The following is a 72,089-nucleotide window of genomic DNA, read 5'->3' on the forward strand; positions in this document are numbered from 1 at the left end:
AGCAGAAAAAACAAAAATAGTGAAAAACAGTAGAAAAGCAAAATCCAAAAGCTGAAAGCAAAAAGCCTAATGTGTGTGAGTCTGGATAGAAAACTATATAAGGAGAGGAGATTGGAGAGTTGAGGGCCTTCCCCGTCGCTTACAATTGTATTATGTGAGAGAGGAGAGTGGAGGATCGCATGCTAGAGTGAGCTCTTGTCATGCTAATTTGAAAGTCGGAGCCTTTGGATGTGAAAGCGATGAGCATTGGATCAAGGTTGTTAAGGTATGAGAATATATTTCTCTTAGTTTGTTTTCGAATTATTAGTATTTTCATTGTATGTTTGTGTGATGCTCTATCCACGGGTTTTAAATTTTTTGTGGGCTATAAGAGGCATTGTTTTTAGTCTTGTTTTGTGGTGTTTTATCAAATATCTGAATTTTTTAAATTCAGTAGTGCATTCGACAAAGTCAATTACCCCAAGCGGCACTCCTTAACATCTCGTTATCCGGTTGTGAGTGAGGCTTGCTCTCGATCACCGCTCACGTAAAACCGCCAAGGATAGATAGAAGGCTTACGCAGATTTGAAATGTCAAGATAGAACTTTTGAGAAGAAGACATGGTCTTCATTCGTGTACACCCAAAGAAGAGTTCCCTATCCTTAGGAGATTGCAAGGAGCTAAGTCCAAGGTATTGTGGACCATACAAGATCCTCAAGTGCCCAGGACCCAATGCTTATAGACTGCAACTCCCTGAGAAGCTTAAGGTTCATAATGTATTCCACATCAACCTACTGAAGAAGTATGTACCTAATCCTAGGCATGTACTTGATGATCAAAAAGTTGTAATGCCTAGCCAAGAATTCCTTGAGCTATGGCCTGACACGATCTTAGATGTTAGGGAGAGACAATTGAGATCCAGAATCTTGAGAGAATGCCTCGTCCAGTGGAAATATTATCCCAAGGAGGATGCCAATTGGATGGATGAAAGTACTCTCAACCAACAATACCCCGAGTTCTTCTCGAGATGAGGACATCTTGATTCCTCCAAGGGGGAGAGAATGTAATATTCCCACTCGAAAATATTGCCAAACTTGACTCCCCACACGCCATGTAAAAACCTGTGCAAGATTTTCTCCCGCATTGTAATTTCTGGCAGTTTAATCCGTAGCCTACACATGCAAAAATGAGGCCTCCGCATTGTGAAATCGAGCCCGGGAGTTCAGGATCGCATAACCATGGGGAAACACCCTTTTGGAAGGGGGAAAAATGGATAATGATGGAAAAAAAGGTAAATTTTTTTACTAATTCCCCCAGCCGATGCATGGCTGGAGGGAAGGGAATGGAAGAAGGTGGTGATGTGGTGAAGTGGTGTCCAGGGGGGGGAGCCATGCATAGCCACATGGTGGTTCCCCTCTTCCCCCCTTAAGCCCTATATAAACCCCCCTTATACTACAACAAAAAGGCCTCATAGACGCACATTTAGATGCGATTTTTGAATATAGAGAAATTCTTACGAGCGCGTCTATCCGCCCGTCTATTTGTGAGTCTACCATTTCATGTCTATAATCACATGTATCAACGAATTTACACGCACAAATAGACGCGCAATAGATGCACATATACACGCGCATATAGACACCCTGATAGGGGCACATTTACAAGCACTGATAGACGCGAACGGAAAACATAAAATGTTCTTTTTTTAAAAAGATATTTAATTTCTTTTTTAAATTTGAATTATGAAGCATGTGTATAAGCACGTGTAGTCTGCATTAAAGACGTGCGTATAAACGCGAATTTTCTGCAATTTAGACGTGCGGATAGACATGCAGAACAGAACTGGAAAAAAAAAACCAGAGAGCATGTGGTTGCTTGCAACCACATGCTCTATGGTTTTTTTTTTTCCCCCTCCCATACATCAGATTGTGTATTTGGGAAAAAGATAATGTATCTTATGGGCACGAGAATTGAAAATAAAAGTCTATGTATTCAGTATATATCAAAAGCATTTACAAGGGAAGTTTAAGTGCTTGCGACCTAAAGCGTGGCCGCAAGCAGTAGGCTCAAAGAGATATCATACATATACAAGAAAAGAAGGCCTCATGAGGAGGTATGGTGCTCCTCTACGAATCTGAAGAGGAAACATCTTCGCTAGTACCACCATGGCTACTAGCGTCGCTACCCCCCTCCTCGCTATGCTCCACATCTGGGTTCGCCTACACACACAAAAGATCAGGGTTGCTTACATAGACAAGGTGGAGAAAAAGTTATAATTAGCTATACTTTTAATAGGAAAGTAAGAAAAATCATTGACACATGCATGGATCTTGACATAATGGAGGCCTCCTAGAGATGTCAAGTAATGTCTTGCTTGCTCTCTCTTAGTTGGCAATTTGTTTCCTTTTGGAAGCATTTGTGATAATAACCTACATATATTTTTAAAAGTGAGTTAAAAAACCACCAACATATATTTCTATCTGATTTCAAAATAGAACAATTAATATTATGATTCATAATCCAAACTGATTTATACCTACTTCAATAACGCATCCAAACTGACATTACTCCATCCATAAATTGTTTGCAAGTTAAGTATCTCAAGGGACGCACGAAGAACAGAGTACGTACAACCTTCATACAATGGAGTAGATGATGCTACATATAGTGGATCATCTGGCTTCGTAGAGTGACCTTCTCCCTGAACCGGTTGCGAATAGATGGTGTACCATGTTGTCCAAAATCTCATCCTCTACGACTTGATGGGGCATTTCATGAGGGCTACTATCATGGTCGTCAGTCTCTACTCTTCTTGAAGACTCTGCCTCCTCGCGTCGACGTTTTGCAGCCTCTCGATGCCTGGGAGGGAGCATCTGAGGATGTAGCACTGCATCCTGCTCAACCACAAAAGGGAGTTTCATGTACGTTGATATATAATTCCCGTAACATAGACTAGCAATCTTAGTGGTAAAAAAAACAATGAATACCGGTGATTTTTCTCGGTCCCATTCTCCATACAAGCTAAGGTGTGACATTGCAATTCGACGTGCTTAAAAAATACACCCTCGACAATGATCACACATGCATTTAATTTTTCGTCGTAGCCATGCATCTTGATTATGAAGATGCAATGTTTTATCCTCACTTGAGGATGTGCTCATTGACTCATTAGCATGCACCACACTAGGTGATGACGACGACATGATTAAACCTAATTCATGACAACATCAAAATATTTGTCATTCATATGTTTATATAAGATCTCAATTTTAAATACACAAAAATCATCATAAATACATTAAAACTTATGATAATAAGACACTACTAAAACTTATCTTAAAAACAAAAAATTATGATAAAGCCTAAATGTGCGTCTATATCTGCGTTTACATACGCGTCTATTTTTGCGTCTATGTTCGCGTCTATACTCGCATCTATCTGAACAATAGATGCACATATACACGCAAAAATAGACGCACACGTGCAAATTCAAACCATACTTAAATCATTTCTTTTCAAACTGCACCTTTCCTTTCTTGCGTTTTTTGCGGTTCTGAAGCTTGAGTTTAGCCAACATGCAGTCTCTTCATGCCTCATCTAGTCTCTTCATGCCTCACCTCCTCATGACTCACCTCTTCTTTCATTTCAAACACACAAGAAGGGAAAAAGGAAAGCCAAGGAGAGGAAGAAAGAGAGAACAAGAGAGAGGAGAACAAGAAGAAGCAGCAAGCAAGCAAGTAAGCATCAAGGGAGGGTAACTTACCAAGGAGAGGAAGAAGGAGAAGGAAGAAGCGCCACCACCCGCCACACCAAACACCCAAGGTGACTCTCTCTCTCTCTCTCTCTCTCTCTCTCTCTCTCTCTTTCTCTCTTTGTTTCTCTCTTTCTCTCTCTGCTCTGTCTATGTATTTAGGATTTTTGATTCCATTTGTATTGCATTTTGTAAATCATCAATGGCGGTCGTCGGGCTAAAATCAGCCAACCGAGCGTGTCTGATAGCACATCTACATTTCAGTGTAGACACAGATATAGACACGAAAAAATGTTTCCTCTCATAGCGTCTGAGGGCGCCTCTTAGAGTGCGTGTGTTGGCACATGTGGAGGTCAATCTACACGCGAGGATACACACGCGTACAGATTGACCTGGAATTTGCGTCTGACAGCGCATCTGTGCTTCATCTTAGATGCGAATATAGACGTGCTGGACAGAAGGTTGACTTTGGGAGCACGTCTGAGGGCGTGTCTAACCTGCAATTTAGACACGGTTATACACGTGCCAGCTCTCCCAGCTCTGATTTTAAAAAAAAATTATTTTGCAATGATGAATGTGACAAATCCCATGTTTGTGTTTATCAGTTTTCTTGTTTATGAGAAGCTTTAGCACTTAAGTTTTATGCTCAATGTCTAAAGAACGATCTTTGAAAATATAGGTAATATATGATTTTTTGTATGCAAATAAATTTGTCTTTTTTCCTGTGTTTTTTTTGCAGATGTCGTATCCTGGTTCATCTAGCAATGACCCAGATTTGGATCTCATGAATGATACATTGGCCTCGTTTGGCAAGGGGGTCAATGCATTTTTTGGAGGTTTTCCTAGTAGGGAAGACTTCACGAGAGAGATGACCAGACACCTTGGCCACTCTCCCACAACGGATGAGGTGTTCAATGTCATGTCTGGAACGCCTTTGACATCTTTGCCTGGCACTACTTCCCAAAATCCACATGCAGGTACTCCACATGCAGGTACTCCATATGCAGGTACTCCATGTACAACACATGTACCTGCATCAGCTCAAGAACAAGCATCTGCAGAACCATGTGCATCTGCAGAAGCATGTGCGTCCAGCGAGGCAGAGGGTAGTCGACAGAGAGGGAGGAGGGAGAGTCGAGAGGGAGGACGAGGCTTGTGTGGGGGTTGCTTAGGAGGTGGCGAGCAATCACCCTCACTAGTAGATCACGTAGAGGAGGTTGTATGCCAGTACTATAGAGTTACAGATGCTGGTGGCATCTTTCATGATGATGAAGGAAGGGATGTAATGGCGTACATGAGGAGCGTCGTGCATGCGACATATGAAGATTGTTTCATTGCCTTCAAAAATCAAAAAAGCGGCTTGTGGCAGGAGGTGTTGAGGGCAGTCCATAGAAGGTACCCAAATCTTGAGGGTCAGCGATTCTCGGATGATTGGGGATGCACAAAAGTGAGGGATATGCTTCACAACAAAAGATCCCACCTCATGACACGAGCCAGGGACTCACTGGGAGGCAGGAGGAGGGACATGGAGCCTATAGCCAACCACCTATGTGCCACCGCATAGAGTGGAAGAAAGCCAAGAAGAAAGCAACAGAGAAAGTGAAGAGTTGCCAGCACGCAGAGGCGCGATGGATCCAAATGGAAACCATGGGATCGTCCCATTACGGATCGGGCGACAGAGAGTCGTGGGAGGTAGAGTTTGTAAGTATATTTTGATTTTTAGTTTTTTAAAATTTATATTTCTTTCAATTCTTTATATAATTTATTCTAATATATTGGGACTCATAATTGTTTGTATATATCATAATTGTTTTGCAGACTACTATCGTTGGTAGGATACCTACTCCTAGAGAGGTAGGTTACCATCGAAGCCATAACCGTGTAGCCACATGGCTTCACTTCTATGAGGAGGGTTTCATCACTGAGGACCAATACAACTGGGCCATGAGGATTCGACAGCTAGAGGAGGTATGTTTTTCTTACTTTTCTATTAAAGGTATAGCTAACTATAACTTTTTCTCCACCATATCTATGTACACAACCTTGATTTTTTGTGTGTGTAGGCGAACCCGGATGTGGAGCATAGCGAGAAGGGGGATAGTGATGCTAGTAGTCATGGTGGTACTAGCGAAGATGTTTCTTCTTCAGATTCGTAGAGGAGCACCATACCTCCTCATGAGGCCTGTTTTTTTGTATATGTATGATCCATCTTTGAGCCTACTGCTTGTGGCCACGCTTTAGGTCGCAAGCACTTAAACTTCTTATGTAAATGCTTTTGATCCATAATGAACATATGGACTTTTATTTTCAATTCTCGTGCCCATAAGATACATTGTCTTTTTCCCAAATGCACAATCTGATGTATGGGAGGGGGAAAAAAAAAACAAAGAGCATGTGTTGCAACCACATACTCTCTGGTTTTTTTTTTCCAATTCTGTTTTGCGCGTCTATTCGCGCATCTAAATTGCAGAAAATCCGCGTTTATACACGCGTCTACAGTGCAGAGTACACGCGCTTATACACGAGCTCCATAATTCAAATTTAAAAAATAAATTAAATATTTTTTTTAAAAAAATGATATTTTTTATTTTCCGTTCGCGTCTACGGGTGCTTGTAAAAGTGCGTCTATAAGCGTGTCTATATGCCCATCTAATTGCCAAATAGACGCGCTTATAGTTGTGAAAAATGAATTAAATAAATAGCAATTTCGGTTTATTATGCACATGTATTTGCGCGTGTATATGTGCGTCTATTGCGCGTCTATTTTTCCGTGTAAATTCGTTCATACATGCGATTATAGACCCGAAATGGTAGACGCACAAATAGACGGGCGGATAGACCCACCCGCAAGATTTTCTCTATATTCAAAAATCGCGTCTAAAAGTGTGTCTATGAGGCCTTTTTGTTGTAGTGTATTGTGCCGACAATGGTACTTAGTCTTTAAGGGATGGAGTGAAAAGTCTACCCATAAGATCCATTTGCAAAATAACAACCAAATGTATATGTTTTCAATATTTCAAGAAGATAAAAGGACCTAGGCTTTACAAATCATAGCTTAGATACTTAACAAAATCATCTTTTACTCTAGTCTTCTCTTTTTGGCTACGGTATGGGGTCACTAGCAAGAACCTCTTTTGGCCAAGGATACATGGATCCTTATAACTTGTTGCTCATTACACAAGGAACTTTCAATCGTTCCCCACATAGGAAATTTGGTGAAATATAGGAAATTCTCCAATATTTCCTATGTAGACAAGTATGTATTCCCCATCTATAACTAGGAAATTGCATTCTCTACATCTTATAATAGGGAATATAGAGCATTCCCTACATTCCTTTGAACGTCCCTACGTTCCCTACATCTTATAATAGGGAATATAGAGCATTCCCCACATTCCTTTGAAAATACCTACATCCTTTTCCTAGATAGTATCTAGAAAATTGAAGCCCTATCTAGCAACATTATCTAGCAAGTTATTGTATAACTAGTAATAATATCAACCTAATTAGAAAATTTTACTTTTTACTAGTCATAACTAGCAAGTACTATCCTCTAACTAGGGAATTATAGATATTCTATCAAGTTAACTTGGAACTCATGATTTTTCTAGGTATAATTAGTAAATAAATATTCATTGATTACACATTTACATTTGTATAATACTTACTCAGCTAAGCTTTTCACATTGACACAAAAGCAAGACCACAATTGTTGAAAGGTAATCACAATAAGAATAAAAAAATTAAAAGAAAGATGTTTAGTACACATGAATAACACAAACTGTGTGGCCCCAACAATAGAGTCATTGCATTTAGCAACAATAACACTTACAATGTTGAGCAAAGTACATGGCCACATTGACCAAGCATATATCATGGCCATGACATCCATTTTATTGCAAAGCTCATGATTATATTTGTGAGAAAAAAGCATATTGCACCAATGGATTAAATAGAAACTCCACATACTAACATCATATTCTGTACTGTCCAAATGAGCAACAAGAGCAAACATTCAAAGTGCATGGCAAGAAAACCACACAATCATATATACCCCATCATGAAAATTAGATAGCCATATTAAAAAGGAAAGCACATTACCAAGTGCATGACCATACTGGTCATGGAAGTGCACATGGAAAAAAAGAACCACCAAGGCAATGTGCGTAGCCATATTGAGAAAAAACTAAATTGCATTGCCCAAAACATGTGGCTATAGAAAATAAAGCAAACTACATTGCTAGTTGTACGATGAAATATTATCACCTTTCAAACTAGAACTAAACTTATAATCTTCATGTCTTAACACAAAAATATAAGTACCAAGGATTCTAGTGATTGCCAACTATTGTAGCTAGCTCTATGTGGAAGCTTGCAACATGATAGATAGGAAGCTACTTTAAGGTTCACTATGAGGTGACTTGAAAACAAGAAGGCTACACCTAAATAGCCTTACAAGGGTGGAAGTATATTACCTTTACAAAGAACTAGTGCTCCAAAAAAAAGAAATCCTCATTGGATATTCTCATTTCATTAGGGTTTGAAGTTGAGAAATTCCATAGAAAAGTATCGATGGGAGCATATCAAATTCTCACCAATCTCAAAGGTAGGTGAAATAATTCAAACAATGTAGAAACTTTTGCAAATTCTCAATGGAACATTGAAAGTGCATCATAATAAAAGGAAAACAAAAGAGGAAAATAAGAACAAATTAAGATTGGAAAATTTTTGAATTTATCTTTTGAGAAAAAATAAGAGAGCTAAAAGAAAAGCATGCTTTTTGTGCTAAGAACATGCTAAACAAGGCCAATATTAAAATAGAGTACTATAAAAAGCAAGGAGAGGAGGAAATCATGTTGGGCTATTCTCTCCTATACATCTTAAACCTTCCATGTTGGGTAAAAAACCATAGGTTTGAATCTCTACATGAGAGGTTGAACCCCTAGAGGATCTTAATGTACTCTCCATGAGGATTTCAATCATGCTATGCATTTGGCAATTCAAAAATTATGATGTGTGCAATCTTGTGTAGCAACTTCTCCTATAGGCACCTATTTGGCTAGTATCATCTTGTGGTCATAACAAACACCAAGTGTAACATCCATGACAAGTCTATTTATACTACCCTCTAATCCCTCCTAACTTGCTCTAGCCCTTATTCCTATAAGTCAAGCCTTAGAGGTAATTCAAAGCTCCCAAAAATCTTGGAACAACTCAAGAAAATTCATGAGCACTATCATATCCCTTCTCTACCCTTAGAAATAATAGACACATGAATTTTTAGCAAGACCATTCATATATACTTGTGAAGATCATATCCCAACGACTATATTTATGGCCCCAAAAAATATTATTATGAATATTTTAACATTACTCTAGAAAATTATCATTTTGTCTAATTATAACAAATATTTTGAAATTATTCTCTAAAATTATTATTTTTCATGGAACAATCTGACAAAATTTTTATCATTGTAGTTCAAGCCATTGGCATTTCCATCCCAATATGCCTTAGCATCCTATAAGATGCCAAAATACTCACTAGTGGGTTGGAATCCCATGATCTTTTAGGAGATAGGTGTTTTTGATTACATGAGTGCTTGAGAAGGCAAAAGGCCAAGTGACCCTACTATATAGGATACCTTTAATGCTGAGGGAAGCTTATCATAGCTCTAAGTTAATAAGTTCCCTACTGTGTATTGTTGACAGAAGTAGTGTAATCACATACAACCCAATCTTATGGGGTTGGAAGCTCATATCCTAGGCTAGACAATTGTTTTCTCTGTAGGGAGATGGATTTTATACTACTTCATGGAATGATGTTTTTATATATTATCTTTTGTGCAATAGAATGTTGTTTTTCAAAGTGTTTGTCATGTGCTAGATGTTGTGTTAATGGACCCTATGTAACATGATAATAAAATAAAGCTGCTTTTTTATGTTGTAATAGTATGGTACCTTTGCTAATTAGATAAGTAAAATAAATCCCATCAAGGAATGTGAGAATACCTCAATCCTGATGACCAATCATCTATGGGTAGATGGATCTAATAATTTGGATAGCTTTTCTAAACATTAGATGGAGTTATTAATACATGATCCTCCAAATTCAGTAGGATATATATGAGGCTCAACTTCATTTTTGGGGGGCTAATGTGAGATGATGCCTTATCGGCAAGGGGATCAACATTTTATTCTCTTCCACTACTCACTCTCTTTGAACCAAGTGCCAAGGTCATTCACCTTCTTATGTGCAACCAGATGGTGCAAAGCTGTAGAGCAAGAAGAATGTAGTTATTGCTGTATATGTTGATTGCCTCTAGATTGTCGCCTCCAAATTGCTGAGCTGTGCAACCTCATCCAAAGTTTGGAACGTACCATACATCCATAAGCCTGTTGACAAAAGATTATTCAAAGGCAGCATAGGTTGGTTGTATCTTTTGAGAAACAATGCTACAATCTTCACGCTCAAGGTGTGCCAGTGGCCAATATTAAATGAAGATAATTGTAACTTCAATTATGCTTTTGCATGTCTTAGACATTGTGGATTTATGCAGCTATTATGACTTGTACATTCATAGTCTATCATTTCTTTGTCAACATGGTGGTCATTTAATTCACTTTCAAAGTTCATGTTTTGGAGGTAGATATATTTTTTGTCTTATGCTATGGAAGAGTTTGTCTTATACAGTACTTCTTTGAGCACGCTTGATTTTTGAATTTAGGAACTTTGATGTCATCGAGACATGAGATGATCATTTAGCTTCAATCAGTGCAGCAAAATTTGCTTGTGGTGGTTTCAATTTGCTGAGTGCTAGTGCGAACAAGTGGTTTCAATTACTCTTCACTACCATAATCACCAACCCTTTGCTTAGGAATTTGGATTTGAAGGTGCAACATGGAGTAAGCAAGGGGCTTCCTATACCATTAAGAAGACACTTGGTCTCCCAATTCTTTGCCAACAATAACTTACCAATATTGTGCAAGTAGAGAGGCAACTAGTAGATGTATTTGATGAAAGTGCATGAAAGTTTTTTAGAGCTATCTGGGGTTGTGACTAATGTGAGCAAAAGCAAGCTTATTTACCTAAGATTGAATGAGTTAGCAAAGTTGCTAAGGGACTTAGGCTTCCAAGTAGTAAAATTGGAGGTGTAGTTGCTTGATTCTAAAGAATTTGGGTGTTTTCAAAATTTTTAGCATTAGACCTTAATTACTGAGCATATGATGGAGGAATTTATTTGATTATCTTGTACATTATGTATGTTGTGAGTCAAGTAACATGTAAGAGTGACCAAAAATACATGCACAGGAAAGGCCTAATTTTGGCATCATGAATCCAGTGAGATTAATGAAGGTTGAAGATCCATAGCCTAGATTATCATATAAGACACTAGAAGTGAAGTAGGACTCTTGTTTCATCGTGGAATATGCCTCCTGGCATCAATGATCCTAATGTGATTGAGTTGCTAGTCAATGTAGAATTCTGACTCTTCTTGGTTACATGCTTTATATGCAAAGAACGTGGGTGCTTTGTAAAGGAATGGAGCTAAGAAGCACCCAAGGAGAAAAGAGTGAAGATAAGGAAGAACTTCATGCAAAATATTCACAAAAGAAGTAAAAAGAAAAAATCTCATAGATTGAGAAGGGTAAATCCAAACAAAACAAACAACCCTCAAAAGGAGGAACCCAAATCCTAGAGATGTCAAAGTTAAAGCAAGATGGAAACAAAGAAATTACTTTCATAAAACTTTTCATAAAACCCAAATTACTTTCATAAAACTTTTCAAATCATAAGTGAGGTTGGAAAAACTTAAAGCTTGAAATGAATAATAGGGAAAGATTAAAAGATGGAGTGCCATCAATGTTATGCAAAAAATTAAAAGAGATATGTTCAGGATAATAATTAGGAATATTATTTGAGTCCTTGAATATTGATGAGTTAACTACACTTTTATAATAACATACCAACAATGGATCGTTAGGTTACTTGTTGAGATTTAAAGGTGCCAATGTCAACAACTTGTGGTTAGGCATGCCCTTTATCAAGAGAGCATGCATGTGTTTGGGTTGGGGGCTATATATGCTAGTAAGTTTATAACACTCCTTTACGATTGTTCATATCTATCATAGGCCAAGTAACATGCATGTGTTTGGGTTGGGGACTTAATTACTGAGCATATGATGGAGGAATTCATTTGATTATCTTCTACATTATGTATGTTGTGAGCCAAGTGACATGCAATAGTGACCAAAAATACATGCAAAGGAAAGGCCTAATTTTGGCATCATGAATCCAATGAGATTAATGAAGATTGAAGATCCAATGAGATTATCGTATAAGACACTAGAATTGAAGTAGGACTCTTGTTTCCCACATTGTAACTAGGGCAATGGCCAACAATTTGAGAGGGATGGTCAATGCCAGCTTGAGTTGATCTAGACCACCTATAGGTGGATACACCTGAATTTGTGTGTTATCTTAAAGATAACAACTAAAAATTTTTAATGACGCCCTTTATGTAGTGATTAATGCTTGCAAATCTAAAGCCTAACATGCAATTATCTTTTTCTATCAAAATAGCTTGAAGAAATTCTAGTAAATGACTAAAGCATGTGTACAATTCTAGATCACAAGGAGGAGACTTAGCCTCATTGCATAAATTCATGTAATGCATTGTTCACCACATTGTCCTCTGAACATAGTCCGTTGGCATAGTCCTTTGAGCTTGGTTCATGCAGGCTATCTAGTACACTCCTCAACCTATCCTCTTGAGAAGCTTGGTACAAGTAGGTTGTGTGGTAATCCTCTTGAGAAGCTTGGTACAAGTAAGTTGTTTTGGGTTTCAATAAGCATCCATCTTAAGTAGTAGCTATGCCCTAGACTCTCATGTCAAGAAGCATATTAGACTCAACTTGGGAGTGTATTCCTCATGCATCCCTCATGCATCTGTAACATACTTTGCTTGATGGGAAATTAGGAGCACCTTGATATTAAGACTCAAAGAAGATATATTCAAGAAATATAAGACTTGAAAAGGAAGTCAAATGGTACAAAGGATCAAAACAATAAATTCAAAATACCTTATTCTCTATTTTCTTTATTTTAAATGCTAAGGAAAAATCATCATTAGGAGCATTGGGTAGGCCCAAAAAAAGATGATAGAGAATTCCAAAGCGATGGAGAAGAAAAGTTTGAGAAGATGGTTAGAAATTTTAAACTCATACGAAGAGGAATTCAAGGGGAAGTCATAGCTAGAGGTAAAAAGGTGATTCAAGCTAAGCACAAGAAACATTTGGAATTCAGGAAGAATGATGTGTTCCTCAAGTAGCAGTAGATGGAGTGGAGATCCATCTTTCCTAGGGAACATTCGAAGATATGGCAGAAATGCACTAGAAAAGTGTGGTCTAGTACTCCATAAACAAATTGAACACCCCTCTATGTAAGGTGTATATGCAGAAGCTAAACATGAAGGAGAGACCCAATAAGTTTATAAAAATCCATGCATGGTGTGTCATGTGCCATCAATCTTGGGAGTCAATTCTCCATGTTCTCTGGCATTGCCTTGCAAGCAGGCTTTGTTTAAAAGAACGTGACAGGGTGGATTACAATTGCAGGCCTTAATGTAGAGGTTATGATGAAGATGGCATTGTTTGGGGACAAAGGTGTATTGGATGAAGACATATTAAACCTATGGAAATGCCATCAGGGCATTAACATTAGCACCATTTGGGCCAATAAGAATGCTCAAATATGATCTACTATCTAGATAGACTGTAAGAGAAGTGCTTGCAACATGTAGAAAGATGAGGAGGAGAGAGCATATCTTCAAAGTGGGGGTACAAGCTCCTTAGAAAGACACATTTTTGAAGCCTGTGGGAAGGCTTTTTGGAGCCCAATAGCATAAATTTCCATGAACCTCAAATTACTTTGTGATCGAACCTTCACATTAAAAGAAGGAAAGAGAGAATAGAGTTCTCTTTTGATTTTCGCAAGAGCGCGGGTACTCATTCAGACTATGCATAATCGAGGGCTAACAATGGGGAAGGGGCTCTGCTACTACATGCGTCCAACATCCAACGCTCGGCATTGCAATCCGTCGCATCGAGCATTAATCGATCCCATGGAAGCCCAGGACTCATGGCAGCTGGCTCAGGTCTCTGGCTGCAGTGGAAGGTCAAGGTGCAGGCCCTCCAGTTCGCCCTCATCTCCAAGAGCCCTGATTCCCATGTCAGGCAGCTTGTGAAGGACTGCATGAGCATCTACAAAGCCTCCCACAAACCTCCCCCTACCACTGATGGATTGCTTGCAACTATTTCAGGTCAGGCTTCACACACTTTTTATTTGTTGCATTGCTTGTGGATTGCATTAACTTGTATTGAATTGTGCTGTTGTGAGACTCTAAGGTCCATAAGCCCATACAACAAGAAGAATTCCTTAATTATTCCATTTTTCCCATAAGTCCATACAACAAGAAGCATTCCTTCACAATTCCATTTGTCCCCATGGCCTGCATTTCAGCAAATGAAAACTTAGAACTTTTCTGCAACACATCCTGTGAAAGAGAATAGAATAAAATATAGTGATGGTTGTCCAGGAGAATTGCCTGACACAAATGTACTCTAAGCTAGCATTAAAAAGGCACTAATAATATTCTATTGGAATTGGATACTACATGACTTACCTTCATTGCATTAGGGAGCCATGTACAGAGTACTTTCAGTACACAGTTTGTAGTCATTCTATCCAAACATGCACAGAATACTAATCTAAACACGCTCAATGGCTTACTTTCATTGCCTCAAGATGGGCTTATTGATTGCTCAAACCATTCAAACACTCTAGCTTGTTTCTCAAAGTTATTCTTAGCACATATTATATCTCTTCTTTCCAAAACTCTCATCACAAAAATTGTCTTGACTAACAGCCTGGCTTACACATATTGTGTCTAGTAAGTAAAACATTCAAGCTAAAATGATAAATTTTAGAGAATCTATTGTATATACGTGTGTAGGTGATAGAGTGAGATTTCAATCCACTTTTGGGTGGCCAAGAAGAGAATGCAAGTATTCTTGGGCTTTAGTGTGTTTGATTCTTTCTACTTGCCCCAATTGAATAGAGTTTTGTGTTGAGGCATGTTTTCTAGTATTGGTTAAAGTTTTTTCCTGCAGGGCATCTTTCCTCTGCTCTTGAAGCAGCATTTATGTGAATAGGTGGTTGGAGGCCCACATCAACTATAACACTCATGTACTCGAAAATGGGTATTGATGTGCAGAATCTTAATGGTTGCATAAGCCATGATGATGTGACATGCCTGTTGTCAAAGACACAGTTAGCTTCAATGGATGCTTTGCAGCATTACATGCACTAGGCAGAGATGGAGCTTTCAAATCAACTAGCAACCATGCAGGTGAACCTTTGCTTCTTGAGTTTTCTGTTGCAATTTATCCTGTTTTTGCCAAGCCATTTTGAAGCTATCTGCCATGGTTTGGCATGATGCGCACAAGAACTTTTCAACAAATTCTCACTATACTTCCCACATTGTGAATTACGACAACATCATGAGCTTCTTCAAGGGAGGGACCATATACCTAGCTCTGTGTGGTTGCTCCCTGCCCGCGATCAAGTATGTGGTCCCTCCCTCATAGAAGCTCATGCTGTTGAATACTATAAGGAAAAACAAGGGAGAATATCCCCTTTTCCCTGTGACATGGGAAAGTGTCTAAAGCTACTTGTGATTCATAATATTATGGCTTTTCTAGGTTTGCTGAGCCTGACTACTGCTTTGGGTTCTTTCAGATGCTTATTGCAGATCAAAGCATGAAAGAAGCCATAGGGATTGGGAGCTCTTCTTTCATCATGTCACACAACATAGTGCAAGGAGAACAATTAATGGAGTCAAATCTTGAAACTTTGAGTTCGCTGTTAAAGTGATCAAACTCTCTTAGGCTGCATACCCTCCAAGAGCTACAAAACCTGCTGACCCCAGTACAGGCAGCCCATTGCACACTTGCAGCCTTTGAGCTAGTTTTTGCTTTGAGAACATTGGACCTAAAGACCACAAAGCAAAGATGGAGGATGATAGAGAGAACCACCAAGTATTGTCTGTGTCTCCTCCCTCTTCTGTAGATGCTGCTTGCAGACCACCTTATTGCCAGGGAAAATATCATGCTGATGGAAGAGAATCACCAGTGGATTATTGCAAAGAAGCTGCATTACTTGATGGAATCAAACACATATTAGCTGACTATGAAGAAACCAACTTACCTGATGACGAAGTATATACTTCAGCTGGTTCAAAAGAAAATGCATGTACCTGTGAAGGTGAAGACAGGAGAGGGATATAGCATGTAGATTAGTTGAGTTCCACAGCTTGCAGTAAGCCTGCATAAGTCCAGATTATAAGCTTGTGCATGGATGAGCTATCATGGGCTACCATGTGTTTCAAAGTGCTCACAGCAATTGCAGTTATGTTATTCCCATCAAGCTCTTGCATGAGTTGAGATAGAGTGATTACTAGACAAATCGACATGTTGCAGTTGATTTGGACTACCCCAACCAGAAGATGTTCCATCCACTACCTCCAAATGCTGGACATGGTGTTTATTTGGGTGCAGTGGAAAGGGAGATGTCTTTTATTACAGATGAGCGGTGGTATGGTATTTTTACAAGTGTGAATCCAGGTTTTCCTCTTTGCTACTTGTTTTTGAGCTGTCTGCTGTTAAGGCATTCTGTATTGTCCATTTTATAAACTTCTTTGTGAGTTGAAAGAAGAATTCTGGTTTCCGTTTCTTGATATGACAATATTGATACTTGATGATGTTTACGCATGGGGCAGAGACATTTGTGCGAGCTGATAGTGCTTACATTCTAGTCGGGGATTGTTTTGATGTCTCCAAAGTCACAACTACTATCAAAGGGGTAGGTGAGATGGGAGATGTTATAACTATTGACTTGCAAGCAAACATCAACAGCATCATGGGGAGGAGGGTAATAAAAGTTGGCAGAAGCTCAGGGCTAACAGAAGGAAGCATCATGGCATATGCCTTTGAGTACAATGACGAGAAGGGCAATTGCTTTTTCACTTATTTCCTGATTGTGGGCGAGAACCAACAGGAATTTGACATGCAGGGAGACAGTGGCAGCCTGGTACTAATGCAGGGAGACAGTGACAGTGACAGTGATAGTGAGACAATGAGACAGTGAGACAGTGACAGTGACAGTGGCATTTGACATGCAGGGAGACATGAATATGTACTTGGAATGGGCAGAGATTAATGATGCATTTGCTTACCTTTCCAATTCAACATCTTAACTTTGCAAGAATGTAGTGTAGTTCCTGAAGCGGTTTTACTCTATGCCTTAGCAGTATTTTGTTAACTAACTTGTGGGGTATAATTGCTAATGCAGATGCTGTAACTAACTTGTTAACTAATGTAGATGTAGATGATTCTGACCAACCACCACCAGATCGCTATCGCAACCAGTCTCTTAGCCTTCGAGCACAAGTCCAGGCATGGCAGCAATGGCTACACCTTCCTCAACAACAACGACACCCACAGTCACAACATCGTCAATGGATCATTAGACTGTGACGAGGAGGATAGATTGGATGAGGAATCAAATGCAACAGCTATTAGGAAATGCGCTGAAATTTAGCAAGCCATATCCATAGTAGCCACATTGTTTTTGCTGAGATAGAGTACAAGTATTTGGTTTATTTCATGGGCATATTTGCTACTGTCATTTTCTTGTTCCTGGGATCTGTGAAGGGGTTCAGTACTAAGCCCGAGCCTTGCAGATACGATCCAAAGCAAGAATGTGCCCCAACTCTCTTTACAGCAATTTTCACTACAGTTGCATTTATATTGGGAGCTTTGACGTCCATAGTGTCGGGATTTTTGGGCATGATGATCGCAACATATGCGAATGCTCGCACAACTTTGGAAGCCAGAAAAGGGATAGGCAAAGTATTCAAAATCGCCTTCCAATCAAGTTCGGCGATGGGTTTCTTACTTGCTGCTAATGGCCTCATAGTTTTATACATCACTATGAAATTGTTCCAGCTTTATTACAAGGACGATTGGGAGGGCCTTTTTGATGCGATCACTGGCTATGGGCTTGGATGCTCATCCGTGGCTCTATTTGAAAGGGTTGGAGGTGGAATCTATACCAAAACTGCGGATGTTGGAGCACATCTTGTTGGAAAAGTAGAAAGGAATATCCGAGAGGAGGATCCGCGAAATCCAGTGATCATTGCTGACAATGTGGGTGATAATGTGCACTACAACAAAAACGCTCCATAGACGCGCTTGTAGATGCAATATTTGAATTATGAAAAAAAAAAGTCGGGCGCGTTTATTAACGCGTCTATTTTCGTGTCTACAAAATCGCATCTAAAAGCGCGCTTATAGGCAGAAGGAGACACACACTTAGACGCGCCTATAGACACAGATATAAACACACTATAAAAAAGTGGATATATTCATATTGTGCGTCTATACACGCATGTATCTACGCATCTAAAACCGCGTTTACTCTGAAAGTTTTTGACGAGAGTAGACGCGCATTTATCCTGCAATTTAGATGCGCTGATAGACGTGCAAAACAGAGGTATGAAAAAAAACCAAATAACATGTGGCTTTGCATCACGCTCTCTGGTTTTTCTCCCCCCCATCAACATCAAATTATTGATGCCAGGAGGCATATTTCATGGTGGATTCCATGCCACGGTGGATTCCGTGAGGTTTTACGGTGGATTCCGTAAACTTTGATGACTGGGGCTCATACACAAAGTGGATTCTTTGTGCGAGAAGTTGATGGGGACGCCTGTCCTTTTTGGGCGTTTCATTAATTTAGTGTGTACATGGGTGATTCCATAGTGGGTGATTCCGCAAAATGCATATTAAATTAATAAACATTTATGAGTTTAGAGTGCGCACTCGTAATAAATTAAGGTTAGGATTTATTTCTAACCAGTTGATTTATTTATGTAGTTGAAGACTGCTAGGTATTCACTTTTGTCGGTTTAATTGTACTATTTTACTAACGATTGTGAATGCTTCAGTTGATGTGTAGAGATAGCAGCAGTGGCGGAGGAAAGCATTGGAGTCTAGCGAGTATTCGATCTATGGATTATATTTTGATAGGCGCCACGCCTATATTTTGTCATGTCTATTGAGGCATCGATTATTTATTATTATTTTGTATGCGCCCATGCGCACGGTTATCTTATTTCTATTTGGACATTGTATTGGGCGTGCCAGATTCTATGGGCACCGTCCATTAGGTTTATTCCTATTTTTGGCAAACTCAAAAGCTAAAAGCTTGTCATATTTTTGTAAATTGGACTATTATTGAGCATGAAGAAGAAATATACATAAAATACATGCTTTGTGAAGCGCTCACACAAGGCATGGGGGGAGATTGCACCCAATTGGTCTCTTGCTCTTGTCGTTCATGCTTTTTACCTTGTAACTTGTGCAAAAAGTAGAGTTCATTGTTCTTGGGGACCTTTCAGGATTCACTATGTGAGCATACAGCGACCGATCTGCGCACCAGTGGTATCAGAGCGGAGCTGAGATCAAGAGCTTCCAATCGCTACCCATCTCGTGCTAAGGGGGAGCTCCTGGAACGATCGGGCTCTACGGGCAATCTCGTCGTGAACCGTCGATACAGGCAGACTTCTGGCGATTAAGAACCCCTGTTTCTGTCATTACATCGCGAAGGACTGGGCTATACAGGCGGAGGACCACTCCTACATCTCCTTCAACAAGTCGTGGACAAACAGAGTTAAGCTCATAACCTCCATATCTAATTCTTTTCAAAAGCTTAGTGTTGAAGCTTAAAAGCTTTAAGAAGCTTAAAAATCTTCAAAATTCGTCATCGAGCTATGAGAGGATGCCCGAAAATCTCGCAACGGCAAAAAACGGCCCCCCCCCACGAAATCCGTTGATGTACTGAATATCAAGCTTTAAGCTTAATTCATTAAGCTTAGCTACCTAAGCAAGTCAATCCTGCAAGTCATCAAACTTCAGGCCACACACTACAGAAGTCAAGTTCTGCAAGTAATCTCTGATCAAGTTCTACAAGTCTCGTAAGTCGACTAAGTTCTGCAAGTCTGCAAGTCTGCAACTCTGCAACTCTACAAGTCACATAAGTTTGCAACTCTGCAAGTCAGACTAGTCAACTAGAGTCATAACTGACTTGTGCTCAAAACTCCTAGAAGGGCTGTTCCTGCGCAGAAACTCCGAACTGCAAAGTTGTTCATTGGAAAGTACTCTACCCATACGCAGGTTTGCTGAAGCATTTTCAGCATACGAAGAAGGATAAATCGCAGATTTTCTGAAGATTGAGAAAGCTATACCCAAAAACACATAAGCCTTGTATTCTCGAACTTGAGCTATACTCATCCCGCTAACTTGATTTTGAGTGAGAAAGGTCTTTTGAGTTTTACAGGATGACGGAACCACATATGGATGATCTTATGGCTGAAGGTGACCTATCTGAGCCTACGATGGAGCAAAAGCTGGACTTAGTCATGATGCAATTGGAAGAAGAACGAAGGGCTAGGCAATCATTGCAAGTGCAACTGGAAAAATTACAAAGAGCATCTACCGACAAAGAATAACCTCAAGTTGAAGATCTGATTCGACATACCATTGATGCCACTCTTGAAGCTCAAACCATCCGCAAGGAATCCAAGATAAGTAAAAGAAGTTTCAAATTCTGTACTTTCAATGGCATACAAGAAGGAAAGACTGTTCTAGCATTCATTAGTCAGTTTGATGACTATTTCCATGAGGAAACCTATGCAGAAAAAGATAAAATCAAGTGTGTTACTAATCATTTAGTAGACAGAGCATCACTTTGGTGGACTGTAGTATGCAAGAGCATAGATTGTCGTGCTACTTGGGAAGATTTCAAGAAGAAGTTCATGCAGAATTTCCTTCCACCACAATTTCATGAGAAAGCTATCAAGCAATGGGATCTTCTCCAACAACGCAATCGTGAGCCTATACCTCAGTATACAGAGCGTTTTTGGAATGCACTCCTCCAGCTACGCATGCTTGAAGACGTACCAGAGGTGACACATATGCGCAAGTATATGTCTGGACTCCTTGGGCATTACTACGCTGAAGTTAACATGTTCAAGCCTGCTACTCTTGAAGACGCCATTTCACTAGCTCACGACACTGTGTAAAATATTACACGGCGCAGCGAACAGAATCTGAGAAAGAGATAGAGAGTACACAACAGATAAGAGGAGAATCAGTAAATTCTTTAACTCCAAACAACTGATACAAAGATGGCTCTGTCCACCCGTGCGCTTCCACTGAGTGAAGCTTAGATGGCGATCTAGACAGAAGATAGGTGAAGAGCTTAAGGCTAGCTGGAACAACAACTCTGACTGGGTGAAAGATGAGTGTAAGATGGCTGCGAAGGGGTTTAGCTTTTATAGCCCGCGAAGGTCGTTAGGTCGGCCTGCTGACCGACCTACCATATGAGCCTCCACTAGTCGGCCAGGGAATATTCCAGGGAATATTCCCTTTACCATCGGGCCGGGGGCGCTGCCCCCGGACCCCCGCCAGGGGGGCCGCTGGCCCCCCTGGGACCCCCCAGCCAGGGGCCGCTTCCGCGGTCCCCGGACCCCTCAATAGGGGCCCCTTTTAACTCCCTTACCACGCAACTCAATGCAATGTGCCTCGAGTTGCTACCAGCTTAACCACTCCGTCTAACCCAAAGATTAGACCCACAACAGTCACCTTTTTGCCATCCGATCACATAGACCTCATCTGATATACAAGTCAGGACTCAACCAATGTCCGGGCTCACATTTGGCTTCTCCTCATAATGGGGGCCTTACAACTTTGAGCACCATGGATCATTGGCAGCACCTAATGAGGGTGGGGCATTGATCATATCTAACACCCCCCCTCAATGTCCACCCATAGGTGAACTATCTCCTCGGCCCAATGCCGAGTCTCTGAAGATGAACTTGAAGCAGATCCTTCGTAAGTGCTTTGGTGAAGATATCTGCTCCATTCTCCTCTGTTGGACAGTAGATCAATTCCACTATCCCATCCTCCATCAAATCACGCACATAGTGATACTGGATCTCTATATGTTTGGTGCGTGCATGAAACACTGGATTTTTGGCAATGGCGATGCAACTCTGATTGTCACATCTCAGCACAGTTGGTTCTTCATCCTGCACTCCCATATGCCATAGAATCCTTCTCAACCATACGGCCTCACATGCAGCAAAACAAGCTGCCTTGTACTCTGCTTCGGTAGAAGACAATGCCACTGTTGGTTGCTTCTTACTAATCCAAGAGAAAATTCCTGAACCCAAAGAGAAACAATAACCAGAAACTGACTTCCTGGAATCAATGTCTCCTGCCCAATCTGAGTCACAGTTCCCCACAAGAGAAGTTCCGAAACTGTATGTGATACCATAGTCAAGAGTTTTCTTCAAGTATCTGAGCACCCGCATCCCAGCCTTCCAATGACTCTCATGAGGTTTGTTTGAGAACCTGCTCAAAACACCAACAGCAAAACTGATATCTGGTCTGGTGTTACACAAGTAGATTAGACTGCCGACCAACCTCCTATACCTCCCAATGTCTGCTAGTGCTGATGTATCCTCAACGGATAACTTTACATTCACCTCCATAGGTGTAGCTATCTCCTTGCACTCGGTCATGCCAAATGCCTTCAAGATCTCCCATGCATACTTCTTCTGAGAGATGAAGATCTTTCCTGGCTCTTGCCAGACTTCAATCCCCAAACAATAGTGCAGCAAGCCCAAGTCTGTCATTTCAAACTCAAAACTCAAAGCCTTTCGAGTTTGGTTGATCATATCTTCATAGTCACCTGTAATAAGAAGGTCGTCCACATATAGGACAATCACTACAGACTTTTTACCATCCCTGTAAACATACAAGTTAGCATCTGAGGCACATCTTTTGAAGTTTAGGTTTAAAAAGAACCTATCTATCCGCTGGTACCATGCTCTGGGGGCTTGTTTCAGCCCATACAATGCCTTCTTCAGTTTACACACTTTGTTCTCAGAATGGGGGGCCTCAAACCCTGGTGGCTGAGCCACGTACACCTCCTCCTTGAGGTCACCATTTAAGAACGCTGACTTAACATCCATTTGGTACACTGGCCACTTCTTGTGGGCAGCCACTGCAAGTACCGTGCGAATAGTGGTCATTCTAGCAGTTGGGGCAAATGACTCTTGAAAATCAAACCCTTCAACTTGTGAAAATCCTTGGGCAACCAGTCTAGCTTTGTACTTTTCTAAGGTACCATCAGCCTTGTACTTTACCTTCCAGATCCACTTGGTGCCAATAATCTTCCGCTTTGCTGGCCGATCCACTAGCACCCAAGTGTCATTCTTCATTATGCTGTCATACTCCGCCTGCATAGCAGCCTTCCATGATGGATCTGCAAGTGCTTCTTCTAAGTCAGTTGGCTCCTTTACTTCTCTCATAATCTCAACCATCAAGGCCATGTTGACTATGTGAGCAGAAGCCCTCCTTTGCTCCTCTATTCTCTGAGACCTCCTTGGTCCGTCTGCCTTCTCCTCAACAGATGCAGGCATAGGATTATTGTGGTCATAGAGCTGCTTCACCCAGCGCGGCAATGGCTTTTCCGGTGGGGTGATGTCAGGTTGGTGAACTTTTTCCTCATCATCTGAAGATGATGCTTCCTCCTCCTTAAGGATAGGGATAGCTCTCGGGACAGGTTCATAGTGGACTACTTCTTCGCTTGATGATAAAGTGGAAGACCTTGCCTTCTCCTCCTCCACTGTATGCGGCTCCTCCTTGAACACCACATCACGGCTCGCGATGATCTTCTTTGCCTCTTGGTCATATAACTTGTAAGCCTTCTGCTCATCACTATAACCCAAGAAGATACATTTTCTGCTTTTTGGTTGTAACTTGTTTCTCTTCTCATCTGGAACATGTGCATAACATTCACATCCAAAAATTCTGAAATGTGAAACAGATGGTTTCTTACCAGTGTAAGCCTCATGAGGTGTTTTTCCCTTGAGAGCCTTTGTGTAGCTCCGATTTAGAATGTAGACTGCAGTATTAACAGCTTCAGCCCAAAAATGGTTAGGCAATCCCTTGCCCTTTAGCATGCATCTTGCCATCTCCACAATGGTACGATTCCTGCGTTCCACAACACCATTCTGCTGAGGTGTGTGAGGCGTCGTCAATTGACGCTTGATCCCTTTGCTCTTGCAAAAGCCTTCAAACTCCTTTGAGTTGAACTCACCACCACCATCTGTTCTAAATTTCTTCACACTTTTCCCTGTTTCATTCTCAACAAGTATTAGCCATTCTTTAAACTTACCAAAAGCTTGAGCCTTATCACGAAGGAAGTACACCCACATCTTCCTACTGTAGTCGTCGACAATCAACATAAAATAAGAAGATCCCCCCAAGGCCTGTGTAGGCATCTTACCACACAAGTCAGCATGCACCAACTCTAGAGGAGCATGTGCTCTATTCTTGCTTTCTTGTGGAAATGCCTTTCTCTGTTGCTTGCCCATCATACAAGCTTCACATGGTTCCTTCAATTCAGTTATTGTAGGTAGGTGAGCAACCATACCTTGCTTTTGCATCTCCTTCAATACTGCAAATCCGATGTGTCCAAACCTTTCATGCCAAAGCTTACTTGTGCCCACTCCAGCGGTGGCTGTAAGAGCACTTAGCTCATACAGGTTGTTCCTTCTTTCTCCTTTGCCAACAATTGTGCCAGCACTATCAATAATTTCTGCACCTGTCTTCTTGAACCTCACTTCATGACCAAGATCAGTTATGGCAGCAACTGATAAGAGATTTCTCCTGATTTCGGGAACATACAACACATTTGAAAGCTTTTTGACTTCACCATTTGCAGCAACAAAAGAAATAGTACCTGTGCCCGCAGCAGGGCATTTAGCATCATTTCCAACCGTCACAGTGATGGATTCTTGTAGAGGCTGCATAGAACTGTATAGACCTTTCTTGTTGGTCATGTGACGGGAGGCCCCACTATCCAACACCCAAGAGTCAGTGGTAGATTCTTCTTGCGCCGAGGAGCACACTTCCTCAATGGTCGCCATGAATAATTCCAACTCTGCTTCAGCCGTATTGGCTGTCTCTTTCCCTTTAGTTTTAAGGGTACCATTCTTTTCATCTGCCTTCTTGACACGACAATCTGCAATTGCATGTCCTTTCTTCTTACAGTAGAAGCACTCTCCTTGAAACTTCTTCTTGCCGCCCTTTTTCTTTTTGTCACCATCATTTTTGGTGGAGGAAACACCTTTGCCTTTTGCATTGGCAGAGAATGCAGCATCTCCATTGTTGCTTCCTTCTCGGGCTTTCAGCCTCAACTCCTCCTCCATTAATAATGCACAAAACTCCTCAAAAGTCAAAGCTTGAGGTCTCACCTGAGTATTAAGGGCAGTTACTAGTCCATCAAACTTTTGTGGACAAATCCGAAGACACCTCCGAGCTAGCTCTTCGCTAGTCTTTTGTATCCCAGCGCCAGCCATCTGGTCGCGCAGATTCTTAATCCGAGTGATGAATGCTTCAACCGTCTCTCCTTCAGCAAACTTCTCCGCTGCTAGTTGATTCTCCAAGTTTTGAATCCTTGTTTGGTTTCGTGTTTCATACTGACTCCTTAGTACATTCCAAGCCTCTGACGCTTTGGTTGTATGCTGAATCAGAGTCAAAACACTGTCAGAACAGCTTGTAACTAAGGCACACAATGCATCTGCATTCCTTCGTTTCCAAGCTCGTAGAAGATCTGCATTCGGAGGAATCATCACACTAGGATTTGATGGGTCGGGGGTAGGCTGTGGTTCTGCGTCAGTCCCCAGCACAGTCTCCAGAAGCTCATAAGAATCAAGGATAGTAGTAATTTTGAACTTCCACAAGGTGTAGTTTGTACCATCTAACTTGCCTTCGCTGAAGGTTGGTGGACGAATCCTCAGTGTTTGAATAGCCGGTACAGCAGCACCACCTCCTGCACCGCTTCCTGATGCGCCAGAACTGCTTCCCGGAGTCGACATCGTTTCTCTTTGCTGTTGAAGCCTTTGCCTCTTGCACGCTCTCCGATCTCTAGAGCCCCCTGGGCTCTGATACCATGTAAAATATTACACGGCGCAGCGAACAGAATCTGAGAAAGAGATAGAGAGTACACAACAGATAAGAGGAGAATCAGTAAATTCTTTAACTCCAAACAACTGATACAAAGATGGCTCTGTCCACCCGTGCGCTTCCACTGAGTGAAGCTTAGATGGCGATCTAGACAGAAGATAGGTGAAGAGCTTAAGGCTAGCTGGAACAACAACTCTGACTGGGTGAAAGATGAGTGTAAGATGGCTGCGAAGGGGTTTAGCTTTTATAGCCCGCGAAGGTCGTTAGGTCGGCCTGCTGACCGACCTACCATATGAGCCTCCACTAGTCGGCCAGGGAATATTCCAGGGAATATTCCCTTTACCATCGGGCCGGGGGCGCTGCCCCCGGACCCCCGCCAGGGGGGCCGCTGGCCCCCCTGGGACCCCCCAGCCAGGGGCCGCTTCCGCGGTCCCCGGACCCCTCAATAGGGGCCCCTTTTAACTCCCTTACCACGCAACTCAATGCAATGTGCCTCGAGTTGCTACCAGCTTAACCACTCCGTCTAACCCAAAGATTAGACCCACAACAGTCACCTTTTTGCCATCCGATCACATAGACCTCATCTGATATACAAGTCAGGACTCAACCAATGTCCGGGCTCACATTTGGCTTCTCCTCATAATGGGGGCCTTACAACTTTGAGCACCATGGATCATTGGCAGCACCTAATGAGGGTGGGGCATTGATCATATCTAACACACTGAAGATAAGCTACGAGGAAGAGACAGACGACCACAGCAATTCCAAGCCAATGGTAACTATGGATCTAAACAATTCAATTCCAATTTTAGAAGATTTAATCCAGGTCGTTTCTCTTCATCATCTTTCTGCAAAAATTGGGCAAAACCACTTGCATTACCATCCAATGTCAATCAAAACCCTAAGCCTATTCCACAACCAAATCCAAATGTACCTAGACTTCTCGCCATTGCAAACAATGTAACCAAAGCCAAGCCAATAATATGCTATAAATGCCACCAGCCTAGACATCTAGCAGCAAATTGTCATTCAAAGAAGCCACTAGCTCATATCAACTACCTTGGAGCAATGGACGAAGACGAACATGAAGATATGCCTGACTTCACTGAAGATGAGGATGACACTACTACTACTTCCGATACTTTACCAGGTATGCCTACTCCACATTCTTTATTGACTATGAAATGTTTGGTGCATGGAAAGGAAAAGACTATTTTGCATGATGACGGTAGTACTCATGATTTTATTTCAGCAAAATTAGTAAAGGAATGGAAGTTACAGACTGTACCTACGCATTATCGCATCCAAGCTGCATTTTTTAGGCACTAGGTATAATGGTACACAGGAAGTGCAAGACTTAGAGATTCAAATTGGTCAATACACTGAAAGAAAAAATTTTCTAGTTGTTTCATTACAATCGAGTGACATTATTTTAGGTATGCCTTGGCGTCACCAGCATAATCTAGATATAGATTATTCCACACACACTATGAATATTAATTTTCAAGGAAAACATATTATATTATATGGTATGCATGCATCTAATGTTTTTCCACTCCTTTCGCACACTCAAGCTAAACATGCATTACGCAAGAGTAGTAAATCTTATCTCATTTGGGTGAATGAACTGCAAGTAAAAGAAAATCATATGTACCCTAGGCATAAAGAATTTCTTGCATATTTTAAGGACTGTTTTGTAGAAGACCTACCACCAGGTTTACCTCCTTCACGTCCAGAAGACCATAAGATAGATTTGATCCCTGGCACACAACCACCTTGCAAAGCACCATATAGGCATAACCAGATAGAGCAAAAAGAAATCGAGAGTCAAGTTGAGGAATTACTAAATAGAGGTTTAATTTGACCTAGCAGTTCTCCATTCGGTACACCTATTCTGTTAGTCAAGAAAAAGAATAATACCTATCGTATGTGCATTGACTATCGAGCTTTAAATAAGATCACTGTAAAGAATAGGTATCCTATTCCTAGAGTCGATGACCTTATGGACAAACTGCAAGGCTCTGCAATATTTAGTAAAATTCAGGTGAGACTAGATAAGTCAAACATATTCAAGACTGCATTTAGAACACAGTTTGGTCATTACGAATTTTTAGTCATGCCATTTGGATTGACTAATGCACCTGCTACCTTTAGTAGAATGATGAACCGTATCTATTTGAAATATCAGTATTGTGTAATTGTCTTCTTTGATGATATTTTGGTGTTTAGTCAAAATGAGAAAGAACATTATGAGCATTTGTCATTGGTTTTTCAGTTATTGAAAGAAAATCCTGAAAAGAGTGAATTCTTTAAAAGAGAAATTGAGTATTTAGGTCATATTGTATCATCTGATGGAATTAAAGTTGATCCTAAGAAAATTGATGCAATATTGAATTGGCCTGTACCTAAAAAGGTGCATGAGTTATGCTCATTTTTTGGTCTTGCTAGTTTCTATAGGAAGTTTGTAGGTAATTTTTCATTACTTGCTTTACCATTAACCAAACTTCTCAAGAAAGGAATTGTTTATCAATGGACCGAAAATCAACATAAATCTTTTGACTTACTGAAACATGCATTAATCCATGCCCCTGTTCTACAGTTACCTTTTAATAGACCATTCTTTCTAGTAGTGATCGATGCTAGTGGATCAGGAATAGGAGCTGTACTTATGCAAGACAATCATCCTATAGCATATTCTAGTTGTAAGTTGAAACCCTTTGAGCTGAAATATTCCACATATGACAAAGAACTATTAGTAGTTGTACAAGCATTAAGACAGTGGAAACACTACTTAATGGGTTCAGAATTTATGATTAAGACCGATCAGCAAAGTATTAGACATTTACTTAGCCAATCCCAAATCTTTGACCGACATATCAAATGGGCCTCCTTTATTCAAAGTTTTCATCCTATCATTCAATACCAACCTGGAAAAGAAAATGTAGTGGCTGATGCATTGAGTAGAAGACCTGCCAATCATAATATTTCTGTCATATCTTTTGATTCTTTGATTGCTATGAAAGATACATATCACCAGGATATTACTTTTCATGCTGATTGGAATAAATTAGTTCAAAATAACTTCATTCCTATTGATTCATTGTCATATAATGATGGATTTATGTTTTATGAAAAGAGATTGTGTGTTACAATTCCATTCCGATCTTTTGTTTTGAATGAAATTCATTGTCCCCATATCAAGGTCATAGAGATATCATATCTACCTTACGTACATTAACTGAAGATTTTTATTGGCCGCATATGGATGCTAATGTATCTAACTTTCTTTCTGAATGTTTGATTTGTCAAAGAGTTAAGAGACATCATGGTAAACAATATGGATTACTTATGCCTTTGTCTATTCCATTTAAACCTTGGGAACAAATTTCTATGGATTTCATTACTGGTTTACCTAATACTAAATCTAACCATGATATGATTTGGACAGTTGTAGATAGATTTAGTAAACAAGCATATTTCATTCCATGTAAGAAAACTTTAACAGCATCACAAGCAGCACGATTGTTTTTGAAAACTGTTTTTACTAACCATGGATTGCCAAAAGTTATTATTTCAGATCGTGATTCTAGATTTTGTAACAATTTTTGGATTACTCTATTTGCTAATCTAGGCACAAAGATTGATTTCTCATCTACATTTCATCCAAAAACTAATGGACAAACAGAAGCCACTAACAGCACAATTTTAGATCTTTTACGTGCATATACTATTTCTAAATCACAGACATGGGACACACATTTGCATTTATTACAGTTTGCATATAACAATATACCGCACACATCTACAAAGAAAGCACCGTTTGAAGTGATTTATGGATATAGATTATCTACACTTGTTGCATCTTTATCAAATAGAATTCAAAGTGCTGATGATATTGCTAGTATGCATAATACTATTTTTGATGAGGTTAAAGATATGATTGCTAAAGCCCAGCAATCATATACCAAACAAGCCAACAAGAAAAGACAAGCCATGAATTTCAAAGTTGATGATTATGTTTGGCTGAGAGTAGAAAAACGTAGACTGCAAAGTGTAGACAGACATCCAATTGTCAAATTAGTCCCCCAGATTCTATGGACCATTTAGGATCATTCATAAAATTAATGACAATGCATTCAAGTTAGAATTACCACCTCATTGGAAAATTCACAACACATTTCACATTAGTTTATTGAGACCATTTAGAGGCCAATTACCTGTACACCCTGTTTATGAAAACCTACCTTTATTAGAGGAAGAGACTGAAATACTTGAACCAGAAGCTATCATAGACACTGACTTTATGACCTCTAGAACTGGCCGAAGGTATTCTAGATATCTAGTTAAATTTAAGAACCATCCTGTAGAGGAAGCACAATGGATGCACACTAGAGACTTAAATGCTTTCCCCACTCTGTTAGCTCCACATTGAGCTAATAGCCATTGAGGTCAATTGCTATCCCACCCCGGGGGTATGATGCCAGGAGGCATATTTCACGGTGGATTCCGTGCCACGGTGGATTCCATGAGGTTTTACGGTGGATTCCGTAAACTTTGATGACCGGGGCTCATACACAAAGTGGATTCTTTGTGCGAGAAGTTGATGGGGACGCCTGTCCTTTTCGGGTGTTTCATTAATTTAGTGTTTACATGGGTGATTCCATAGCGGGTGATTCCGCAAAATGCATATTAAATTAATAAACGTTTATTAGTTTAGAGTGCGCACTCGTAATAAATTAAGGTTAGGATTTATTTCTAACCAGTTGATTTATTTATGTAGCTGAAGAATACTAGGTATTCACTTTTGTCGGTTTAATTGTATTATTTTACTAACGATTGTGAATGCTTCAGTTGATGTGTAGAGATAGCAGCACTGGCGGAGGAAAGCATTGGAGTCTAGTGAGTATTCAATCTATGGATTATATTTTGATAAGCGCCATGCCTATATTTTGTCATGTCTATTGAGGCATCGACTATTTATTATTATTTTGTATGCGCCCATGCGCACGGTTATGTTATTTCTATTTGGACATTGTATTGGGCGTGCCAGATTCTATGGGCACCGTCCATTAGCTTTATTCCTATTTTTGTAAAAGCAAACTCAAAAGCTAAAAGCTTGTCATATTTTTGTAAATTGGGCTATTATTGAGCATGAAGAAGAAATATACATAAAATACATGCTTTGTGAAGCGCTCACACAAGGCATGGGGGGAGATTGCACCCAATTGGTCTCTTGCTCTTGTTGTTCATGCTTTTTACCTTGTAACTTGTGCAAAAAGTAGAGTTCATTGTTCTTGGGGACCTTTCGGGATTCACTACGTGAGCATACAACGACCGATCTGCGCACCAATTGTATACTTAGGGAAAACAGAGAAAGATTATTTCGAAGATTGGATACTGAAAACAAAACAATGTATGTAGCACACGAAATTTCATATATATAGATGAAACGTTTTTACATTATGAGTTCTAGTGCTTGTGACCTCAAGCATGGTCATGGTCACAAGCACAGCTGAAAGTAATACATATCAAAAATGAAAATTACAAGCCAAGGGGAGGCATGCATGCATGGGGCGCCTCTATATCTCCTTAGAAGAGGCATCATCATCGCTACCACCACCCCTTCTTGTGCCGTTGCCGTTGCCGCCACCTCTACTGCTAGTCCCCCCTTCTCTATCCTCAACTCAATCAAGGTTTGCCTACACAAAGGATTAAAGTATATAAATACCATTACAAACAATAAATCATATTGATCTATACTTTTCATGTAAAAAATAAAACATACCTCTTCTGGTGGTGGAATCTTCATGGCGCGATTATATTGCTCCTCTATGATGAGTCCCTCCTCGTAGAAATGCTGCCAAGTGGACGCCCGGTTATGACCTCGATGGTAGTCTACCTCTCTAGGAGTAGGCATCCTACCAACGATATGGAACTACAAAACAATTTGAACATACAACGTATTAAAACACACTACATAATGAAGTGAAACAAATTACAAAATTTAATTTAAAAAAAGAAATCAAATAATACTTACAAACTCAGCCTCCCATGACTCCCTGCCACCCGATCCATAATGCGACGATCCCATGGTTGCCATCTGGATACCTTGTGCCTCTGCATGCTGGCGACTTGTCATTTTCTCCATTGCTCTCTTCTTGGCCTCTTTCCACTCATTGCGGTGGCAATTGGGTGGTTGGCCATATCCAGGGCGCCCCTGCTCTTGTCTCCGCAATGACTCCTTGGCGCGCGTCATAAGGTGAGACCTCTTGTTATGAAGCGCATCTCTCACCTTTGACCGTCCCTAATCATCTGAGAATCGTGAATTCTCGGGATTAGGGTACCTTTTATGTACTGCCCGTAGCACCTCTTGCCACAAACCATTTTTTTGGTGCTTGAAGGGAATCATGCAATCTTTGTATGTGGCATGCACGACACTCCTCAAGTGGGCTATCACTTCCCTCCCCTCGAAGTCATGCAAGATACCACCAACATCAGTGATAGAGTAGTACATTTGTGGAGGCTCACCTCTCTCATTTTCTGGTGAGGGTGATCGAGAGCCACCACCTAGGCAACCCCCACAAAGCCCTCGACCTCCTCATCCTCCCACATCACTCTCCCTCCTCCCTCGACGTGCACTACCCTCTACCTCACTCGATACACGTGCCTCTGCAGATGTACATGCTTTGACCGATCCATGTACCTCAGCTAATCCCTGTGTAGGCAAAGATGTGATAGGTGTCCCAGACATCACACTGAAAACCTCATCTGCAAATGGGAGGGCGCCCAAGATAATTGGTCATCTCCCCCATGAATTGCTCCTTGTTGAATGGGGTGCTGGAGGATCCAGGATTCCACATCTACACAAGAAAAATCATATTACCCTGTGTAGATAAAACATGTTATATACAGCGTCTATATTACATACAACGTCTATACCTGCGTCTCTATGCGCGTCTATACCCGCGTCTATGTGGACATCTGTCAGCACGTGTATCCTCACGTGTACACTGCAGAGCACACACGCCCGCACACACGCTCAAAGATGCATCCCAGAGAAACGTTTTTCGCGTCTATATCTGTGTCTACACTGAGATGTAGACACGCTATCAGACGCGCTTGGTCGGCTGATTTTAGCAGACGACTGCCATTATTGTTTTACAAAATGCAATACATAATGAAATCACAAATCCTAAATACAGAAACAGAGCAGAGAGAGGAAGATAGAAAGAAAGAGAGAGAGAGAGAGAGAGAGGGAGAGACTCACCTTGGGTGTTTGGTGTGGCGGGTGGTGGCGCTTCTTCCTTCTCCTTCTTCCTCTCCTTGGTAAGTTACCCTTCCTTGATGCTTGCTTGCTTGCTTGCTGCTTCTTCTTGTTCTCCTCTCTCTTGTTCTCTCTTTCTTCCTCTCCTTGGATTTCCTTTTTCCCTTCTTGTGTGTTTGAAATGAAAGAAGAGCTAAGTCATGAGGAGGTGAGGCATGAAAAGACTAGGTGAGGCATGAAGAGACTGCATGTCGGCTAAACTCAAGCTTCAGAACCGCAAAAAACATAGGAAAGGAAAGGCGTAGTTTGAAAAGAAATGATTTAGTATGATTTGAATTTTGACGTGAGCGTCTATTTTTGCGTGTATAAGCGCATCTATTTGTGCGGATATATAGACGCAAAGTGCGCATCTATTTACACGCACATTTACACGTGTATATAGACACTGTGATAGATGCGGCCGACTTTGTGCGTCTATGCCTCGTTTTTGTTGTAGTGGTGGGAGATATTGCTGGAATGGGTTCAGATTTGTTTGGCTCCTTTGCTGAAGCTTCTTGCACAGCTCTTGTTGTGGCTTCCATGTCATCATTTGGCAGAAATTATGACTTCACTGCTATGTGCTTCCCTATACTCATTAGCTCTATGGGCATTGTGGTGTGCCTCATCACAACCTTGTTCGCAAATGATGTGTTCGAGATCTCAAATCTAAGGGATATTGAATCTACACCGAACTAATATCCACCATCTTAATGACATTCGGTGCAGCTTTTGTTTGTTTGTTGGCACTACCATCCACGTTTTACATATATGATCCTAACGGTGGTGCAAAGATGGTTCAAAACTGGAAACTATTTTTTTGCGTTGAAGTAGGGCTTTGGGCAGGGTTGGTAATTGGCTACGTTACAAAGTATTTCACCAGCAATACATACAGACTAGTCCAGGTTGTTGCTGATTCTTGCGGGACAGGAGCTGCTACCAATGTCATCTTTGGTTTGGCACTTGGCTACAAGTATGTAATTGTTCCAATATTTGCTATTGATGTTTCCATCTATGTCAGCCATACCCTAGCAGCCATGTACGGGATCACAGTTGTAGCTCTTGGAATGCTTTGTACCATTGCCACCTGTTACCCATAGATGCATATGGTCCCATAAGTGATAATGCTGGTATTGCAACCGGTCTCTGGATGACCATGATACTTCTTACACATCTCTCCACAAGAAGCGTAGCCGTAGTATAGACTATGAGGCCATGAAGGCTTTCAAGATGGACAGATTCCTCAACCATAGGACTTCTTCAAAGTCCAGCTTGCGGCATTAACAGGCCCCAGTTGACAGTACTTTGGGAAAGCGCTTTCTCAGATTGGTCTCCGTGATCCGCACTTTGGGGGAGCGCTTTCTCAAATTAGAAGGGATGAAACTGCAGATGCAGAGAGAGTCTGAGTGATTTCGTGATGATCTGGAGGCCAGGTGTACAAAGATGTTCCTAGAGTCCCAGAAGCAGATTGCTGAGATGTTTGCTTGGGCTCTGAGCAGCAGTAAGAAAACTAATGAGCTCTTGCTGATGATTGTCGGTATTTTGTTCATCATTTGATTATTCTAAATGTTTCTTTCTTCCAGCTGATTTTTGGCTCTTCATGCTACATTTCATATCATTTCATCTATATTACAGCTAATGCGCTGAAATTATTCCACGCTTTGTTTATAAGAAATGTTTCGAGCTGATGGGATGATATTTCATTTCATTCTTATTCCAGCTGTTGAAATGTTCCAGCTGATGTTTCATTATTATTCCAGCTGCTGAGTTGTTCTAGCTGATGTTTCATTGTTTCCAGTTGTTGTTTGTCTATTTTCAGTTGATTCGTCTGTTCAAGCTTATGTTTATTCTACTTGATGTTTTATCTATTCTAGCTAAGGAGCTGATGTTACAGCTAATGTGTGCTCACTTGATGCACTTCTGGGGTTCCACTTCCGGTGTCCCGTGTCTCTCTTTTCTTCTCTCTTCCTCCGTTCCTCGTCTCCCTCGCGCACTATTCAACAGGAAGTCTGTAAGATGCTTCAAACCAAAAGGAGAAGTTGGTGAGCCCATAAAAGTATGAACAATGAATTCCTTGTTTTCACCTGCTCAATTTACTATCAGATGGTGTAAAGAACATGGCAAAAAAGGTATGCATGTTTTGATGTTTTACAAATGTCTCTTATGTTTCTAAACTTTGGTTTATTATGTGTACATAAAGGTAACAAACTCACAAATGATGGTACAAGAGATAATGGAACAATGAAAGCTAAGGAGGTCATTGGCCCTAATGTCTCTTCAAATCACGATACAGGTATATGTCTTTATTTCTACTAAACTTTGAAAATTAAAATTTGTACATATTTTACATCTTGCTTTATTAGGTGATTCATTTTGAGATTAACTAGCTTTAATTAGTCTCTTTGTCTAATTTAAAATGTTCATAGTTATTCATATTTTAAAACATTGAGTAATTGTGTGTATTTATATAAATATAGATTAAAGAACAAAAAAAGGTGGGAAAAGAGGTAATGTAAGAAAGGGAGATCAGAAGGTTACTTGCAATAATGTTTCTTCAAGTCAAGATACAAGTACCAACTTTAAGGATCAAAAACTTGTACAAATTTGGTGACCCAAATTGATACAAAATATCTAATTACTTTCTTTTGTGTTATTGAAATTTTTCATAACCTTGTATTATCATGAGCTTTGGTTAACTCTATGTATATATAGGTAAACAAGTTACTAAAGATGACACAAGAGACAATACAAGAAAGGAAGACATTGAGATTACTTGCCTTAACACTTCTTCAAGCCAAGAATCGGGTATTACCAGCTTTCTTATGTTCATAATGAGTCATTTTTTGAAATGGTTATACTAACTAATGATATTTGATCACTTGAGTATCAATAGGAGTGATACGCATACCATCATATGATGATATCTATCGGCCACCCATGTTGAAATTTAGAGAAGAGGGTAGACAAACATTTATCACTTTGCAACATATTGAAGATTTAAGGGATAAAACAATCAAGGCACACATGTTGCTTAATTAGTTTTTAGTTCTATGCTCCTTTAAAATTATTTTCATTTTTCTTTTGGTTGCTAGAAGTAGATGTTGATGTCTTAATTTGTTTAATCTATTTTGATCATTAGATGTATGTTATTGATCCTTACTTAGAAATGATGACATTCTCTATATAATTTTCTAGTTAAAATTTTATTGTGCAATTTCCTGTTTGATATTAGCATGTCTAAGAGGAAGGGCAAAGTAGATAAAGTGATAAGGAAAAAAGAGAATTTCCATGGAATTCCCTAGTTGAAAGTACATATAAGTAGGGAATGTAAAAAATAGGAAAAATGAGAGATTTCCTAGTGAGAGTACCTAGGGAATCACCTCTAGAAAATTTTTCCTATATATGAAATATTTCCTATATAGGAATTATTCCCTACATAGAAAATTTTGTATTTTTCTATGTAGGAAATATTTCCTACATAGGAAAGGTCTTATGTGATTCCCTACTTATTCTCACCAGGAAATGTCCCATTTTCCCTAGTTTTTACTTTTTCCACTTATATGTATTTTCAACTAGGGAATTCCATTGGGAATTCTCTTTTTTTCCTATATGGGGATCGATTAAAATTTCCTTGTGTTAGTATAAATCTTTCCTCAACAACAATATTGAATACCTTATGCATAACCTTGGTTTCTACAAGACACCTGGATTTTTCGTTTTAAAGAAGAGTAATCAAATTTTATAATTTGCATGCCTGATAGAACAAAGCTAACTAATTAGCACCTCCATTGCATATATGTCTTGCTCAATGCTAGCCTCTGTTGAGATATCGAGCTCCACTCGTGATATGCCAAGGTGACCGTTGTGCATTTATGTCACCGATGTGTTAGTTGCAGATGCAGTTGGTACACCGCCCATGAATAATAGCTAGATGACAGCTATCCTTATCTACTCTAGTTCGTGGCTCATTTAGTATGCCACCTTAGTTAGTTAAGTTTGGTTTTGAGACCCATATATAGGGTTCTTCTATTTCTTTGTACTTGACTCCTTTTTGGCTTACACAACTAAGAAGAGGAAAACTGTTTTCAGCCTCCACCTTTGTGTGTATTCCCCCATTGTGCAAGCAAGAAAGCTACAAGTGAGACTCCTTCCTTCTCTCCCACAATCTTCACAGCCTCATCATTCAGATCATAATATGCAATAATTTACTGAGGAGGTGGTGGTGGCCCAAAAGAGATATGTCCTCTCCCTTCTTCTAGTCTTGATTGTCCGTCTACCTCATTGCCTCTTCATCCTACTATGACATCCTTGACAACTATCACTCTCAAGAGATATCAATTGGGACACTCAAGTCTAACTAACCCTGCATCCTTCTCCCTCTTTTAAGATAGCAAGAATACAAGACTAGCTTGGAGGAGTAGTAAACTCAAACATCTTACCTCCTCATGTTATATTGTGAAAGTTTGAGTGCTTGAACATGATTTCACCACCAAAACAAAACGATCCAATGTTTTGCTCCTTCGCATCTACTAGAAGCACACCACCAATCAAAAAAGCTAATAAAGAAGAAGAAGAAGAGTAAGGAAATGAAATAGAGCTTCATCTTCGGTCGGCCAATACATGAATCACACACACATAGACACACACACACACACACTCTCTCTCTCTCTCTCTCTCTCTCTCTCTCTCTCTCTCTCTCTCTCTCCCTCTCCCTCTCTCTGTGTCAATAATGAAGACAAGATGATAAAATATAACATAATGGTTCTCAAGCATTGCACTTATAGAACTTTGGCAGCATGGATGCACCAGAAGGGTAAATACAACTAAGAGCTCCCATCCTTATCTAGACCAAAATTAGGGTTAGGGGTGGGACACTTCTTTATGGTGGCACCTTGTTTGCATTTCAAAGATTGTAGTTCTTTTAGGTTTAGAGTTTGCACAACTGTGAATTACAGTTTCCACCCTCTCCTGCCTAATAGCCCTAAATTTTATGCCAAAAAAAGGTAAATATGTAGTCTCTATTTAAAAAAATTCATGCATTTTGGATTTGTACTTCCTTTAATATGTGCTATCATTGTTAAATTCTTTGAAATTTGCCAGGGTATTTAATGGGTTAATATTGCAAAGCCATGAGCATGAGAAATTGTGTGTGTAACTTGCAAAAGTTGAAAGGTTTTAATACTTCCCATGTCTAGTCAAAGCATCCCGTTAAAGCATGTCACACTTTGAGTAAGAATAGACCTAATAACTAATGATATGTTTGATATGTTGTTATCCTGTGTGTGACTTATATAGAGCTTGGGAAAATTATCGTATTTTTGGGTAAGATGATTCCTTGCCTATAAGGTATAGAAATGAAAATTTGCGGTTGGGGGGTTGATTTTCGTGTAGTTGTCATAGTTATCATAAGCCAAAACTACTCCTTGAAAGTGTCCACTTGGTTTTTCACGCATATGATCTATTGTATTTACTGTATGCGTACATTTGGAAAATTGTGTCCTACTGTGAGTAGATAGGTCTTTAAAGAGGGATGCATTCTTTCAATTACATAGTATTATCATTCGATCTCTGTATCCCTAGTTTATGAAAGAATAGTCCACTACATTATAGTTTTCTATATATGGGCTTTTAATTAAAATAGCTCTCTTAAAGATCTTCAAGTTTGTGCATACTATGTGTAGTGGTTTGCTACAAGTAGATATTCACCATTCTACAAAAGTAATTTTTGTTTGAATGGATTCCCCAACTTAAATGAAATATGAGAAGCTTCACAAATTCACTATGGAATATTGTGGAGATTGACAACAAATAGATGTAACACTACTTGTGATTTCAACTAATCAGTATTTTGGATAAATTTGCAACTTTTACAACGAGATGAGATAGAATATAGATATTCCACATTGAGTAATAACAAGTAATAATGTGATTAATATGAGGCTTCATTCATGGAAGAATTTGTACAGCTCCTTTGTAGGGTAGGCTACCAACCATGCTTAGATGAGTCGTCATATATGTCTTCACTATTTAAGAAGAGTTGTAGAGTCACGTTAGTTGATGAGATCATCGCTAGAGTAAGCTCTATAGCGTAGAGTACATAGGGTCCAAGTAATGATTGCAAAGAGGGTGTCGTTAGTAGCCTCAACATAGCTTTGCAAGGATGGATTCCATGTAATGATGTCGTGAGATAATTGTATATGATCCTTGTCCCTGTCCTTGATCATAGCACAAGCTTGAGAGAGAGCTTCTTGGAAGCCCATGATCTTGTGAGTTGGGCAAGAAACCATTCGGTCATTCTGATAGTGCAATATTGTGATTAGGTTGATGTAGTCCCCTTTACAGTACTCAGCATTAAAGGAAAGAACATCATTGATCCAAAGCACTTGATCAGCCATGGCTTGATATAGGTTTTCCAAGAGTAGTTGTGATAAAGCCTCATCGTCAAGCTCCATGTTAAGGTCAAACTCACAAGCAACGAGGGAAATCCTAGCAGCCCCATCCTTAAGATGAAGGGGGATGTATTGCTGGAGGCTAGGGAGCTTTTTCTCCTCTCTCAATGCTACAATAAGCATCACACCGGTGAGATAGTCCACAACTGCTTCCTGCACACGCTTGTAGTGCTTAGGCGACATGCCTTGAGCTTGCATATCAGCAGCCCACTGCACTCCCATCTCGACCACCAACTCTTGTTGGGATGATTGGTCTTTCGAGACGCCTGTATCAAAGAAACTCCCCGTATTTCTTTAAAGTTAGTGCTAAGTTTTGATATTGTAACACTCGGAATGAAAGTAAGGGGGGGGTAAAAACATCTTTCCTAGCGTAAATGAAGAAGATGGGTCATTCCATGGAATCCTCATTCGAGCTCCCCATGGAAGCTTCCTTGAGCCTCGTTATGGAAATGGTATACCTTTAGGCTCATTCGTAAGGGAGCTGTGGAACACGTCAGTAAGGCCGGCCGCGGCCACGGCAGCGGGCCCAAACATCGTCATGAGCTGCCGGGAGCAGAAGGCGCGAGCACACTCGAGGTTGAGGCCGAGAACGTGCTGGCCGTCATCGAAGAGGTCATCTAGCAGGAATATCCAGTGCAGGAGCTTCACCAGGGTGAAGGAGCGGGCCTTTGAGGTGCCGCTGGGATACATCAAACACGACAGGCTGGCTTAGTTCATGTCCAGAAGATTTTGCAGCTGCTCGTGGGAGCGGCCATGGGCCTTAAAGAGGCCGGTAGTCCACTCGCGGCTCTGCTCCTCCAGCGACGTCCGAAGGGGATGGCATCTACGGTCCAAGGGGCAGTATTGCAAAAACTCATCATGACCAATATTAGTCATAATTCCGTCGGCACCGGCGATCATCAGCGGCAGGTTCTTGTCCATTGCGCTCTCTCTCTCTCTCTCTCTCTCTCTTTCTCTGTAATACGCTGCTTTCTTCACGAATACGCTACTCCATCCCCCATATATTTATGCTCCTTGTTGTGGGCCAGCCAGTGCAGTCACAGATATCTCCCAGCGGCAAGCTCTCTTGGCGAAAATTGATTAAAACCGTGCATCAATGCCGCCCATTGAGAATAACTGGGCGGTGCAAATGACGACAATGCGGCGGATTCAGACAGCTGCGGCTCAAAGAGGATTAGCCCTCCATTTTATGGCTGGGGTCCGGTCTTCTTGACTTAAGCGAAAGGGATGATCGCTATTCCGTCATACTCAAGGTCGATGGCTCTAGGCTTACGCATGCAGCAGCGCCACGTTACCATTTAGCCTGTGGTCGTTTGCTGTCGTCGGGATGCAGGCGCTGTAACCATCACATGGTAACACAAGGGAAGAAAAAGTAACACTCTCGAAAGAGTAGACTCGCCTTAGCATGCTATGTATCTTTCGACCGTGAAGTAGGTAGGCTTCACCGTAAAGTAGGTAGGCTTCAGGTACTCTCCTCAACAATCCTTTTTCTATCGCCAATGCATGCTTTGAAATGATAGTTACTTTGAAATGTTTGGATGATTGTGATTGTGATTCTGGTTGTGTCACTCTTACAAATTGTATTTCCATTGGTATATATGTAACACACACTAGAAGGAAGATGGTTGCAGATGTGCTTTGTAAATTAGGAAAAGAAGTTTGGGGCACATCTACAATTGCATTCATTTCTAGATTTGAAGACCAGATTTGAGTATTTGGATTACAAAATCTCAGTTCAAAAGCATGAAATTTACGCATATGTCTTCTGGGATTTAGGTATACTTGAATGAAGCCAAGAATGCATGTCATATACCTTCAATGCTTCAAGGATGTCCAAATATATGTTGTGTGTCAATATTAACAGTAGATATGACCTTATTTCAGTTCTGTACAACTGTCCCACAGTTCATAACTAAGCTCCCATGCAAGCATTAGAGCTCCAGGGTCTTCAACAGCATTCCAAGGATGCTTTATCAAAGCATTAAACCACACAATAGTCATCCAGCACCCAGATTTCAACTAGGCATTCAACCTGTCACTCAGGCGCCATATGCAATTCTCACGTTGTTTGAATAGGCCCACTCTACAGTGTTGATTCTGAAGGTAATGATGAAGATGCTTATGTATATTCAAGCATGGATACTGCTAATTATATACTTCATTATATGGTATTTTATTAGCAGGGGAAATATGCTTCTTATCAAGCATCACAAAGGCTGCAAATAGGCGCATTTTAGGCTGCAAATCGACACATTTTAGGCTACGAATCGACGCAATTTATTTGACATTTTCTTCATGTCTCCAAGCACTTGATTCATGATCTTCAAGACCTCCAAGCACTTGATTCTCTTTAGGTTGGTTCGAAAGTAAGCAAACTGGTGGGGAGCTATGTAATAGATTCCTGAATCACTCGTCCATCTCTGTTCCACGTACAAAGGCAATGGATTGTAAATGTGGTCTAGGATGTTCATCATATTGATCCTTTGTCGATAATTTGAGGCATGCATCGCGGTCATAAACATGACTTGGAACATTAAGAATCTATTCCATGCTTCATAATTTTGCAAGACAGCATCGGTAAGTAAGAAAATATTCTTAACAACAACATTTGCTTTAGTTCTTCTTATTAAGTTTTCTTATAAAGAGAGATCCTTCGTTGGTTCGCTTTGATACCAACGGTAACGTGTCCATCTGTTCCCTTACAGGACACGCCTTAGCAACCCATTGGAAAGAGGGTCTAGAAGGCTCCGCCTGGCACTCCCATGGAATGTTACGGGGTTTGCGATCTAGGTCTTTTCGAGTCTGCGAGGTAGCGGAAGTATTCCAACCGTTACCACTTAGGACCAACCTGAATTAGGGTTTCCCCTAATGGTCAATTTCCTAAAATGGTAGTTAGCATCGAACTACTTTACGCAGGAACATCAAGGTTGAAGCGGATTCATGCTGCACTTGGTTCAAGGAGAATGGAAAACGAGAGGGATGCAAAGATCGACCTCTCTACCCATAAGGCATAGTCCCATTCAGTTTCCCTAAAACAGCATAAATCGAAATTCTAGTAACCTAAACTCTAGGTCAATGTCCTTGTTGTTCATTTCGTTTGACAAGAGCTCCTTGCTGTCCATTTCGATTGAGAAAAGTTCTCGACCAACCGAGACCACCCATCCATAGGATGGACCCATGGCCACATCCACCGCACTTTCCTCAAGGTTTCTTTAGTTGTCTAATTACCTACCACATTTAGTTGGACATGTATTAAGCAGCTTCCTTAATTAGCCAGTTAGACATTGGTTCCTTCACGTAATCTTAGCACTTGACATAGAAAAACAATGCTAAACAAGTTCCTTTTCTACAGGTTATCTTATTTATCTTTAGAATACATCCATAAAGTCCAGCCCGTAGGCTAATCCATAATCCACCCGAAGGCAATACATAATCTGCCCGAAGGCTATCCACCAATTCACAGGGATTACTAATCCAAGATTCTGCACGTAGACTAGTTGCAAGCCTCGAGATCCAATCCCGAGTCACGTTGGCCTCTTGTGCAGGGCCCGAAAGGCAAGGGATTTACGGCCAGAGCCCCCCCTGGCACCCAAGCGTCCTCCTGCTCCAAGTAGCGCTCAACAGAGAGACCTCACGTAGCGGGTTCGGTCCACATTTCCGATGCGGCTAACAATCCCCTTAGTTAGGGTCAGGTAGACAGTCGGGGGTAATTGATGCTGCCTCTCCCTTTAGGCCTTCAACCTGAAGCATTAATTAACTTTTCATCTTTTAGTTCATTGAGCAAACAATGCAAATAGTGCTCCTAAACTGTTACAAGCACAATCAATCTAGTGGTCGTTTATTTGGCCAATTGCTAAGGAGTGAATCCTTCTCTCCGAATGCATCCAGCATTCGATCCGGGATCAAGAAATTTGCTATGAATGGACACTCCTTTTAATTGGGATAGTGTCTGGTAGGAAGCATTTGAATTTCCGAAGTAAAAGTTGATTGAAGAACTAGTATTGGCACCCTCCAATTGTATGAAGGAATTTCACTCCAATAAGATAAATCTATGTATGTTGTCAGAGCTCTTTTATGTCAAGAAAATAATAATAAGGGGGATAATCTAATTTATTATGCAAGCCATAATCTAAGTGATGCAGACATTCCTAATTTTCTTCGTACTGTTTGATATCCACCTAGTGCAGATAAATAAAGAAAGCTAGGGATATTGATGCAAGAATGCTCCTATGGATGATAAGGGGGTTAGCTATATAAAATTTTCCCTAGAGAGGGCATTTATCATTGATGTGTATAGGAAGATGAAGTTCAAGTGGTTTCAAAGTTATTACATGATGAACCTTGTGGTGGCCATTTTGTTGGTAAATTAATAGCAAGGAAGGGTCTATTATCTAGTTATTGGTGGCCTAGCTTATTTAAGGATGCATATTATTATTTCCAAAAATATGACGTATATCATAGGATTTGTTGACCTTCTAAGAGTTTCGCCATACCTTTGACAACTATATTTGCATTATATATCCTCTTTTGAGAAATGAAGCATTGATTTTGTGGGTCCAATAGATCAGACTACAAGATATCAATCCAATCAAGATATCTTTGTTTGTACTTATTATATTACTAAGTGGGTGGAAACAGAAGCTTGTAAGACAGATAAAGCCATTGAGATGGCTAAGTTCATGTATAAAAACATTATAACACATTTGGTTGCCCACTCAAATTAGTAGGTGATCAAGGTTCCCATGTCTTGAATGGCCTAATTAGCAAATTAATAGAATTGTATAAGATTAAGCATTGCAAATCAATGCTTTATTACCCTAGAGTTCATAGCCAAGTAGAAGTAACTAATCAAATTATTTGTGGGATTTTAACTAAAACAGTCACTTCTTATAAATAAGATTGGGATGAGCATTCGTATGAGGCTCTTTGGGCTTATAGAACCACCTATAAGGTAAGAGTGCAAAATACACCCTCTAATTTGGTTTAGAGCATTGATGCTATATTTTCTATTGAAAAAGATACGGATATTTTCTTTACTAGGTGTAATAAGTTCAATTTCATGATCATTGTTTTTACTTCCCACTCAAAACCTATAGCGTTCAGGTTGGACCATGCCAATACCATGATACACAAAGTCAAGTTGCTCCCAAGATGTTGGGACTCTCACTCCATCAAGGTTTGCATCCCATGTATCAGGTAGTTGCACTTATAGCTTACTTATTGGCTTGCATTCTTCAACTCTTTGAGTCCTAGGCCTTGGATTGCCCATTCCTCCAAAAAATAATTAGAGTATGTTCTCTTGTGGACTAATTGATATTTGGTTGTCATCCTAAAGAGCTTGAAGCTCAATTATTATTTGTATAGTTTGTTGATATAATGATCCACCCAATAATAGATATGCCATTGTCTATAGAAGGGTCTATTTGAGGAGACTTAGCATGGTTAATTGAGTTGTTGTCACGACCGAAGGGGGGACTTACAAAAGTATTAATAGTTTGATTATTACCTTGTTCATGTTGCCTTTCATTAGAAGTAGTAAGACCAATTTGCATACTTAGTGCATCATATTTGGCATTCAACTCTTGGTGCCTAAGAAAAGTTTGTGGACCAATACTCCTCCCACCATTACAATATGCAATGCAATCACGCCACGTACATCGTCTATTTAAATCATCTATGTTATTTCCACCATGCACTGGAGATGATTATTCATGCCTTCAGTTCTCAATATGATCTCCTTGCACGTTTGAGTTGCTTGGTTCACTAGCATGGGATATTTCTAGAGAATAATGCATAATCCCAAGCATGTTATTTTTAACATGTCTAAAATAAGTACTAGGATTCACTAATTGCCAACCTTTAATACCATGTGTACACTTATAGTCACATATACATTTTATTAATGAGCTTGTAGAAGAAGACCTCCCTTACTTGAGTATCTTCAATCTTCAATCCAAGGTTGGTGAAATTATGAGCTTCTGCACAAACAAAACTTCAAGATTGAAAAAAGAATCTAACCCATAATATATTTTATGTTAATAACATATTTTAGTTGCATAGTTAATATCATAGTCTATACCAGTTCAGCCATAGAGCTACAATTAAAACCATAGTTTGTAGTACTTTAGTAATAGAGGTACATTAAGCATATCAATCTCTAGCACCAAGCTTAATCTTCATCATGGGTTCCAATATTAGCATTGTGATGTTTTCTCTTGAGAGGCCCTTGATGTATGTTTGTTCTTCTCGTCCTAGCCTTGGTCTCAAGAGCAAGAAGAAAAGAGGGTTAGTAAGGGAGATAAGACCCTTGCACTATAAGAACTTATTTTTCTCATAAAAATTGCAAGAGAAGAGAGCCTTGCACTATGGGTATGCTTTTGTATTAAACCTTAATGATAAGAAATAAATTGGGTATACTATTTAGAAGATGATCAAAATTTGCAAAGAAATTAAGAATATAATTTTTGAGTTTCAATAAATTTTTGATTTTTTATAGAAATATATACTAATTTAAATGTATTCTCAAAACAAAAATTCACACGAGAATGTTATATTTGCAAATGTATACAAAATTTCCAAGAGATACTCATTTAAATGCATTCTCAAAAGGAAAATTTACATGAGAATGTTATGCTAATTTGTGTCACACATTAATTATCAAAGTTACTAATGAAATTATTTAAAAAAGTGATATAATTTATAAAAATTATAACTAATGTGAATAATATACTATAATTATTAGCTTTCTTAATTATACATTATAATTAAAGGTATACTTATAATTATAATATATTGGAGTTCGAAGATATTGATGTTGTCTATTTATCCATGTTAGAAGTTTTGAGATTGAGTTTACTATGAATCTCTTGGGGGGAGGGAAAATATTCACTTTGAAAATCTCAACACTCCCACTCTTTTATGACTTTTAATCTATGAGACTATTGTGGTTGGGTAAGGTAGGAATACAAAACCAGAACCATATGCAATCTTTAAAGAGCTAGTGCAAAGTCAAGTTAAGGTTGTAAAAAAATAGAACAAAGCCTTATACTTCACCAGGTGTTCCAAGACCTTTTAGCTAGAGAGGAGTATGTACTAAGGTTACATTGAACTTTAGAATGTGCCATTACTAGCGTTAAACAAGACACTAATAAAGGACTCAGAGTGAAGATCCTTTAAGGAGTTTAGCAACCATCTGGAATACTACCGTTAAGGAAAATTAAAAGATATTCGGTCATGGGTGTTTAGTCCTTGAATTGCATTGACACTTGGTAAAAGAGGAAACTCCTTGGCCAAAAAAGGAATCTATAGAGTTTCGCATCAAAGTGGGCCCACTTTGGAGGTAGAATAATGGCACCTTTGTATACTATCCTTAGGATTTCTTAGGCCATTTTCCCCTATTATTGGGCTATATGGGTCCTTGACATAGCATACATGATTGCATTTATAACAAATTGCATTCTTGGAATTGGTATTTGAGACACTTGGATTAGCATTTTTAGGTTCAGATGAGTTAAGAAAATTAGAGAGCAAAGTAGAACTCTTGGGATTAGAATTTGATGTAGGGCGGTCTACATTATTATAGAAATCTCTTATGCAAGGTCTGCAAGTAGGATGATTCTTTCCAAATTGAAAGTTGGAAGCATGAAAAGAGTTAAAACGACAGTTGTCGTTACCCATATTATTTTCCATGAAAGCTAAAAGTTGTTGCTCATTGATCTTTAGTTTTTTTTATTGGGACGTCATACACCAAAGATATTGCCTTGTCCAATTTGTTGGGTTTAAACATGTTGACTTTAGTTTGGAAAAATGAAGTAAGGCGAACATATACTTCATTTTAAAAGGTGATTCAGCTACAAGTTTGACAATTTTCCATTATAGCAAAGTGCTCCAGAATCTTCAAATGTACTAATGATCTCTAGAGCAAGACACTAATAAGGAACTCATAGTGAATGTTCTTTAAGGAGTTTTAGCAACCATCTAAGATACTACCATTAGGGAAAATTAAAAGGTATTTCGTTCATGGGTGTTTAGTCCTTGAATCGCATTGACACTTGGTAAAAGAGGAAACTCCTTAGCCAAAAAAGGAATCTACAAAGTTTTGCATCAAAGTGGGTCCACTTTGGAGGAAGATATAATGACATTCAAGGATGGGGTAAGACGGCTAGCCCATCATCTCTTGCAAAGCTACATGGGATTTTGTTAGAGAACATATTGGTAGGAACCTGGGCATGCACTATCCTCCAGTCACCTCCAGTATGCAAGGTAATTGAGGAAGTGTTAGTTGCAAGGCTAGTAAATAGAAGAGATTCCATTCAAGAATACTATGTGACTTTGTCACTTCTATGTTTACTCTCTCTCTCTTTTTCACTCACTCAATTAGATATACACACACACACTCTCTCTCTCTCTCTCTCTCTCTCTCTCTCATGATTAATGCTTGTATGTGTGTGTGCCTTATGTCGTTTGAACCTCAAGGCAAAGCACTAGAAGAACATTGGCTTGAACCATCAAAACAATTTACGTGTCTAGTATATAGTAAAACAATGATTTGATAAAAATAATGAGAGTCAATTTTAGGGACTCTTTTGGAAAACATACCAGTACTCATACATCCTTGTATACTATCCTTAGGAAAGGACATAGAAGTGTCATATTTCTTAGGCCATTTATCCCCTATTATTGGGCTATATGGGTCCTTGACATAGCATATACGACTACATTTGTAACAAATTACATTCTTGGAATTGGTATGTGAGACACTTGGATTAGCATTTTTAGGTTCAGATGACTTAAGAAAATTAGAGAGCAAAGTAGAACTCTTGGGATTATAATTTCAACTAGGGTGACCTACATTATTCTAGAAATTTATTATCCAAGGTTGGTGAGCAACATGATTCTTTCCAAATTGAATGTTGGAAGCATGAAAAGACTTAAAATGACTGTTTTTGTTACCCATATTATTTTCCAAGAAAGCTAAAACTTGTCACTCACACTGATCTTTAGTTTGTTTCTTTTCGACGTCATGCACTAGGGAGACGGCCTTATTCAATATGTTGACTTCAGTTTGGAAGGTAAGGAGATGTGATTTTTTAATGTTAGACTAGACTTAGAAATTTTTGGATAGAGATAGGGGGTTTGGGGATGATTTTGGAGGCTTAGGAATCTAGCGTGAAGTCGGTTTTGGGTTGAGATAGACCGTAGAGGCCAATTGTTCCAGCAAGCTTGCCTTTGCATAAGAGGATAGGCGATTGGAAGCCCTAGATGTAGGCTAGGCGCTCTGATATCACTCTTGCACACATCAGATGGAAGAATTGCACACAGCGAGCAGAAGAAGCTCTACCTCACACTCTTTTACTCATAAAAATGAAAGCATGATTCCTAAAACTCAAAACAGACTTAAAGAATAGTAAAGAAAAATTGAGCAACACACTATTGGGTGCAATCTCCCCCTATATGGAGTGGGTATCTCCTCCATGCCATATTTATAATATTAAAATGAATCTTGCTTTGCCAGAAGATAGGCCCTTTATAACCACTATTTTCATAAAAGAATTTGATTTTACTAAATAAATGATTGCAATCAATTGCACAACTCACAACTATTGAGAGCCGTAAAATATTTCCAGAATACCTTCATTCTATCTCTAAAATCTCCTGTATTAATAAATATTTACAAAGAGGATATATGCACTCCTTATTATACACAACGATGCAACTATTTGTATAATACAATGAAGAAGTTTATAGAATAAAGTGTGGTTGCTATGTGTATCCAATTCATCTTGCTCTACACATTAGCTCTGCCAAAGATTTAGAAAATCATGTTAGAAAAATAGTTAATTGAATAAATATAGCTAGCCATAATAAATCAAATAATCATTGAAATTTCATTAAATAATCAAATAATGTAGATGTTAGCGCTTGACATATGAATATTGTGGTATCACCCATGTACGGCTTCACCCACATTAACACATGCAAGTCTCACACTCGAAAAGGATAGGCATCCTCATCAAGCTTTTACCCAGGACAAAAAGTAATTAGCTCTTCGAAACATGCCTAGCAGTAAGAGAGAACCATTCAAGGAACTCATCCTATCAATATGCACGCAAAGGAGAAACATTGAAGGTGCTCACCCTTCGTATAGGTGCCACCTAGCAACATATTTGGAAAGTATAGTTGTGACCTTGAATATTACATGGATTGAGATATTGGTCCTTGATTTGGCAACATTAGGCCTTGATACGTTACATTTCTTGGATCCTGAATACTTAGTCCAATTGTGAGAATTATTTTTAGATATTAAAATTCTTTGTCATACTTGAGTAAGAATAGACCTAGTAACTAATGGTATGTTTGACATGTTGTTATCCTGTGTGTGACTTATGTAGAGCTTGGGAAAATTATCGTATTTTTGGGTAAGACTATTCCTTGCCTATAAGGTATAGAAATGACAATTTGCAGTTGGGGGGTTGCTTTTCGTGTAGTTGTCATAGTTATCATAAGCCAAAACTACTCCTTGAAAGTGTCCACTTGGTTTGCCATGCATATGATCTATTGTATTTAGTGTATGTGTACATTTGGAAAATTGTGTCCTACTATGAGTAGATAGGTCTTTAAAGAGGGATGCATTCTTTCAATTACATAGTATTATCATTAGATCTCTGTATCACTAGTTTATGAAAGAATAGTCCACTACATTATAGTTTTCTATATATGGGCTTTTAATTAAAATAGCTCTCTTAGAGATCTTCAAGTTTGTGCATATTATGTGTAGTGGTTTGCTACAAATAGATACTCACCATTCTACAAAAGCAATTTTTGTTTGAATGGATTCCCCAACTTAAATGAAATATGAGAAGCTTCACAAATTCACTATGGAATATTGTGGAGATTGAAAACAAATAGATGTAACACTACTTACAACTTCAACTAATCAGTATTTTGGACAAATTTGCAACTTTTGCAATGAGATGAGATAGAACATAGATATTCCACATTGAGTAATAACAAGTAATAATGCGATTAATATGAGGATTCATTCATGGAAGAATGTGTATAGCTTCTTTGTAGGGTAGGCTACCAAACATGCTTAGATGAGTCATCATATATGTCTTCACTATTTAAGGAGAGTGGTAGAGTCACGTTAGTTGATGAGATCATCGCTAGACTAGGCTCTATAGCGTAGAGTACATAGGGTCCATGTAATATTCCCGCTTGAAAATATTACCAAACACGTCGCATAAAAACCTGTGCAAGGTTATCTCTTGCATTGTAACTTCCAGCCACTACAACAAAAAGGCTCCATAGACGCGCTTGTAGACGCAATATTTGAAGTGTGATAAAAAATGTCGGGCGCGTTTATTACTGTGTCTACTACTGCATCTACAATTTTGCATCTAAAAGCGCGCTTATGGTCAGAGTTACACGCCCATGTAGACGCACATATAGACGCCCGTATTGACGCGCTACATAAATATATAATCATATTTATAAAAAAGTGGATATATTCATATTGTGCATTTATACACGCGTGTATCTACGTGTCTAAAAAAGCGTTTACTCTGAAAGTTTTTGACGATAATAGACGCGCATTTATCGTGCAATTTAGACACGTTGATAGACGCGCAAAATAGAGGTATGAAAAAAAAACCAGAGAGCATGTGGCTTTCCCCCATCAACATCAAATTGTATGCTTAGGGAAAACAGAGAAAGATTATTTCGAAGATTTTTGTACTGAAAACAAAACAATGTATGTAGAACACGAAATTTCATATATATAGATGAAACATTTTTACATGATGAGTTCTTAATTTAGAAAAAGAAATCAAATAATACTTACAAACTGAGCCTCCCATGACTCCCTGCCACCCGATCCATAATGTGACGATGCCATGGTTGCCATCTAGATATGTTGCCCCTCTGCATGCTGGTGACTTGTCATTTTCTTAGCTGCTCTCTTCTTGGCCTCTTTCCACTCCCTGCGGTGGCAATTGGATGGTTGGCCATATCCAGGGCGCCCCTGCTCTTGTCTCCGCACTGATTCCTTGGCGTGCTTCATAAGGTGAGACCTCTTGTTATGAAGCGTGTCTCTCACCTTTGACTGTCCCCAATCATTTGAGAATCATGAATTCTCGGGATTAGGGTACCTTCTATGTAGTGTCCACAGCACCTCTTGCCACAAACCATTTTTTTGGTGCTTGAAGGGAATCATGTAATCTTTGTATGTGGCATGCACAACACTTCTAAAGTAGGCTATCACTTCCCTCCCCTCAAAGTCATGCAAGATACCACCAACATCAAGAGTAGTGCATTTTTGGAGGCTCACCTCTCTCATTTCCCGGTGAGTGTGATCAAGAGCCACCTCCTAGGCAACCCCCACAAATCCCTCGACCTCCTCGTCCTCCCACACAAATCTCCCTCTTCCCTCGACGAGGACTACCCTCTACCTCACTCGATGTACGTGCTTCTGCAGATGCACGTGCTTTGGCCAATCCATGTACCTCAACTGATCCCTGTGCATTAGCTGATCTATGTGTATGCATAGTGCGTGGAGTACATGTTAGTAGAGGTATGCCAAGGTTTGGTGTTTGTGCGGCAGTGCTAGGCAAAGATGTGATAGGTGTCCCAGACATCACATTGAAAATCTCCTCTTTAGTGGGAGGGCAATCAAGATAATTGGTCATCTCCCCCATGAATTGCTCCTTGTTTGGAAAACCTCCAAGAAAGCTATTAACACCTCTTGAAAACTCCGCTAAGGTGTTGTTCATGCGTTCCAACTCAGGATCAGTGTTGGAGGATCCAGGATTCCACATCTACACAAGAAAAATCATATTACCCTGTGCACATAAAACATATTACATGTTGCGTCTATATCTGCGTCTCTGTATGCGTCTGTCAACGCATCTATTTCCGCGTCTATACCTGCCTCTACACTGTCATCTGGACGCGCTGACAAACGCGCACAGTTGGACCATTTCTTTTCAAACTTGGTTAAAAAACATGCAAAAAACCTCCATAGATGACAGACTATAGCATATAAAGAGAGAGAGAGAGAGACAAACAGATAGAGAAAGCAAACAAGATTGAGAGAGAGAAGAAGAACTCACCTTCTTTGCTTGTTCCGATTGGTTGGCGGCTAGGTTGCAAGCTCCTTGTCCTCCTTCTCCCTTCCCTTGGTAAGTTGCTTGAATCTTCTTCTCTTCCTTGCTGTTTGGCTCTTGTTCTTTACTCTTTGGATCTTCTTTCCTCATGTCCTCTTTTTACTCTTATTTCCTTGCCTCATTGTCTTCATGAAGTGATAGATAGACATGAGTAGTGATGTCGAGATCGAACTACAGAAAACGTGCAAAAAACGCAGGAAAGCACAGGTTTGAATAGAAAGCCACAACTTTTTTTAAAAAAATTTAATATTTGTGTAGCGCGTCTGTAAGCGCATGTAATTGTGTAACATGTCCACTTGTATCTTCAGGACACGTCTTAGTAGTCCATCGGAAAGGATGTCTAGAAAGCTCCGCCCAGCACTCCCATGGAATGTTATGGGGTTTGCGATCTAGGGCTTTCCGCGTCTGCCATGTAGCGGAAGTATTCCGGCCGTTCCCACTTAGGATTCATGCAACTAGCGTCGGACCCCAAGCAAACTACTTTACGTAGAAACGCCGAGTCTGAAGCGGATTCACACTCCACTTGGTTTAAGGAGAATGGGAAATGAGAGGGATGCAAAGCTCAACCTCTCTGCCATAAGGCATAGTCCCGTTCCGTTCCCCTAAAACAGCTTAAATCGACTTCAATCATAACTTTAGGTCAATGCTTTTATTGTTCGTGTTCTTTGAGATCTTCCTGTTGTCCATCGTGATTTCAAAAAAGTTCCTGGCCAACCGGGACCACCCATCCGTAGGACGGACCTATGGCCCATCCTCCGCACTTTCCTCGGGTTGTTTTAGTTATTTAATTACCTAACACATTAGTTGGACATGTAACAATTAGCTTCCTTAATTAACCTGTTAGGCACTGGTTCTTTCATATAATCTTATCACTTGACATAGAAAAATAATATCACACACGTTCCTTATTAATAGGTTATCATATTTATCTTTGAAATACAAAGAGTCCAGCCTGTAGGCTTATCCACAATCTGCCCGAAGGCTATCCAACAATCCACAGGGATCACTAATCCAAGTTTCCACCCGTAGACTAATATGCAGGCCTCGAGATCCAATCCCGAGTCACGTTAGCCTCTGGTGTAGGGCCCGGAAGGAAAGGGATTTACGGCCAGAGCCCCCTGGCACCCAAGCGTCCTTCTGCTCCAAGTAGTGCTCAACGGAGAGACCTCTTGCGGCGGGTTCGGTCCACTTTTCTGGCGCGGTCAACAACCCCTTTGGTTAGGGTTAAGCAGGCAGTCAGGGGTGACTAAAGCTGCCTCTCCCTTCAGGCCTTCAACCCAAAGTATAGATATCCATTTATCTTTTGATTCATTGATCATACAAAGCCAAACACTGCTCTAGAATCTGTAGCAAGCACAAACATTTCCATATATCGTTCTTGTTGGAAAACTGCTAAGGAATGAATCCTTCCTTTCGAATGCATCCAGCACTCGATTCGGGATGACTTGCAACTTGGCAATACAACTTGGCAAGATCCCCTATATCCTAGGTTAGGGAGTACCCTATTAACCCAATTTGGCCAAACCTTAAGTTCATAGGTTATTTCAGTTTATCGGCTGGTCTTTAGCTTCGAATCAATCTTCTTTACTCAAGAAAGATACTAATTTGGGATGATTATTCATCCTCTTGCAAGATAACTTGCGTAAGGACTTGCCATCCTTGTTGCGAGAATTTGGCCATTCCCTTGTGATCCAATCACAAGATCATATGACTCCACACTTGTTGCACAAGTGTCGCATTGAATGGAGTCACGAAACAATCTGTTCCTGATTACATTAGGCTGATGTCATTAGACCTAGGGTTTCCAAGTTTTATCTTGTAAGATTCTTAGGGACAAACCCTAGCTCACCTTCCAAATATGTTGTACTATCCCTACATTTCGACATAAGTGGGCAAGTATTTAAGGTATATGAGTTTTAGTTTTAGCAATACGTATGATTAGGTAATGTATTAATTTCTTAGTGAACTCGTTCTAAATGAGTACTCCGCAGTTTAGGAATTTTAGATTTATGCCAAATTGCTTAACTCCAGAGAATAATTATGTGATCATTTCCACATAACTTGTTGTCTATGCGTAAATTGATTTTTCAACCCTAACTTATTGATTTGAGGTCAGGCATAGGTTAAGTTAATTCCAACTAATCTTCCTATAACTTTGCAAAAAAAATTCATGCTAAACAAGAAACCTTTTACTTGATAATTTGACAAAGGATAATTTCCTAGAGTCATGCATCGTAAGAATCATTTCATGCTTTGCTCTTTCCATGATGATTCATTGCAAAGAGGATATGGGTTAATAGTGCGATATGCAGTTTATACTTCTAGGCTTAAACGAAGTACACTATTTTAATGGACAATAATCTAATTTTTAATTCATTTTAATGCATAAAGCTATTTGATAGAAATGCATTTATGCTTCCTTTATTTTGCATGTGTAATATTCCGCGTAAAAATCGAATTGGATAAATGGATTTTTTTTAAATTATTTCCCCCTATCCCTCCACCCGACTAGCGAGCTGGAGGGGGAGGGCAATAGAAGGAGCAACTAAGCTCCTTGGTGGAGCTTTGATTGAGGGGGGGGGGACATGCGTGTTGACACACAGGGGAGGGAAGATCCCCCTCCCCTCCACTATTTAATGACGGGCCAAAGATGAGGAAGATAGGGACGGAAGGCTACTGCCGTCTACTCTGCCGCCAGGAGATGCCATTGTTAGTCTGAGAGAGGGAGGACGAAGTGCTGTGCGCCAGCTGTCGCCATACGGGAGGATCCACCGTCTACATCCTGAGGCCGCCGCTGCCATCGCCGTCCAGTCCACATTCGTCGTCCTCCCCACGCCACGTACAATAGTTCAGAAGCTTCCAAGAATCTTCTTGGAAGCTTCTAAGGGGGGATCTTTAAGCCCCTTGTTTCCCCCCCCCCCCCCCCCCCCACGGGTTTAATCCCCCCCTAAGCCCCCTTGTTCCCCCCCCGGGTTTAATTCCCCCCTAAGCCCCCTTGTTTCCCCCCTCGGGTTTAATCCCTCTAAAGCCTTTTTTTTCCCACAACTCCCTAAGCTTTCCTCTTAATCCCCCGTATAACCCTTATTATTTTTCCCCACCTGAACCTAAAAATCCAAATCATCATCATGGCCTCGGATGGAATCCTGTAAGGGAGAAATAGCCGTGAGATAAAAGATAGGGAGGGAAAATAGAGGGAGTGAAAAGAAGGAGTGAAGGAGGAAGAGTGGGAAAAAGATAAAAGAAAGGGAAGGAAGGAGAATAAGTGCTTTCTATTCCTTCTACCCCAAGTCAACATCCTCCAAGGGTTCCTGTGGTTACAAAACCACACTCACCCATAGACTTTTTTGATCCAAAGAGACGGTGGAATTCCAGAAGAAAGAGAAAAAGGCTATCTCACATTCGAACTACGATGCCGCCGAAGAAAGTCCAAGGTGTAGCTACGGGAGCGTCATCTCCCGGTATCCATGTGGATATCTCACCCCAAAACCAGGTTTTTCTTCTTGGCTTTAATTCAGTTTTAAGTCGGTCATGCAAAGAAAAATTGTTAAGGATAGGATATATTTGTTCGAGTTATTTGTAACGAAGGAGTTTAGCTTATGAATGACAATGTATAGAACTTAGTTTTCTTCAAATTGCATCAAGCATTATAAATTACGAGCAAGATTATCCATTTACTATAGTAATATATTTTAGTTAAATCCTAAGGTGTAGAAATTATATCTTGCACCATTAGTCTTATTCCTTTCGCAACGAATCATTGTAAATGGTTAAATTCAGGAAAGGTTTCTTTCGATGCTCAAATTACTAGGGAGTTATCTTTGCTAGTTGCACATCTTAGCAAGGCAATTGTTGTTATTTGGCATGAGTTCATCTTTAAGGAAAATGGAAGTTAAATTAAACTATATTGACTAGAAAGTAAATTGTCACAAGGATAGCAAAACCGTGACAAGACGACTAATATTACCTTCCAAAAGATAACTGAACCAATCTAAACATAGAAACATTCATACCCTAAACACTTGACTACTTTCCTTACTGTAGGGACAATAAATTCATAAAGATAAGGAACTAGGGTTTGTCCGTAAGGTTCTTAAAAGAAAAAAACCTAGGCCTGACATACGTCAGTTTAAAGGATCTAAACAGATTATTCCATCGCAGGACTTGCACAACAAGTACGAGATCATTTAGTCTTGTGATTGATTCACAAGGAGAAAGGGCAAAAACCCTCATCAAGGATGGCAGATCCCTACACAAGTTATCTTGCAAAAGACGTATTTTTGGATATCCTTCTAAATAAGGAAAGTTATAAACCGGAAACTAGCATATCTAAGGAACTTTAGGGTTAACCAAGTTGGGTATGCCCTACACCGGAATGTAAAAGATCTTGCCAATTTACAAGACACCTTGGGAACGAGTGCTGATACACTCAAAAAGGAAAGAACACTTCCTTAGCAGTTTGCCAAACAACTGGGTTGTTTAATGGAAATGTTTGTGCTTGCTAGAGATTTTAGGGCTCTGTTTGAATTATGAATTACAAATTAAATGAGTACTTATACTTCAGGTTAAAGGCCTGAAGGAAGAGGCTAGTTTCAGTTACCCCCGACTACCTGCCTAACCCTAACCAAGGGGGTTGTTGACCGCGCCGGGAACGCGGACCGAACCTGCCATGAGAGGTCTCTCCATTGAGTTCTACTTGGAGCAGGAGGACGCTTGGGTGCCAGGGGGGGCTCTGGCCGTAAATCCCTCGCCTTCCGGGTCCTGCACAACAGGCTAACGTGACTCGGGATTGGATCTTGAGGCCCGCATACTAGTTGACGAGCGGAAGCTTGGAATAGTAATCCCTGGGATTACTGGATAGCCTTCGGGCAGATTATGGACAAGCCTACGGGCAGAACTCCTTGTATTTAAAAGAAAAAAAAATGATGAAATGTTAAAAGAACTTGCTTGATATTGTTTTTCTATGTCACGTGATAAGATTACGTGAAGGAACCAGTGCTTAACAGGGTAAATTAAAGAAGCTGATTGTTATATGTCAAATTAATGTGTTAGATAATTACATAACTAAAACAAACCGAGGAAAGTGCGGAGGATGGGTCATGGGTCCGTCCTACGGATGGGTGGTCCCGGTTAGCTGGGAACTTTTCTCAAAAATCTCGAAGAACAACAGAATGATTCTCATAATCAAAACGAATAACGAGAACCACGACCTAAAGTTACGTCTTACCCGATTTACGCAGTTTTAGGGGAACGGAATGGGACTATGCCTTATGGCAGAGAGGTTGAGCTTTGCATCCCTCTCGTTTCCCATTCTCCTTGAACCAAGTGCAGCGTGAATCTGCTTCGGACCTGGCGTTTCTGGGTAAAGTAGTTCGCTCGGATCTGACGCTAGTTGCTGTTAGCTAATGACCCATTAGGAAAACCCTAATTTCGGTCGATCATAAGTGGGAACAGCCAGGATACTTCCGCTATGTGGCAGACGCGGGAAGACCTAGATCGCAAAACCCGTAACATTTCATGGGAGTGCCGGGCGGAGCTTTCTAGACATCCTTTCCGATGGACTCCTAAGACGTGTCTTGGATGATACTAGTGGACACGTTACAAGTTGGTATCAGAGCCGACCAACAATGGAATTTTTTTAATGAGATCTCAATAAAATGAAGTAAAGAAATTGTTGCTGTCCAAACATTTTCTCATCTTCAAATGCTTTCTTGCAGAACTATGAAGCGTGGAACAAGTTTTTGGTATTTCGGGTCATGTTTATGACTGCAATGCATTCTCCCCTTTATAGACAAAGAATTGGGATGATGAATATCCTGGAGCAGATTTATAATCCATCACCTTTCTACATAGAACGAAGACGGACGGGGTCTTCAGGAATCTACTATATAGCCGCCCATCAATTTGCTTATCTACAGACTAACCTAAAGAGGATCAAGTGGTTGGAAGATTTGAAAGTCGTGAAGTTGTTCATTTTTGTGGAAGCTCACGTAAATTCGACTTTACATATTCAAGGTCGGAGGGTTGAAATGAACTCATATGTATATGAGAAAGTAACCCGTGTAATCCCAGCCGACAGGATTAAAGTGTTGGGCCGCCATGAGAAGTATGGATTCCAACGGAAAGGGTATCCTGAACTTCTAATGAACTACCGATTCCTAAAAATCCATGACCCAAAACCCTACTATTACACAGTTCCTGTAGAAAAATGCAATACAACGTTGTTCTCCCCAAATTGAATGTAATAATTGGATTATCATCACACGGAACATTGTATAAGGCTATGCCCATGTAAATATAAATAAAGACTTCTTTTTATCAATATCTCGCTGTGCATAAGAGTTGTTAAAAAGTTAAGTAGCTTCATTATTTAGAGATAGCTGAACTAAAAATCAAAGATAAGCCATCATCGATTATCATATAATAACGTTAAGAAAACTTTTATCCAGGCACAACCCCAGGTACAGGTTCCAAATTCGCCTCCTACATCAAGTACTGCTATGACCCAGGAGAAGAAGTTCCTCCTCAAGCAGATAAAGCCACCCGAGTTCGACGAGAGAGGCAGATTCGTCCAGGCTAATGCTGAAATTTGGATTGAATCCATGGATGATTACTTTGAAGCAGCTGGTACTGGACCTACCAATCAGGCCATGCTCGCCACGTTAAAACTCACTGGGGAAGCCAGACTTTGGTGGAAGCAATGGTGCAGGGATCAAGGGACTTCAGAGGGGTCTGTTACCTGGGAGAAGTTGAAGAAAGCCGTGCAGGGAAGATATTTACCACCTGCATATCGTACCTAGAAAATGAATGAGTTCTACGAGCTAAAACAGCTAGGACTCACCCTTGACGCATACTACTCTAAATTCGTCTCACTCTTAAAGTATGGGCCACAGATGGACATGACACAGCAGGTGTCCAAATTTTGCGCAGGCTTAAATCCGCCCATAAATACCTGTCTCGAATCTATGCGTCCATCAGATCTTCAGGATGCACTCATTCGAGCGGCGCCTATAATTCAGGAGGTGCAAGCTAGACCAAGGGGTAACAAAACTTGGTCCTATAGTGACCCGAACAGAGGAGCAATCAGACCTCAAGTGAAGAGAGTTCAAGGTCACAATCAGGGACAAAGGAAGAAAGCAAGGACAAATAACGTCAACAACTTTGTTCCTACTCAAAGTAATGGCCGAAACCTCCGATGTTTCCACTGCAACGAACCCGGTCACTTCAACAGGCAATGTCCCAAGCTCAGCAGGGGACATCGTCAAATGCCTTTCCAAGGTGCAGGCCGCGGTCAAGGAGCCGCCACCCGTGGAAGAGGAAGAACTGCCTGCATTGCCAATAGGCAAAGATGCGAAGAAGAAAATGAGGAAGATCCGACTATGGAAGCAGAATTCAAAAAAGCGACAATCCATGCCGCTTTACACAAGAAAGGGCCGAATCGCGAGTTCTCGATGATTTAGACACCGTCGGACTATCAAGGTAAAGGTTTCAAAACCTTGATTGATTGTGGCAAGACACATTCCTTTATCTCACCAGCATGTGCAAAAAGATTAGGAATAGCCACAGTAGAAGCACCTACCCTGCTTGTGGAATTGGCAAACGGTCGTGAGGTAACTTGTACCAGGCAAATTGCTAAGGTGGAATTCTTTCTGGGAGGAAAGAAGATCTCAGTCAAATTCAAAGTCATGAATTTAGGTATCCATGAGTGTCTACTCGAGATGGATTGGCTTAAGCCTAATGACATCCACATCCACTGTGGAAAGGGTCAAGTTTCCTTTCGAAACTCTGAAAGGGAGTTTGTCACAACTCAAGGTGAGGCAAGAGTGTGATGGACCAAAAAACGGGCCGGCACTAGCTCACGCACTAGCCGGGCCTCGTCACTATGCATAAGACAACCCCTCGGCCTCGCGGCCAGGAGCGTCTATCAAAATCTCTGCCTTCCTAAACATTGCGTTTGTAATACGTTGTAGTCCAACTGATCCTAACCCAATATTACTCATCAGAGGGAGTCCCTTTCACATAGCCAAAAGGCTCGAATCACATACACATGGGGTTCCTCCTACAGCTAAATGCCGTCAACCCTCTGCGACTCTCCTACACCTTGGGGATTGGCCCCTCAGTGCGTCACTCAACAAATAAACATTTCGCACAAAAGTCGCTCAAGGTACCAAATAAGCGTGTCCAGGAATGTACCATTTTTCCCTCACTTACTTTCCCCTAGACCCCACGACTAGCTTACAGCATGGGTACCTCACTGCCTCTCAACGTAGGTCATGTTCTAATAAACCAATTGCAATGCATGTCCAGGAGCTGATCACTGATACTTTTAAATTCTTTTCAAGCTATATGCATTTGGTGGATGCCTAGTGCTCAAACATTTAGCAAACAGTATCGTGCACAAGTGCAAAACCATTCTTTTAATGATTTCCAACTACTGTTCGTGCTTCGTTGCATGGGCTTAGCACCGAGGTGATCCTCGTGCTACTAAGCTCTTAATTTTAATTATTATCCGTCCTAAATGCTATGCATAGAAATCAGCCACTTTCTCATCATCTCACACGGCATTTAGACATATTTCAAATTCTCTACCCTTCCCCGTTTAAATATTGCATCGTTGGATAGGTTTATAGGGTATTTTGACATCATTTTATGCGTAGAAAGCGGAAAAAGACACACTAGAACAAGAAGGTGGGGTTGAACCGAGGCAAATCCTCATGCTTCAGTCCCCACAAACATTCACAAACATTGCTCTTATTTATCCTTATTTTTCGAAATCCAAAATGTATTTTTTTCCTATTTTTTAGGGTTTTTCCACCCTTTTCTTGTATTTTTCCTTTTTTTTTGCATTATTTAATTTCTGAAAATTAAGAACAGATTAGGGGCTGTGGCCCTTAGTTTCTTCTTGCAGAAAAATGAAAGTTTAGTTGATGTTCCTATTTACTTCCCCATTTTTATGCCAAAAAATCATCATTTTCCCTTGATTTTTCATGTTTTTCGTATTTTAATGTATTATTTTGAACCACAAGATGCATATTTTTCTGATTTTTTGATTATGACCAGCAAGAACTCATGGAAAACAGCAACATGAACAATTTTTAGCCCATATGAACAACATTTCATCAATCAAAAGCTATAGAATCTCAAATTTCCTTTGAAATTTTTAAATTACCGCTTATTTGCGTGTTTCAGGTTTCATGTCCATGGCTGCAAATTTGGAAATCAGCAGCACTTCATGTCCAGCACAATCACCAATCACCATTTCCAGCCCGTGGAGCAATCCGATCCATGCCGGACAAGCCTCCATCATTCTTTCTTCTTCCTTCTTCTTCCCACATGAACTTGCCTTTACAAGAGAGAGAGGGAGGAGAGAGAAAGACTGATTTTCTCTCTCCCTCTACAGGCTGCCATTGTCTGCGCGGAACGGAGCGATGCGGAGCGTGAGAACAATGTAGTGGCCTGCTGTGATTTGTTTCATGGCTTACTTGACAGCCATCATGTCGATTTGGGGGGGGGGGCGCGTTTTTTTCGGCGGCTGAAAACAGCCGCCGCCCCCCCTACATCACGTTTTTTTTTAGGGGGGAGGTGCCAAAGGTCACCCCCCTCTAATCACACCTTTTGGAATTTCAAATTTGACCCCCTTTTTGGGCACCCCGGCCGGTTTCGGGCCGACTTCCGCATACGAGCTCCGATTGACGTGCTGTAAATTTCTGGGCGTCCCTCTCGGCATCCCGGAGAGGCCTGCAGCTCCCACATCCTGTCCTGACTGATAGAAAAATTACTAAAAGTCCGGAGGTGTCACTTGGGCGCCCGTCGACTGCTTATGCTTAAAATTGTCCTAGATTGAGCCGCCGCCTTTGACGGTGAATATTTTTCCCTTGAAATTCATAATTTTTAGCTATTTTTAAGCACTTCCCGTCACCTAAATTCCGCTCTCATTGGCGACCACGGGATAGGGCGACTCAGCCCGTCGAATCCACGAACATATTTGCACATAAACAACCAAAGAAGCATCAAACTGATACAAAACAAACATATAATAAAACTCAGCACAATGCTCCCCCTCCCCTTGGACAGAACCAAGGCATGACATCCACAAGGAGTAGGCCTAGCATCATCTAATAGAAGATCCGAAGTGAGTCACTAACCAGTTGCTCCCACTACAAGATATAGACCTTATAGCGACGTTTAAAGCGACGAAAATACAAACAACAAAATTTGCCCCCGTCGTCGCAAAAAGCGTCGTTATTGACGACGCCATAGAATCGTCGCTATAGCGACGCATATAGTGACGGTTACCGAGAATTTGCAACGCTGATAGCGACGACAATAGCGACTCGTGCAGTAAATTTGCGACGCAAATAGCGACGGTAACAGAGAAAAAGAAAATTTGTGGCAGGGCAACTTGTGTGCTGTATGAGAGCCATACAAAATAGTTTCTGCACTGCTGCATACAAAGCGTTTGCAAACAAAAAGAATGTATACTGAAATCATAAAACTGATAGATGAAATAAATACATGATATCGCATAAAATGCGATTGGTACAATCATAAAACAATATCACTAATACATAGAAAATGTCTACATAGATCGGGCGACTAAAAACTAAAGGTATGTGAGCTCTAAGGATCCAAGGGCGAGCTACAAATCTTCATCCCCCGAAAGCTCTTCCCGCTGCAAAGGAGCATCAAACGGACTCTGCAGAAAAAGAAACAACATATCAATCCACCATACAATAATGCATTCAAATATCTCGGTAACTACGGACAAGAAAGATGAGTGACTTACTGGGCCGCCGCGTCTATACAATCGGTCGATCAATGATCTGAGACCGTGCCTCTCTGCATATCGAGTCTCAAGGCCCTGCGGATCGTGATTTGTAATGGAGTGCTGCAAAGAAAACAAAATGCTAACTGTTAGAAACATGATTGTCAGTACAAATAATATCTCAAAAAAACAAATAAGCAAAACAAAAGAGAAACTTACAAAGTCCTCCAAATATGTCCTGTGGCCGCCACTCCCAAGATGATGTACCGATCCGGCCTCGATTCGTGCCCTCGCCGCCTCCCGCTGCTGACTCCAACGTCCTGGTGAATTTGTAGCCTCCTCCCTCAGTCGGCACCAGTCGTCTGCATCTAACCACTCGGGCTTTGGAGCCCCACTCTTGATTGCCTTGCGTGCGTCGGATCGTCTATGTGACATGTATGCACGCATGAAATCCATCATCCAGCCCGTAGAGAATCTATCCACTGCGGCTAGCACTGGGAACTCCTCGTGCAAGGATGCTACTATGTACTCCTTGCTCCCCTCCGGTATGTTCCTCCAATGATCCAGGACGTTGTGCCGAAAAACTTGTTGGCACAACTCCCTCATGCGAGCCATCACCCTCCTCCCCTCATCATTCATGATGATGGCTCCTGACCTGCCATCCACTAGGTATCCATAATCCCTAGGAGTGTGCCTTGTATGGGCCCTCTCCCATCTCCGTCCACGCTCCTGGGCATATCCAGGAGACCCCTGTACATCCGGTGTACCGATGGGGGTACCCTCTCCCGGAGTGCCACTCAAAGGGGTGCCACCAAAGGGAGTGCCACCAAAAGGAGTGCTACCAAAAGGCGTGACATCTGCCGACGGCTGCGCAAAAGCCAGAGTAACTGGAGTGGACGTCCCACAGGTGTGACAAATCCTGGAGGTGACCGAGCTCCAGCTGAACGACGAGACGGAGACACCGCGTCTGTGTCTCCACAGCAGCACCCCCTGATCCTCCTGCAGTCGCAGTCCCTCCCTCTGGCCCAAGTCGCGAGCGTCGAGATCGTCTGCTCGAAGCTGAAGCATCTGATCGCGCTGAAGCTGATCTAGCAGAGCGCCCTGACGAAGAACGAGACAGCTCTTGATCTGCCATCTCTCTGAATCTCGCGAGCTAATTTGGAGACATACGTGCCATCATCTCCTGAAACTCCTCATCGCTCATCCCTCGACTCATCCTGAAAATGTCGATACCTGCACAGATAAAAAATAATGTTAGAATAATCAATTTAAACTATACAAAGCACATTAATATAAATCATTTTTGAAAAATCCCTCTTAAAATGCATATCTTATTTACCTTTATGGAAGATCTAAACAACGAATTGAGTAATACAATTCTCCAAGAATGAAGTATTCTATGGTCCCATGTTAATCTCCTGACACAACTCTGCATACAATGGAAGGTCGATAGACATGTCACCACAAAAGAACGAGTCTGCCTCATTCTCAAAAAATTCTACGACTTCTGTATTTCCATCATTGTTAGCCGATGCGGGCTCCAAGCTTGCGGTGGCCTCCACCCCTTGTAATTTCGATCCCTCTATTTGCATATTTTCTTCATCTATGCCTAGAACATTGCTTTGATCGTATACTCTCGAACCTCGAGGAGTTGAAGGTATAACATAACACCATCGAGGTTGTCGCGGATTTGGATAGAATATTACCTGTTCACAAACACTTACAAAGCGGCTTCAAACCATTGTGACATAAACCATGTCGTATTACAATTAGCAAGCAAATGACTAGTTGTACCTGTTCACAATGGGCCGGCAACACAAAGGTGTCGCGCAAATCCATCCATTTTTTTTCGGAATCTATTTCAAGAAATCGAGATGGACCTCGTCGAACTGTTGCGCCAGCTCCTCCAAGTACGACTTTGAACCACTGCACATCAAATATTATCATGGAGAAGCTACGGTAATCCACCGTAATAATACTTTGCAAGTTCCCAAAATACTCCATCTCATCCACAACCGTGTTCGGATCCGTTGCTCGTCACCGGCTCTCTTGCTCAAACCTTGCCATGACACCACAGTCCATTGTGGAGCGCATTTTGTCAATACACTCCACTATATATTTTGTACTGCACATTGAAACACTCAAATTAGATGTAAAAAGAAAATTTAGATACGACACATTCTAAACCCCTCATTATCTTTGGACTACATCCCCTCGAGAACTCCCACTCCTCCATTGAGACCTCTGTCCCTTCGCTGGATGCTGCGGTCAAGGCTCCATGCAACCATCGTGTTGACATAAACCGTGGCATCTCCTCCATGCCCTTGGGATATCGACTCGGTCGGTGATACGTACTGCGTCGGAATTCAGCTCGCGCTTCCTCTCGATCTTGCCTTGCAATCTGGTACTTGGCGAGCCACGTCTCCATGGAGGCATGGTGCAACATACAAAAGCGATTCACCTTCTCTTCCATTGAGGTATCCATTCTTTTTTCTACCCCATTTCCAACCACCACATCTCCAGTCAGCCTGTCATCATCCTTCAGCGTCCATAACATTTCATTGTCTGGTTCCACCGTTGGTAGCCATTGTGAGATATGCACTAACGCCTGTGACACCAACCAACCTTCTGCCATGCTACCTTCTGGACGAGCTCGTTGTCGCACAAAGCCTTTCAGGGTTTTCATGAAGCGCTCCAGGAAGAACATCCATCGCGTATGGACAGGTCCAGCAATCTCCACTTCATCCACAAGATGCACAAGAAGGTGAACTTGTATCATGAGCATGCTAGTGGGCAGGTATTTCTCAAAGAGACAGACCGTCTCAACTGCTCCCCGCCTTGCGGATTCAATAGAGGACGTCTTAATCTCTTTCTGTGAGATCCATTGCACCAAAGTCGACAGCTTGTAAATTGCCCCGCGAATTTCTGGAGTTAGGCATCCCGCGATCGCGATCGGTAGGACAGACTGCCACAAATGAGAAAGCATTAAGAATAATGGTCACTTTTCAAATTTCAAAATGTCCACGCTAATTAAAATCCATTCTGTTCACAAACCTGACATATCTTATGCCAATCATGGGATTTTAGCCCAGACATTTGGTCATCTTTAGAAAATGCGGACCTGAGAGAACGCATCATACCCGTTGGAGTGCGGATAGACTTGATTACTTGCTTCATAATGCGCTCTTCTTTGGTAGACAAAACCCAGGGAGCGCGAGGAAGCTACACTCCCCCTTCAACACTCGACTGCGGACAAAGCGCCTCCATCTTACCTACCTCCTTTAAATCCATTCGTGACCCTATAGTGTCTCCCTTTCCTGTGATGTGGTCCCATAGCAAGCTGCCCACATTTTTGAAAATATGCATGGGATCCAACAAGTGGTTGACCTGTAAGTGGGTCCAATATGGCAACTCGTAGAAAACTGAGAACCGTCGCATTCCATTTGGATGTGATTCCGGGTTTACCATTTTCAACTCGTACCAGCTTGCAGCATTCATACGTGCTGGAGGTCGTCCAAGAAAACCTTCCCTGAGTTCATGATCCTCCGGCAAGAAAGCGGCGTGTCCTTGATATACCATCTTCTTCATGGTTCGTGACCTTCGGGAGTCTAACTGTGGCCCACATAATGGACATGCATGATAACCTGAGGTAACGAGACCTGCAAGGCGATCCACGACCTAGTGAATACTTGATTGAATGAAATAAAATATAGATATTACCGGCAAGAACAAAGGTCTGCTCACCTGAGTACTCTCCCAATCCCGAAAAGTCATGCATCGTCCACATGAGAATGGCTCGAATGTTGGCTGACCACCGACCATCGCGTTTGCTCATATCTTGCACCGTGACCCCCTCCTCCCACAAAATCTTAAGCTCATCGACTAATGGACGAAGATACATGTCCATATTTTTTACTTTGTAGCGGCCCGGGACGAGCAAGCTAAGGATGAGATGTCCTTTCTTCGTAGAAAGCCATGGAGGAATGTTGTAGTTGACAAGCACTATAGGCCACACACTGTAAGAAGTCGAGCGCAGACCGAATGGGTTCACACCATCCATGGCGAGACCGAGCCGAGGATTCCTTGGCTCTCGTGCAAAGCCTGGGAAGGTAGAGTCAATGTGGCTCCATGCACGCAAATCTGCTGATATTCGTTGCACTCCATCCGTGGACCTATTCTGCACATGCCACGTTGTCAAGCTTGCCATGGCAGACTTGCGAAACATGTGGTTTATGCGGGGGATGAGCGGAAAGTATCTGAGGACTTTTTGAGGGATGGTCTACCCTTGCAAGTCCTGTTGATACCTGTGAGCACCACACTTTGGACATGTCTCCATAGTCTCGTATTCATCTCGAAACAATATGCAATCGTTGATACATGCATGGATATTATTGTAGTCCATGCCAAGCTTCCGTAAAACATGTCGTGCATCATCACGAGACTCAGGCATGGTGTTTGCAGGTGGAAATATATGATATTTCAATAACCTGAAAAAATCATAAAACACCTTGAAAAATCCATCCATGTTTGCAATAATACTGTTTTTTTTTAAAAACAATGAAGTCTATGTGCAAGGTACCTGAATAACTCAGTCACACTCGTATCGCTCCAACCGTATTTCGCTTGCACACTTAAGAGTGCAAGCAATGTCTTCAACCGAGATACTCGGCACCCATCATATAATGGTATGGATGCTTCCTCTCTAAGCGGGTCAGATGTCTCAACATCCATGGGAATCAATGCATCGATCATTGCCTCTATCTCAGGCTCCAAGATTGTAGGTAGGTCGGGAAGGTTGTCTGTCTCCTCTGGCATTGATGGTATAGATGGGCCTTGCGAGTGGTCGATTGGCTCCTGCAATCCATCCATCGCACATCCACGAACTCTTCTAATTGGCCGCAAAGGGTGCACTCCCCCTTGGGTCGAGACATCACCCCCCTGGATACAAAATTTGCCAACAAGACCCAATCTTATTGTGTATGGTTTTCAATTAGCTTGAGAGTACAATGCATGAAAAATGCTAACTTCAAATTACCGTTTGCTGAAAATCTGCAATCGCCTAATCAATGATCCCAGATTGAAAGTCGCCAAATCGTCGTACGCGTTCTATAGACAATCGGCGTTTTCGTCTAATTGCTAACTTGCATTGAGAGCAAGGACATGGGACACGCTGATTAAGATACGACTCGCGGTCTTGAACAATAGGACCTTCTTCATTTGCCATCTTATCTACATTACAGCAAACGAGGCTTAAATGGATAGCTTTATGGAGATGTACGTCAAGTTGCAAGTTGAGCATAAACCTTGCATTGTATATAGTAGTCGAGAGATTTTCCGATATTATATCTCGGCCTTGTATCATGCTCAACGATTTGTTTGTCCCGGTAGATAATTTTTTGTTATATCTCGGCTTTGAGTATAAGTAATCCATTTTAAAATTAATGCGCGCCATCTATGAAATTTTATAACTATGGTAATAAAATTTATTTCAATCAATTCTACTCATAGTCATAAGACCTGAGAGAAATTATCCTATACTCAATTTAAGGGTTTCTTCTTCTATAACAATAATTTTGGGTTCATTTTGATGAAGTACGTGGCCGTATGCAAAGCACATTGCATACCATTACCAATACGTATATTATCTTAAATTTCCTTCCCCTCCCTCTCCCTCTCTTTCTCTCCCTCTCCCTCTCTTCCTCTCTTTCTCTCACCCTCTCCCTCTCCCTCTCCCTCTCATTCTCTTTCTCTCCCTCTCTCATTTCCTCCCTCCCCCTCCCTCTCCCTCTCCCTCCCTCTTTCTCCCTCTCCCTCTCCCTCCCTTCCTCTCCCTCCCCCTCCCTCTTTCTCTCCCTCTCTCATTTCCTTCCCCTCCCCCTCCCTCTCCCTCTCCCTCTCCCTCTCCCTCTCCCTCTCCCTCTCTTTTTCTCCCTCTCCCTCTCTATCTCTTTTTCTCTCTCATTTCCTAAACAAGCAAAAAATAAAGTGATTTAAACATCCTCCAAGCAAAAGGGAGAGGGAGAGATACAATGCACTCTCCCTCTCTTTCTCTTTCTATCCCTCTCTCATTTCCTTCCCCTTCCTCTCCCTCTCACTCTCTTTCTCTCTCATTTCCTCTCCTAAACAAGCAAAAAATAAAGTGATTCAAACATTAAACAAGCAAAAGGGAGAGGGAGGGAGAGAGAGAATGCACTCTCTCTCCTTCTCCCTCTCTTTCTCTTTCTCTCCCTCTCCTATTTCCTCCCCGTCCCTCTCCCTCTCCCTCTATTTCTATTTCTCTTTCTTTCTCTTTCTCTTTCTTTCCCTCTCCCTCTCCCTCTCCCTCTCTTTCTCTCTTACTCTCTCGTTTCCTCTCCTAAACAAGCAAAAAAGAAAGTAATTTAAACATTAAACAAGCAAAAGGGAGAGAGAGAGAGAGAATGCACTCTCCCTCTCTTTCTCTCCCTCTCCCTCTCCCTCTCCCTCTTTTTCTCTCCCTCTCTCTCCCTCTCCCTCTCCTTCTCTTTCATTTTCCCTCCTAAACAAACAAAAGAGAACGATTTAAACCTTCAACAAGTAAAAGAAAGAGAGAGGGAGACTAACCAATGAGATATGGCGAGCGTGGGCGGCTTCTCTTTGCAACGAGGGCTCCTCCTCTCCTTCGCGAACAATGGCGGTGGCGGTGGCGGCGGCGGCGGTGGCGGCAGCAAGTCTCTTCCTCCTCTTCTCTCACAAAGCCTTGGCTCTCTCCCTCGCTCTCGCTCTCAAAAGGCGAAGAAAAGAAAATGAAAATGGCGCTCTGGTTTCGGCCGCGCTTTTTTTCCCTGCGGCGTCGCTATATGCATCGCTATTTGCGTCACAAATGCGATGCAAATAGCGACGCATATAGCGACGCCTATAGCGACGCCGATATCCAGCGTCACTAATCGGCGTCGCTATTGCCCCATTCCCTTGTAATGTCCAACACAGCCAAACTAAAAAAAACCCTATCAAAGAGGTTGCCCTAAGTGGTAGTCTGAACTACTTACCAACTAAAGACAACACCATGAGGTGCTCCTGCAAGGCAAGGACTCCTATAGCCTGATCAAGGAGTATTTTCTTTCAGTACATGTCTTTGTTTAGGGTTTTTATTGGATGAACATACTTGGGCATGTAAAAAGGAGGGAGCTGAGCGTAGTGACCCAAGGAGAACAGGGCATCAGCCTCAGGACCTGTCTCGGCACCCAAGAACCTACCAAGCCCTTGCAAGGCGACACTTAATCCTTTTTTAACGCTCACTTTTATTTTCGCTCCAACCTTCCTTATTTTGTCATCATTTTTTTGTTCCAGCAAGAAGCCACCCCTAGGAAGACAAGGTATCGGCCCCGGGTCTGATTCGTCCCCAGGAACCTACCAAGCCGTCGCAAGGCAATGATCAACTGCTTATATATTTTCATTTCTTTTCTTTTCTTTGAGAGGGGTTAGAACCCCTTTTTACACACCTTCGTATTTATATTCATCTTTTAGGATGTAGAGAGTTTCTGGGCATCATCATTATTAGCTTCTGGCAAGCTTCTCTAACTGCCTCACTACTGACAAGAACTCCTAGAACGGCTGCCTAGCAGGCTAGCAGGACAGGGCCACTAGGACTTCCTTCTAAAACAAGCCTTTCAATGTCTAACAATGTCTTTACAGGAGGCAATGACTACTCCGACCTCCCTCAAACATACTCAACCTAAACTTGGGACTTCATGCCTTGAATGCCGATCCCCAACAAAAATGTATCCCCTCGACAAGTACAAATACACATATAACAGGAAAGAAAGGTACTCGTAAAGGAGAGGTATCACCTGGATTGGCCACAAGAAGCTTCCATCGATGCCGGGACAAAGGCTCCCTCCACGCTTGCCTTCAAACCTGTCTAGCACAGTACTTGAAACAAAAACCCAATTAAACGCACCTGCACTAGACAGGCAAATAGCCCTCTTGGCCTAATGAAATGAAACACTTCACTACAAAACTGAATCGGCCCTCTTGGCCTAATGAAATCAAACATACTACGCATAACATCCTCCTGGAAACAACTATGATAGACATCAAAGCATACCATTCCCAGGGGAACAGGGCTTGTAGCCCTAAACTAAGTGCATTAAATTATGACCTATCCCTCCTGCGTATATTGCAAGAGGTGTTTGCATCACATGTCGTCGAATCAGTCTATGGGTCCAAGATAATAAAGGCAGATGAGTCTCGCTTACCCTCTGCATCACCCAGATCAACCATCGTCTGCCAAAGAGGGCATGTTCAGAAAGCATACCCCACAAATGACCAGGCCCTGTCTCACCATCAATAGATATATCAGGACAAGGGCCACAATTAAAGAAGAGGTCCTCTTCATACGCGAAATTAGCCAATGAATCGGCAAACTCATTCCAATTCCGTGGAATCAACTGAAAAGACACTCTATCAAATTCGTCTAGCAGGGCTATGGCAGTATGATGGTACATACAAAGGATGGGGTTTCGTACCATGTATGTCCCATTGAGTTGATTTAAAACCAACTGAGAGT

At 41.0% G+C, this 72,089-nt stretch overlaps 1 long non-coding RNA gene and 1 pseudogene across 1 annotated transcript; both read left to right on the forward strand.

The window, feature by feature from the left end:
- Positions 1 to 17,174: 17,174 nt before the first annotated feature.
- LOC148022518 (pyrophosphate-energized vacuolar membrane proton pump 1 pseudogene) lies at positions 17,175 to 34,392 on the forward strand (annotated as a pseudogene).
- Positions 34,393 to 39,935: 5,543 nt separating this feature from the next.
- On the forward strand, positions 39,936 to 40,865 carry LOC148022519 (uncharacterized). Its single transcript, XR_015693475.1, has 2 exons — positions 39,936 to 40,546; positions 40,666 to 40,865. It is a non-coding gene; the product is annotated as an uncharacterized LOC148022519 (long non-coding RNA).
- The last annotated feature ends 31,224 nt before the right edge of the window (positions 40,866 to 72,089 follow it).

The sequence above is a fragment of the Lygodium microphyllum genome, chromosome 16, assembly GCF_053477565.2.
Source record: "Lygodium microphyllum isolate KBCC chromosome 16, Lygodium_microphyllum_v1.1.10, whole genome shotgun sequence".
NCBI classification, from domain to species: domain Eukaryota; kingdom Viridiplantae; phylum Streptophyta; class Polypodiopsida; order Schizaeales; family Lygodiaceae; genus Lygodium; species Lygodium microphyllum.